This window comes from Geotrypetes seraphini, chromosome 12 (genome assembly GCF_902459505.1).
Source record: "Geotrypetes seraphini chromosome 12, aGeoSer1.1, whole genome shotgun sequence".
Lineage (NCBI taxonomy): Eukaryota > Metazoa > Chordata > Amphibia > Gymnophiona > Dermophiidae > Geotrypetes > Geotrypetes seraphini.
In genome coordinates, this window is record NC_047095.1 from 100,489,633 (window position 1) to 100,561,721 (window position 72,089).

At 42.0% G+C, this 72,089-nt stretch overlaps 1 protein-coding gene across 1 annotated transcript; it reads left to right on the top strand.

Annotated features, from left to right (window-relative positions):
- The first annotated feature begins 7,560 nt into the window (after nt 1-7,560).
- LOC117346178 (vomeronasal type-2 receptor 26-like) lies at nt 7,561-41,652 on the top strand. The gene is made up of 5 exons (XM_033915579.1): nt 7,561-7,689; nt 22,887-23,681; nt 28,962-29,189; nt 35,227-35,353; nt 40,757-41,652. Exons 1-5 carry the CDS (start codon nt 7,561-7,563, stop codon nt 41,650-41,652), a joined length of 2,175 nt encoding a protein of 724 aa, XP_033771470.1.
- The last annotated feature ends 30,437 nt before the right edge of the window (nt 41,653-72,089 follow it).

Here is a 72,089-nt window from a genome sequence, read left to right on the forward strand (position 1 = left end):
CCTTTGTGCTCGAGCATATGTAGCAGTGTGACCTGTTGGGGGCTTATTTTGGCTCCTTCATACCAGTGGGGCACCATTAATGCGTTATCAGTTTGATGCTGTTTTCAAATTGTGTTTACTAGTGGTTGGTTGTGATCTGACATATTTTGGAACACATTCTTTAGAATTGGGGCAGCGTCTTATGCTGCAGGGCATGGAGCTTCTGCATCTCTGTTATGCAGGATCAGGTGCTGGTGTTCGGCTTGTTATCAGCACTATGTGCGTGATCTGCCGGACAGTGCTGGTGTTTAATCTTGTTTTGCTTCAGTTTCTCCTACAGATGCCTTGCTGCCTGATAATTGCATATAGTTCTATGGCCATTTCTATGTCTTTTGAGCACAGCGCTGAGCAAAGGAGTCTCATTGGGGACCGAATCTTGGACTGGTGCAATTGGGAGTCCGCATCAAATGGCTGGGTTTGAGAGGCATGCTTTGGGAGCAATTTCTTCCAACTTTACTGCAAGCTCGACGTTTTTTTTCACCTCAAGTGATTGTTTTCCATGTTGGGGATAATGATTTGTGTTATATTAAAGGAGTGGACCTTATTCAGAGAATGAAGCAAGATTTGTTGTCTGCCTCATTTTATTTTCCAGGCACTTGTTTTGTATGGTCTTGCATCATTCCCCGTTTGGTCTTGTGAGATGCTCGTAAGGTTGAAGGTATTGAGCTTCTACACAAATGAGTTAATTCTGAAGTTTCCAGGTTTCTGGGTCTGATGGGAGGTTTAGTTCTGTGCCATGATTTTCTCACTGTTTACTACCCTGGGTTGTATAGGGCAGATGGGTACATTTGTCTGATATTGGGCTTGATATTTTTTTGAGTTCAGTGCAAGATTTTTTGGAGGCCTATTATGCAGGCCCCCAGGGTTGCAGCTTTTGTGGGGGGTGCGGTGACTAGCTAAGCTGTCTCCACAGATAGTAGAAAAAATTATATGTTGGGGAAACAATTTTGGATCTGTGTCTATGCAACAGATTTGGTGATTAAATTTTGTAACTTCTCATGTGCGATACCGCCATGGGTGGCGGCTGGACTCTGTGTCACCACAAGTCTTGCTGTAAGGGAATGGGGAGAATTTTGGAAGAGGAGCTAGTTCGACACAGAGTAGCTCCAGAATTTTGAGAATAAGTTACACTGTTTTTGAAAATGTGGATAATTTGATTTTATCAAGGTTTGCTCTTAATGACAATAAAGCTGCAGCCCATTTTTTGCCACTATATCTTAGTTGGTATATTTTTTTATGAACAATCTGAGAGTGGTGCGAATTCCAGTGTTAAGTGGCTTGCAGATTAATCTGCAGGCTTATAATGATGGATGAGCCAGTGAAGATTGTGTTGGGGAAAGGGTTAATTAGATATTAGCAGGTAGGTAGGAAAATGGGTAGTGGGCTGTTAGGCAAATTAGATAAGGGGAGGGTAAGGATAGGCAGGAGAGCGAGTGAAGATTGGCTGGAGAATGGGGCTCTGGGATTGGAGGAATTTTCTGAAGAGAATTTGCAGGCAGGGGAGAATTAGGAGTTTGGAGGGAGTGTTGGAAGGTTAGGGTTGGTGGGGAAAATTGTCCCGCACTTCCCTTCCCTATTTTGGAGGTTCTCTCTTTGGAGGGTTTTTGTTTTGGGGATGGGGTTGGTCACAGTTTTGTTGCGGAAAAAATTATATGTTGGGGAAATAATTTTGGATCAGTGTTGCTCTAAGGGAATTGGGGAATGGGGAGAATTTTGGAAGAGGAGCTAGTTTAACACCCAGTAGCTCCAGAATTTTGAAAATAAGCTATACTGTTTTTGAAAATGTGATAAGTTGATTTTATTAAGGTTTGTTCTTAATGACAATAAAGCTGTGGCCCATTTTTTTTTGCCACTATATCTGAGTTGGTGTATTTTATTGTGAACAATCTGAGCGTGGTGCAAATTCCATTATTATAAAATATGTCTTGCTGCTGTGTTCTGTATCAGCTGGATTTTTCCATTAATTTCACTGAAATTTCTGGGAATAGCACATTACTATGGAATAGTAGAAATAGAATAGTTAATTTGATAAGTATCCTGTAATGTTACTGCAAAAAATATGGTCTAATTCTTCTTAACTGTTGTAACCAAAGACTTTCAGATTAAGCTGTTCACATGATTTCAAATCTCATTGAACTGTATAGAGTGACTCCCAAAACTCTGGAGGATTTCTCAGTATTAAATTCCATTATCTGATTCTCATTATCTGATTCTCAGTATCTGATTCCATTTATCTGTATGTTAGAAGATGGAATTGAGTGCAGTTTGGTTTTTTTCAGTGTTTAGTTTAAGATGTAATGTAATGTAATGTAATTTATTTCTTATATACCGCTACATCCGTTAGGTTCTAAGCAGTTTGAAGAAAATATACATTAAGATTATAAATGAGAAGTAAGAAGGTACTTAAAAAATTCCCTTACTGTCCCGAAGGCTCACAATTTAAGATGGTGCTTGGTCAGTCATTTTTGCACTCAAGTACAACTAGATAGCTTGGTAGACAAATTTATTAAGTTCAAATCCACAAGAATTAATAGAAAAATATCATCTACAAATGAGATTTGCAATTCTCCATGGCTTAGGATAATATAATTTAAGTTGGTCATAAATATGTTGTATAGCAATGGAGAAATTGGAGATTTATGCAGTACTCTGAATGGGAGAGTCCAATGATCAGAGTAGACTCCATCCTTCAAAACTCTTTGGGATCCTTTTATCAAGCTGCGGTAGGGGTTTAACACGCATTAAACCACCTGCCAAGCTATCCACTAATGCCTGCATTTAGCAGACATTAGTTTTTTATCCGGCCGTGGGGGGTTAGCGCATGGTGACATGTCCGATGCGCTAACCCCGCTAGTGCGGCTTGATAAAAGGACCCCTTTGTTTTTGAGGAAACCTTGAAACCATTGTATAACATGTAACAAAATTAATTGATTTACTGTGTTGAATGCCACAGAGACATCTAATTGTAATAATAGCATTTGTCAACTTAAAGCTGATCTTACTCTAGATATCAGATCAACCAAGCATGTCTTTGCACTGTGTGAATTTCTGAACCTATGTTGAGAGGATAACAACAGATTCCAATGCATAATATAATTTTTTAGCTGGGAGGCAACTACAAACTCCATCAACTTTGTCATGAACGGTATACTTTTTATCAACCTAAAACTGGCAGCTGGTGATGGGTCTAAGACTATTCCTGTTGGGATGGATGTATGAAATATTTTACCAAATGCCTCTGAAATTCATCCTTGTATTAGAGTAGAATTGATCATTTCAAGTAACCATTTAAACACTTCTTCTAGCATGTCATGATACAGATATGATTAATATAAATCCAGTTGGCAACCTGCCCTAGATAACCTATTCATCAGTGGACTTAGTTCATATCCTGTGACTGTATTAAAAGTTGTCCATACACTATTTGTTGGTATACTAAGTAAACTACCCTCAGAAATGGCATCATCTGATAGATTATAGAATACAACAAAATAAAGTGTCTTATACACCACAGTTCTCTATAAAAATTTATGCAGTTTAAAATAAGAACTAGGTTAAGTTTTTGACATTACATTTTTAAGCCTGATCCTGTGATTGTTAGAGGGAAGAGGTGAAGGATAGGAGGTTGGCTATAGAGAAAATAAATATTTCTTAATTTTTTTCTGGAAGTCAAGGTAAGCGGTGATTGTCTTAGGTATGTTGGTAGTTTGTTCTGAATAAGAGGTCCTTGGTATTCAAAGGTAGCCTCAAACATCTTCGTCTGATGAACTTGCTGAGGTGATGGGAAGGATAGTTTGAAGCATTGCAATAGTCATGAATTGAAGAAGGATTGTGGAACTTTAATATCAAAGTTAGTTCATATGAGTTTTATCCATAGATCACTTTGTGTACCATGCAGGCTATCTTAAATTGGATCCACTTTTTCATAGGCAGCCAGTGCAGATGTCCTATTAGCAGACTTTCTCATACTGATTCATTTTGAAGATTAGTCTGGCAGCAGTGTTTTCTAATAGTTGTAGTCTCTTGAGTTCTTTCTCTGTAATGCCACAATATGAGTTAAAATTGTTCAGGTATGATATTATGACAGCTTGTGCTACAGTCCTGAAACTGTCCTAGGTTAGGACCAGACTTATTGTCCTTAGTTGCCTCATTTTAAAGAAAAAAAATTTCACTAGAGAGGTGATATGTGTTTTGAAGATTAAATCTGTAGAGTTTTCAAATATCCGAACTATAGTCTTGATTTTATTTGAGAAATACACGGCTAGTATATTAGGTATAGGAGAATCTATATTTGAGGGATTTGCAGAAGAGTAATCAGTTAGTTTATCAGAATGTTAAACATATTCCTTAAATCTGGCTTGTCTACCTTATATATCTAAAAAAATATTTGTGTTTATGTTGTTTGATTTGACAGTTGTACTGCGAGTATAATTTCCTCCATTTTTCTCTGAGCCATTGACCACCTGACTTCCTCCAAGTTCATTCCAATTTTAAACATTCTTTTTTTAGGTTCCTCAGTTTTGTGGAGAACCATGGCTTTCTGCCATTTTTAGACATGTTTTCTTTCATTTAATGGAACTATACAGTCTGGTGTGGTCTCTATAGATATCTTTGAGATTTACTTTTGAATCCCGTTGTTTATTGGTTGTAGCTCTCTGTTTTATTATTTCTCTATAGATTTCAGCCATTCTAGGTGATTTAGGTCAGGATTGGAATTGTCTGTAGAGATGATCCCATATTTTCACAAAACTGCTGAGCATCAATCTTTTCTCAAGATCTGATTGACTTTCCTTTTGGACTTAGGTTTGTATGATATGATCCACTGTTTAAGGTAAATCTACATAGATAATGGTTTCATCAAACTAAAGGTAACCATTCACTAAACGACAACAAACTTGGATCATTTATTGAGACTGTATCCAATTAGTGGCCCTTTTTATGAATAGGACCTGTTACTATATATAAGAAGGAAAATTTGTCAAGAAACTAAGATTGTTCACATCTTCATCTAAAGTATTTTCCAAAGGAAGAATTGGATATACACTTCCCCCTCCCCATTCGCGGTTTCCCTACTCGCGATTTCACATTAATCGTGATTTTTTTGGGGGGGGAGGAGGAGGGAAAAAAAAAACCATATTTTTGTCTTCCCCCGGCATCCTGGCCTTACCTGGTGGTCTAGCTGGTTTTCGGGGCAGGAGCGATCTTCCTACGCTCCTGCCCCATGCAGATAGCATTAGGAAATGGCTGTGGGGAGTTCCCTTAGTCTCTCAAGAGACTATGCTTTGCTACACCTCAGCCCAAACAGAGACAAGGTGCTGTTTAAGGTCTTTGATGTCAGATATCACTGTCTAATAGACATGTTCCTGAATCAGCTCCCAGATCCTGTAATCAACTGGGATCTGGTGACTAATAATAATAATTTATTGTTTATTTACCGCCAAAGCCAAAGTAGTTCGAGGCGGTTTACAATACAGCGAAAACAAACAATGAAGTCTTTGAGTATATGAATATTTGTACAGAGTAAGGTAACATTGTAGGGGCGGGTTTACAATAAAAAGTAAGTTGAGGCAATTTACAATAGGAAGAGCAGGTCATACTGCCCGGGCTCCCCTTTAAGAGGAAGGGAGCCGGGGCATGAGGCAGACTGCGGCGTTTCTTCTTGCTTTTATTTTTTTTCTTTTTGTTCCAGCGGAGAGGCAGAGGGGAGGAAGCCGGAAAAGCAGAGGGGAGGAGGACTAAGCAGGCAGGCAGACCGGGGTCACGGTGAGAGCTAGCTCCGCCCACCCCCACCGCATCACAGGTCGCATCGGCCCGGGCTCCCCTTTAAGAGGAAGGGAGCCAACGGCGCCCAGCTGTTCGGTGCGTGGCAAAGGCGAGCGGCAAAGGCGCTCGCCTTAGCAAGAGCGCCTTTGTGAAGGAGTCTTGAAAAGGAGCCCAGGCAGCCCAGCAGCAAACCTAATTTCTAAAAAAAAACCAAAACCTAACTTAAAAAAAACAAAACAAAACCCCAAGTATCTTTTCTCTTCTCATTCTTCTCTCTCTCTCTCTCTACTCTTTCAGCTAGCTGCACGCCAGGCACCACTCTCAACCACCGAGGGACCATATGAGTAAGGAGAAAGAAATGGAAGCTACAGGAACCCAGCGGAGCAACCCAGTATACTGCATCGAATGTCATATGTATGACTACCTCCCCTCCGGGAGGCGGGCGTACATATGCAGTCGATGTCAGGAACTGGATAGCCTGAAGAAGGAGGTCAGGAGACTGCAGGTTCGAGAACAGGAACAGGAGGGACTGTGCACCATAGAGGAACAGTGCTGGGCAACTGAAGACACCGCCAGAGAGGACCACATCACGGAACAAGTTAGAGAGCTCGAGAAGTTCATCGAGGAGGCTTGCAGGATGGTGGAGGCACAGGATCACCAGCTCATCAGGAGAGAACTAGCAGTCGGATGACATAATCCACCAGACACCATGGGAGTAGGACCTTGTGGAAAATCTGGACAGGCAGATGAGGAGGAGAACCAACAGAACCCAGAGGAAGGACTAGCTAACTGCGCCACTGACACAGACCTGAGACCAGAGAGACAGTTGAGGAAGGGGAGATCTGCTATCGTAGTAGGAGACTCAATCCTGAGAGGAGTGGACAGTCACATAGCTGGAGGGAGAGAGGACCGACTAGTGACATGTCTCCCTGGGGCAAGAACGAAGGACGTCATCGACAAAATTGAGAGGATCCTGGAAGGGGCCGAGACGGAGGAGACAGCTGTAGTAATCCATGTTGGAACCAACGACGTCAGCAGGAGGAACTACAACAGGACTGCACTAACTGATCAATTCAGGATCCTGGGGAGGAAACTGAAACTGAGGGCAAGGAAGATAGCCTTCTCAGAGATCCTGCCAGTACCTAGAGCGGACGCAAGGAGGCAGAGCGAACTACAAGCAATAAACGGTTGGCTCAGGAGATGGTGCAAGGAGGAGGGTTTCCTTTTTGTTCGGAACTGGACAACTTTCTCAGGAAAGATTAAGCTCTACAGGAGAGATGGACTGCACCTGAGCACGACTGGGATGAGGATGCTGGCACGCAACGTCCAGAGCGTCATAGATTTGGCTTTAAAATAAGGAAGAGGGGAAAGCCGACAGTCAATCTAACACATCAGACAAAAGTATCAAATAAGGATACTAAGCAAGGACATTGTAAAAGAGGGCTCCGGACTGAGTGGGAATTTTTGGAAAAAGGACCTAAGGAAGCAATACAAGGGCCCAGGGCCAAGGACATTGAGCAAGGACATTATAAAAAAGGGATCGGGGCTGAGTGGGAAATTTTGGGAAAAGGTCCTAAGGACGCAATGCAGAGGACCAAGGCCAAGGATATTGAACAAGGGCACTGTAAAAGAGGGCTCAGGACTGAGTTGGAATTTTTTGAAAAAGGACCTAAGGATGAATTGCAGGGGTCTAGGGCACAAATGAAATTGGTAAGCAGGACTAACAGAGAACAACGGGATCCAGAGGGACAACCAAAAATGGGGAAACAGGCTGAAGACGAAACAGATACACCACAGGAGGAGAATGACCGAGACGAGGCTTGGGGACTAACAACTCATGAGGGGGAAGCCAGGAGTGCCAAACTACGAGAAAAACCAGCAAGAAAGGCGAACAACCGGGACTTACATTGACTGTACACTAATGCTAGGAGCCTAAGGGCTAAAATGGGAGAGCTGGAAGTCTTAGCCAGCAAAAAGGGCTTAGACATAATTGGAGTCACAGAAACATGGTGGATTGATGACAATAAATGGGATGTGGCTTTACCAGGGTTCAAACTCTACAGGAGAGATAGGCCACACAAAAAGGGTGGAGGAATAGCGCTATATATAAAAGATTCCATACCTTCAACCAGGATGGAAACAACAGTAAGGGCGGATGACTTGAAATCACTATGGGTTAAGCTACCAGGAGGAACAGGAGCAGACATGAAATTGGGTCTGTACTATCGCCCACCTGGACAATCAGAAGAAATCGACCAAGACCTGGAGGCCGAACTGAGGCAGTTCCTGGAGGCCGAAATGAGGCAGTTATGCAAAAGCGGAAGTGTGGTGGTGATGGGGGACTTCAACTACCCGGGAATAGACTGGAGCATTGGGCACTCAAACTGTATGAGGGAGACCAAATCCATGGAGGTCACGAGGGACTGTTTCATGGAACAGCTGGTCACGGAACCAACACGGGGAGATGCCACTCTTGACCTAATCTTCAATGGACTAGGGGGACCCGCTAAGGAGGTGGCAGTACTAGCCCCACTAGGGAACAGCGATCACAACACGATTCAGTACAGGCTAGAAATTGGATCATCAAAGGTGAAAAGAACCACAACGACAGCACTCAACTTCAAAAAAGGGAATTATGATGCCATGAGGAAAATGGTGGGAAAGAAACTCAATGATACCGCAAGGAAGATGGAGTCCATAGAAAAAGCCTGGACCCTACTCAAGGGCACGGTGCACAAAGCACAGAACCTGTGCATCCCCAAGTTAGGAAAGGGTGCAAAAAATATAGAACAAAAAACCCAATATGGATAACAAATGCAGTGAAAAAGGCGATAAGTGATAAGAAGGCATCATTCAAAAAATGGAAAAAGGACCAGACAGAGGACAACCAAAAGGAGCATAAAAAACACCAAAGGGAGTGTCACCGAGTGGTTAGGAAAGCAAAAAGAGAATATGAAGAGAGACTTGCAGGGGAAGCAACAAACTTCAAATCATTCTTTAGGTACGTCAAGGGGAAGCAACCAGCAAGGGACGAAGTGAGACCCTTGGATGATGGAGACAGAAAGGGAGTGGTAAAAGAGGAAAAGGAGATAGCTGACAGGTTAAACTTAGTTCTTCACATCAGTTTTCACGAGGGAGGGCACAACCAATATTCCGGAACCCGAGAAGATCATAAAAGGAGATCAGGATGAAAATCTGGTACAACTAGAGGTGAGCAAAGTGGATGTCCTCAGGCAGATAGACAGGCTAAAGAGCGACAAATCGCCAGGTCCGGATGGCATTCACCCAAGGGTACTCAAGGAACTAAGGAACGAAATAGCTGAGCCACTTCGACAAATATGCAACCTATCCTTAAAAACTGGAGAGATTCCGGAGGACTGGAAAATAGCCAATGTCACGCCCATCTTCAAGAAAGGCTCAAGGGGAGACCCAGGAAACTACAGGCCTGTGAGCTTGACCTCGGTCCCGTGAAAGATGATGGAAGCGTTGACTAAAGACAGCATCTGGGAACACATCGAAAACAATGGGCAGTTAAAGTCGAGTCAGCATGGCTTCTGCAAGGGCAGGTCATGCCTCACAAATTTATTATACTTCTTTGAGGGGGTAAATAGCCAGGTGGATAAAGGGGAATCCATAGACATCATTTACCTTGACTTCCAAAAAGCCTTCGACAAGGTACCACACGAAAGACTGCTAAGGAAGCTATGGAACCATGGGGTGCAAGGGGTGGTCCACCGATTTATGAAAAACTGGCTGGCAGACAGGAAACAGAGGGTTGGAGTAAAGGGCCATTACTCAGATTGGCAATGGGTCACGAGCGGAGTTCCACAGGGGTTGGTGCTCGGACCGTTCCTGTTCAATATATTTATTTATTTATTTATTTATTTATTTTATTTATAATTTTGAATACATTACAATATCCAATAATTTAAAAGAAAAAAGAAGAATCACATAAAACAATACATAATCAAATCATACATACATAATTCCTTTCAAGCCCACATTAATGGGGAGTATATCTTGCTATTTCTAATAAAATAAAGTTCAGGAAATATAAAGGACAATAATTCTTGGTTCATACTAATGAACCTTGAATCATTCCTTAAACTGGAATACTATTTATATTAATTCTTCTCATATTCTCAGCTGGGTGAAACAAATCTCATCTATTTCTATTCTCTTGCAATTAAAAATTGTTGTAGTTGTATAGGATCCCAAAAAAAATATTCAATATCTTGTAAGTTAATCAAGCATTTACAGGGAAATTTCAGGTAAAAGGATGCATCCAGTGCCAACACTCTATCCTTCAATTTCAAAAATTCTTTCCTCCTCAACTGAGTGGTTCTGGATACATCCGGAAAAATCCTAACCAAATCCCCACAAAATTTTGTTAACCTGTTTTTAAAGTAAAGTTTCATTATCAACATCTTGTCCATCTCGCTCATGCATGTTATTACCAGGGTGGACCGGGTCTGAATCACATCCTGTGTATCTTCCAAAAATTCAGTCAAATTTACCTCTGGTGTGGTCAGATGGTCCACCTCCTGGACAGATTCAAGTTTTTTTGGAGGAATATAATAATAGTTATTTATTGGAAAATTCTCAGCATTGGTCATTCCCAGTATTTCTTTAAGAAACTTCCTTAATAAAATTTCAGGTGACAATAAATGAGTTACTGGAAAATTGACCAAGCGTAGATTTTTCACTCTATTCATGTTCTCCATAGATTCAATTTTAGAATGTATCACTGTAGAATCTTTAACAGCTGATACCGAGACAAGGAGGAATCTACATTTGGTTGTACCGCAGGTGGATTATCAGAAAATAATTATAAATGTCTGTCCATTGGACCTGATACCACTGGTGTGGAGCTTTTTGGTTTAATCTTTCTTTTTCCCATATTCTAACAGTCATATAAAGATTATAGGAAAAACTTTATATTACCAGCCAGCGGCAGCTTAGTTTTAAAGCATTAGAGACGGACCCGATGACGTCAGGGGGTCCGTCTCTGTAGATGCCTGCCAGCAAGTAAAAAAAAAACTTTAAACCGCTGCTGCAGGAGACCAGGGACCGGCACACAAACCCCTCGGTGGTATCCTCCAAGAAGGCAAGGCTCCCGGTTCAGCCGCGGCGGCGGCTTAGTTTTAAAGCATTGGAGATGGACCCAATGACGTCAGGGGGACCGTCTCTGTAGATGCCTGCCAACAAGTAAAGAAAAAACTTTAAACCGCTGCTGCAGGAGACCAGGGACCGGCACACAAACCCCTCGGTGGTATCCTCCAAGTAAGGCAAGGCTCTCTCTGAGTAATCTCGGAGAGAGCGAGACCAGAAGGCTTTGAGCATGTGCAAATGCTCAAAGCCCAGTCCAGACGGCATAGGGAAGAGGGAGGATCTCCCTCGCACCGCCCAGCCCAGCTCAGCCCAGCCCAACGAGGGAGGATCTTCGGGCACTGGCACGTCCTATGCATTGGGGCTGGTGCCGGTGTCCAATCGGGTAAGCGACCGATGTCTTTGCGGTGCTGGGGGGGATGTGGGATCACGGGGGAGGGGGGGGTGACACGAGCGGGGGGGAGGATGCCGGTTCGCAGGCCAGAAGAGGGAGTAAGCGGGAGTGGTGGGAGGAGGTTATAGAAGCATGCACGGTATACGCATGTGTGTGCTATATAAAATTTTTTTTACACAAATGGTTTGGACCTGCGCGCTATACGCGTATGTGTGTTAAACACGTATACGCGTTATATGCATGAAAATACGGTAGTGCTTAAGAGTGATTCTATAAAAGTTAGGTACATTTTATAGAACCAAGCTTAGCACCATCTAAATGGGCTTAGGCGTAAATTGTCATCCTAACTTATGGGGCACTTTATTTATGACAGGATTTTCTTGGACTAAATGAGTATACATAAGACCAAAACAGGCACCTACATTCAATGCAGTCCCTTGATCTGTCCCCTAACCATGCCTACTTTGTGGTAGATACCCTGGACTAGGTGTCTATATCAAAGTGATAGGTGCCTTCCAAGTTAGGGGCCTAACATCCAATTAAGTGCAATATATGTCAATTACATGGTGCTAATTGTAATTTATCAGTGCCCCGAGATGGCTGTGAATACCTGAACGCTGGAAGGATGCTCTCGGTTACTCATCCAAGTTGTACTATTTCATCTGATTTATCATAGCTAAATTGCAAATTTCTTCTGGGATGCCAAAGAGAAGGGGCAGAAGCCTCGTGGCACTCCAAACCCCCCCCTTCCCCCCCCCCGTTTGTGACGATTGAGCAGTTCTTGTGCCACCTTCAATGGGAGTCCATTATATCGGGGAGTTGTCCGCTAGACCCGATGGTGCAGAGTGATGCCATAATGGAAGTATCTGGGCTGGATGTCACACTGAGCCACTGAGCCTCCTCAGCCGCAGAGAGCCAGCTTACCACAGGAAAGGTGTGCATCTGAAGAGGCAGTGCTCTCTAACCATGAGGCTATACCATCTGGGAGTTTGGCAGTAGATTACTTAGAGGACTTTACAAGTCCTAGGATGGATCCTGTAGCTAGACCAACAACATGAAGAAAATATGGAAGGTGAGCTTCTCCAAACTAACACGAAAGAGCTGACTATGGTTAGTCTTTGGGACTTGGTTATTATGCTGGGAAACTCTCTAAATCCACAGATTAGACATAGAGAAGAAACTAAATGAGCAAAATCAAGAGCTAAAAGTATTTAAACAAGAACTGACTTCAGCTAAATTTAATGTAGAAAAAATAGAAAAAGAAGTTACCAGGGTAAAACAAGTCCAAGAAGCTGTGATAAAAGATAATATAAATTTAAGGAGAAAGTTGGAGATGATTTAAAATAATTTCCGCGCAAATAATTTGCAGTTGTTGAATTTTCCTAGGGTCTTCTCCATAACTCCTAGGGAAATGTTGAAGAAGTATTTTGTTGAAATTCTTAACATTCCTGAAGAGTCAATATTGCCTTTTACCCAGGTATATTACTTGCCTAGTAAATTGCCAGACCAAAAAGTAACAGACCAAGTTCAACAAGATAGGCAATTAGATATTACTGCAATTCTGGAAACCTCAATTAAGGAACAGGTTAAACTCGCAACTCTTTTGGTAACTGTGGCACTTAAAGAATAATTTCATCATCCAATTTTTGCCAGACAAAAATTGGATGATGAAATTATTCTTTAAAAATAGATATAAAGAGTTTCTCAGTTTGAAAATACAGATATTTCCAGAAATATCTAGAGACTCCGAAATGAAGACGCCAATTCCTATTGTTAAAACCTGGAGTAACTTTGATCAAGGGTGTATTCTTTCTCAGATTTCCTTGTTAGTGTATAGTTAAATATTGTTCAAATAAATATGTATTCTTTGATCCGTTCCACCTAACTAATTTTCTAACCTTGAAGCATCTTGAAAAAGAAGGAACAATGACTTAGAATGAATAATTTGACTCCAGTTCAGCTATCAGATACTTATTTTTCCTTCAATTTGATTTATATAATTACTTGTATTAATCACTCATTGAAAGTTTGGATCCTGGTTTGTGGACTGGAGATTGTTTAAGTATGTGTAATTGCTTAAATTTTTCTTTTGTAATTGGAATTTGTTCAGTTTATGCAATCTTTTCTGTACAAAATATTTAAATACTTGTTAAAATTATATAAATGATAAATAATTAAAAAAATTAAGTCTATTAAACAATTAAGTTAGGCACCTATATCAGCCTGATGCATCAACGTAGGCATCTAACTGTAGGCAGACTTCATAGAATCAGGGCCTAGATGCATGAATGAACAGTGCACTTTCCCAATTTATTGGATATTTTACTTTGTATTAGCAAGATTGGAAGTTCTAAGATACTCCCAAAATGTGATGTAGATGCTCTTGTTTCTATCCACTTAAATGATTTATATCACTTCTTTCACTGCATCAGCAGTTCAAGAGCTGAAATGGTAACATTAGGATTCTCTACCCTCTCTGATTTCTTATGTGGTGAGAGAGGCATCTTGCAACACACTTTGTTCTGTCCCTTTTTTGAAGATGACACTCATACAGTGTAGATTCCTGCTGAGGATAATTCAAGATCACTGAGAATAGAATGAAATATGATTTTGGCTGGAGTCAAGTAAAAGAAATAAGTTTCAATTCATTTTAGCATTCATGTTCGGAGATCTTTGGTTTGGGTGTTTGTTTTACATAATCTGATACTGAATGTCATTACAGTTTGGATCCAATAAACTACTACGACTTCCTGGCCTTTATTTCTGCAGTGGAGGAGATTAACAACAGCTCAGAGCTCTTACCCAACCTCACGCTGGGGTTTCACCTTTACTGTCCTTATAGTAATCCACTCTTAGTATTTAGGGCTGCCATGAATATATTTTCAGAAATGGACACACCAATCGTTAATTACAACTGCAAAACATCTGCCACACTTGCTGCTATCGCTGAAGGTCTTCTTGCTCAGGAATCAAGTCAAATATCCAATATGCTCTCAATATACCACTACCCACAAGTAAGGAAACTTCTCCATTTTACTTTAATTTTCTATTTAAAAATCCATTTCTACAGACCATCATTTTTCTTAAAAATGAATCCAAATTGCTATTCACAAACACATTCATGTTATAAACTGCCAAAACAAAAGGATGACAATTGAAATATACACTTTCAGTAGCACATCTGCTTGGAAAACAATTTTTGAAAATAATGTACCAGAACAGAAGAGGGATGAATATTGCTGACATTTCCATTACTTTTTTTCTGTTCATTTTAGTAATACCCCTCCTTCTCTCTCACCCTCCTCCAGCCCACACAATCTAAAAGCCCCTCCATGAGAAGGTCATCCTCACCACCATCTCTCCAGTACTCTATGTAGACCTCCTCGGGGCTACCTTTGCTCTCTGGTGGTCTAGTGGGGTTTTGGGAGCAGCAACAAAGCCCCCTTGTAGCTAGCTTAAGAAAATGGCTGTTGCTCCTATCTCTAATATTCCATTGGACCACCAGGAATCAAAGGTAAGTCTGAGGGGCCTATCTAGACCACAGAGAGGGTTGAGATTGTGGGAGCAATTTTCCAAGGGGAGGCTGAGGGAAGTTCAGGCTGAGGAAAGAGGGAGGGGAGATTTTTCAGGGACTCAGGAGGAGGAGCATGGGGAGATAAAAGAAAAAAAAAATGTTATGTGGGTTCTGTAGACATTCAGGTAAGGCCTGTCTTATATGAGCCCTGGTTAAAAATCATCCTGGACCCACATAAGTTCCAGGAGGGATGACAGAAGATTTTAGCCCTGAATATTTAGTGCTGGAACCTGCAAACTGTTCACATTTAATATCCTTGGCTAAATTAGTCAGTGATGGTCAAAGTTAAGAAAGAAAAAACCCTGAAACCTCTGGCTGAATATCAGATGGAGTCTTTTTAGTGTACGTAAGAATTGTGTGTGTGCTTTTGCCTGCCTGTATAGCATGATGTTGAAAGTTTTCTGTGGTCCCACTCTCGATGCTTCAGCCATTAGCACAGAACAGAAATATTTATTAATCAATTCAGCCTTTTCTTTATCAGCTTCTACATGTTTCTCCCCTTCACCTTTGAGTCTCACAATGCCACTTTTGCACTTCTTCCTATCACTAATATATCTAAAAAATGCCTTGTCTCCCCGTTTACCATGTCAGCTATTTTTTCTTTGCTTTCCTGACTACATGACCAGCCTCTCTTAATTTTTTCAGATATTTTTGCCTGTCTTCCTCTTTCTGTGATCTTTTGTAGTTTATAAAAGCTACCCTCTTATTCCTTAACCTTCTCAGCTACTACTTTTGAGAACTAAAGCGGCCTTCTATGGCCACATTTGGCTCCTTCCGATTTCTAATCCCCAAATGCATTACTCTGCACTTCTTTGCACTGAATTTTAGTTGCCAGATATTAGACCATTCCTCTAACTTTTGCAGATCCTTTTTCATGTTTTCCACTCCCTCCTCAGTGTCTGCTCTTTTACAAATCTTGGTATCATCTACAAAAATGCAAACTTTTCCTTCTAACCCTTCAGCAATGTCGCCTAGAAACATTGGCCCTAGCATTGATCCCTGATCCCTGAGGGACTCCACTACTCACCTTTCCCTCCTCCAAGTGAATTCCATTAAGCACTACCCTCTGGCATCTGTCCGTCAACCAATTTCTAATCTAGTTCACCATATGAGAAGTGTTCCATCCCCTTTATCATCTTGGTCACTCTTCTAGGAACCTTTTCTAAGTCCACTTTGTGGCTCATTTTTTTAAAAAAAAGATATACACTGTACATCCAAAAGACGATTCCTCCATCTGATTTTTTGAACATTTTTCTAAAACCATCCAAAGTCAAATTTAGACATCCTATAAAAAATGCCCTTTCACATTTTTTTTGATATATGGTGACTAAAATTGAACACAATACTCAAGGTGAGGTCACACTATGAAGTGATTTAGAGGCATTATAACTTTCATAGTCTTGTCATCCTTTTTCTAATAATTCCTAGCATCTTGTTTGCAGATTGGGTGAAAGGTTTCAGCTAGAGAATGACACGGTGGTTGTTACCCGTAGCTAGCCGCAGGTAACCCGCTGAAACATGGAGAGAAAAAATAGTGGTTGCTGGGGGGATGGGGACAAGGCATTCACTGCCGTGTGGAGTGGTGAATGGTCTTGTCTCCACAGTGAAGTAAGGGAATGCACGCGGTCATGGATTGTGCGGTCCAGCAGCCTCCTCCCACTCAATTACCGCATCCTGCCATCTCCCTCCCTCCCTTCCCCTCACCTTATCTGATGAATTTAATTTTTCATGTCCCAGCAGCATGCTTTCAACAAGTTGCGCGTATGGCTGCTTGAGTTGAATCTTTTCCTCTGATGCAACCGGAAGCAGGAAATTGAATCAGAGAAGATTTAACTCAAGCAGCCGCATGCGCAACTTGTTGAAAGTGTGCTGCTGGAACAAGAAAAATTAAATTCACCAGATAATGTAATGTAATGTAATAAGGTGAGGGGAAAGGAGGAAGGGAGATGGCAGGATGCGGTGATTGGGCAGAAGGGGGCTCCTGGACCATGTGATCCATAACTGCACATGTTCCCTCACAATAGGAAGAATAGAGTAAAAGGGAAATATATGTTGGGCCAAGGGGATAAAGAGGGAGACAAATATTGAACCCACTACAGAAAAGAGAAAGAGGAGAAGGACTGGCAAGTGAGCCAGATGCTAGAAGTGGGGGGAGAAAGAGGGAACGAAGTCAGATGACATTGGAGAGGAGAGAGGCACATTGGTGTGGAAGAGGAAGAGAGGTGAAATCTGGACACAGGAAAGAAACAGAAACAGAGGGGAAATTATGTACATGGGGGCATAGGGACAGAGACATAAAGGGTAGATACATGAGGATGGTATATGGACATGGGGGTAATACCTAACACAGGAAGGAGTATACAGAGGGGAGATATTCAAAATGGTAAAAATAGGAACACAGAAGGGAGATGGTTTGTGTGGATGGGATCAGATGGTTTGTGGGGACGGGGCAGGGATGGGGACTGAGCTCACTTGGATGGGATGGAGACTGAGCTTGCAGAGATGGGGCAGAGATGGGAACAAATTTTTTCCATGTGTCATTCTCTACTTTCAGCAAATTGTCTATGATGACATATAGATATTTTTCTTTGGTGCTGATCCACTAAGGTAGCCCTTAATATCAGGTATCTATGATTTGGGTTATTATTTCCAATATGCATCACTTTTCATTTGTCCACATTAAATTTCATCTGCCATTTGGACATCCAGTCTTCCAATTTCCTGAACAGTTTAGTACAATAAAATACAATGTCTTAAATCCTGCAATTCTCTTCAAGGAATCTATGTGGCTTACAACAAAAATTAGATCAAGTTTTTAAGATACATTTATTGGTCAGATCTTGTGATTGTTAAAGGAAGGAGGTGACAGGATAGGAGGTTGGCTGTAGAGAGAAGATAAATATCTTTAGCTTCTTCTGAAAGGCAAGGCATGGTGGTTGTCTTCGGTATACTGGCAGTTTGTTCCAGATAAGAGGTCCTTGGTATTCAAAGGTATCCTCAAACATTTTTTATTGAACTTGCTGTGGTGATGGGAAGGATAATTTAAAATGTTGTGGTACTCATGAATTGAAGGAGGGTGGGACTTTGATATCTGAAGCAGCAAAACTAGACTACCAACTTTCCAATTTACTGAGAACATCTCCAGACTATAAATCATTTAGAAAAGAAATAAAAACCATCCTATTCAAGACATCCTTGAAGACAAACTAACCATAAAACTCATCCCAATTCTCTGTAGCATCTTGCTCTACTCTTCAATTCCTCTGGAAATGGTCAGATAACTTATTTTGTAATCCGTCTTGAACCACAAGATATTGGCAGAATAGAAATCATTAATGTAATGTAAGTTAGTCCATTTGAGTTTTCTCTATAGATCACTTTGTGAAGCATGCAAGTTATCTTGAATTGGATTCTCTTTTTCATTGGCAGCCAGTATAGTTTTACTAATAGCGGACTTGCCCTTTCATACTGATTCATTCTAAAAATGTGTCTTGCAACAGTGTTTTATAGTAGGTATAGTCTCTTGAGTTCTGTTTTCTGTAAGTCAACAATATGAGTTACAATAGTTGAGATATGGGATTGTGCTGCTGTCCTGAAACTGAAAATGATATATGTGCTGAAGATTAAGTTTGAGTCTTGTGTAACTCATAGGAATATAAGGCCATAAGAATTACCATATTGGGACAAACCAAAGGTCCATGAAGCCCAGTATCCTGTTTCTAACAATGGCCAACCCAGGTCCCAAGCACCCAGCCAGATTCCAAGTAGCAAAACAGATTCTATGCTGCTTTTCCTAGGAATAAGCAGTGGATTTCCCCAAGCCATCTCAATAATGATCTATGGACTTCTCTTTTAGGAAATTATCCAAACTTTTTTAAACCCTGCTATGTTAACTGATTTCACTACATTCTCTGGCAAAGAATTCCAGAATCTAATTACACATTGTGTGAAGAAACATTTTCTTCTGTTTGTTTTAAATCTACTACTTAAATGTTGTAGACATGGTATTCTTTTCCAAAGTTGCATCTCTCTGGTTTGGGTGTCTTGTACAAAAGGTCCAGCACTATGTGGGCTCTGTCTCCTCAGATGGCCTGAAAGCTCATCTAGGGGCTAAATTGTGTAATTTGTTTGATCAATTTCTGTATAGTGGTTTATTGGTGTCTGTGTTGCATGGAGCACTGTGCTTATTATATTTTGGTAAGGAGTATGAGGATCTGCAGCTTTGATGGAGTATATCTGTGGAGGCACTGAATTTTTATTGTTTAATTAAACATATCAAAAATAGAAAAAACTGAGAGATCATATAATAAAGTGGATTTCCTTTGATATAAACAACAGCCTAAAGAAATCCTTGCAATACTTCAAAAAATAATATTAATAAATGTAATAAAGTGCTCAGTCAAATCAGCATGTCTACACCGGCAACAGTGTATTAAGATGGTATAACCAACATCCTAACACCCACCTGCCTCCTATAAATTGTAACTTTAGTATATATGAATGAATAAAAGTATGTAATTGAACTTATCTTTTTCATGAGGTGATGATGTATCAGGCGAGTTAATGATGTATGATCATAGAACAATTCAAAATCAGCTCCGTTGTTTCCAGAAGATTCCCCTATAAATCAAAATGTCTGTGTAATGTGCTCAAGAAAAATAATAAATATAAGAACTCCTATAGAACAAAAAGATGAGTTCCAATAGAAAATTTTACAAAAAGAGTCAACAAAATATAAGTGATCCTTCCATAACATGTACTTCCTCTACAATGATCATGTTTCACATTGTTGCTTCATCAGGAGGAATACTTGTACTCTGTAAGGAAATGAGCAATCCAAATCAGCAAAATTGTTGTTATCCTTAACTTTAAATGCTTTCAATACTTGGAAAACATGTTCAATGAAAATACTAACTTTAGGACTCCAATAGGAATGGAAAAGGAAAACACGGGTAAAGGTTTGCTTCTGCCTACATGGCTGTATCACTCACAACTTCAAAAAAACAGACATCATATATAACATCATTGATGACAAATTTCTCACATCTGCATTATTAACTGCTCAAGAATCTTGTTGCTCTAATTCACTTCTGAACTTAAAAAGAAGATAGTTCAAAGTCATTTGTCTATAATGTGTTATAGCTGCTTTGTTAACTTAATTAATAAATTAGTTACTTTAATTCACTTCAAGACATTCATAAGGATGATCGGATATATTTGATCAATGAAGTGTTATCCATTCTATCTCCTTGTTAAGACCTAAGGGAGCAACCATTTGCCATGAGTAAATGAAACATTGTTCATAATAAGTATCATAAGTATCACATATTGGAAAAAGGCTAGCACAGGAATATATCTAGGTAGCAATTCTTTATGGATATTCTCTTTAGCCAGTTTAAGATCTCTTGTGCATTGACTGTGGTGAATTATGACCAGCATCTGTCAGCTAGAATCCCTTCATTCTTGTTTCTGGCAGGGTATAGACCTATGCTATCTTCTGGATCATGTGTGAATGATTTCCTCATGGCTCTGATTTGTTCTTGAAAGTAATGTGCCAGATTGTCTGCATCAGAATGTTGTGAGACTGTACCTTCTATTATATCTTTAGTGGATACCAATGAGTTGTAGATGCTAAAGAGGCATTTGGAGGAATTTTTCGATTGGGCAATCAAGTTATCATAGTATGATTTATTTGCTTATGTTACAGCTAGTTTGTATTGTTTTATTTTTCACACTCCTCATGTGTTTTAACAACTTTGAACAGTTTAATCACCTCACTTGTCGTTCTAAATTCCAAGACACATAAATATGTTAAATAGCACCTGTCCCAATACAGATCTCTATGACACTCCATTATTCACTTTTATCCACTGAGAAAATGGCCATTTAACCCTAACTCTGATTTCTCTCCAATGACCAATTCTTAATCCACAACAGAACATTGTCTCCTATCCTATGACTCTTTAATTTTCTCTTATGAGGAACTTTGTTAAAAGCATTCTGAAAATCTGGATACCAGTTTCAAGTTTCAAGTTTTATTATTTTTAATATACCGACCATCAGCATGTATCTGGCCAGTTTACAATGCTAAAATGCTAAAATAAGAGGTAAAATAATAATTAAATAAGGGGGAAGAGTGAACATTAAAAAAACATTTAACAAATACTAACATGAACTTGAGGGTAATAAGGGGAAGGAAGGGTCAATAATTACATTATTAAAACAAAATTTAAAAAGAAAAGGGAGGAGGGAGGATATAACATCAACTACATCAACTGGCTCACATTTACCTAAATGTTTATTCACAGCTTCAAAGTGGTGAAACAAGACCTCCCTTGGCCGAACCCATACTGACTCTATCCCATTTATCCATTTTTCTCTATGGGTTCTGTCATTTTATTATTTATAATAGTTTCCACTATTTTGCATATCAATGAAGTCGGGCTCACTGGTCTGTAGCATCCCGGATCACCCCTAAAACCCCTTTTAAAAATTAGCATAACATTAGTCTCAGTCCAATTTTCAGGCACTACAGATGATTTTAGCTATAGGTTATAGATCATTAATAGCAAATCAGTCTAGGGAGAATGGTGAGGCTGGGCATAATTTCAGAGAAGATGGGGAGGTCTGGATAGGTGCCTATGGAAGTGATTTGTTCTGGGAAATAGTCATATTTTCTCAGGTTGAAGATTAGTCTGACAGGAGTGTTTTGGATGAGTTGCAGTTTGCGAATCAGAGTGGTATTGATTCCCATGTAGATGGAGTTGCAGTAGTCTAGTTGTGGAAGTATCAGCTGTACAACTAAGACAAAGTGGTGTTGGTGAAAGTATGGTCTGATTAGTCGTAGTTGTCTCAAGATATAGACTGGAGATTTGTGGTTCCATGGTAAGTGTGGAGTCCAGGATGCAACCTAGGATTTTGGAGGATTCTTCTACAGGGAAGGTCTTGCCCAATTGAGGAGTAATGCTTGTTGGTGCCATCTGTTGGGGTGTGTGGAAGTATAGAACTTTGGTTTTAGTTCTGTTTAATTTTAGTTTGTTGGTAGTTGCCCAGATTTGGATTCTTTCAAAGCTATGTGAGAATTTGTTAGTGATGTCCGAGTGATTGTTGGTTATGGGAATAAGAAGAAAGATGTCATCTGCATAGGATAATATGTTCTCATCTTCAAACTTGATGTTACCGAGAGAGCTCATGAAGAGATTAAATAGGATGAGGGAGAGTTGGGAGCCCTGTGGCATGCCAAAGGAGGCTTTCCAGGGGTTGTAGATCTCTCCATTCAGTTTGACAATATATTCCCTGTTTTTCAGGAAATCTGAGAATCTGAGAATCCCTAGTCCTAGGATTTCTAGACTACTGTAATATCCTCTATCTCCCATGCCCTGCAGTCATGATAAAACAACTACAAACAGTACAAAACATAGCCTTGAGACTGATCTATTCACTAAAGAAATACAACCATATCACCGCTGCCTACCTTGACTCACACTGGCTCCCAATACAAGCAAGAATACTATTCAAATTTTACTGTCTACTATTTAAAGCCATAAATGGAGACAGCCCAGCTTATATAAACAACTGCCTTATCTGAACTACCACAACCAGGCAAAGGAGAACCCAGACACCATTCATGCACCCCCTGCATAGCTCTTTGTCAGATCTCAGTGATTAGGTGTACCAGGGGGAATTATGATTTTGTTTTGTTTTGTGGGGATGGAGGGAGGTGAGAGTATTTAAAATGTTGGTGATGGTTTGGGTCCAGCTTGTTAGCATAGTTTATGTAGTGGACACCAATTTTAATTTGCACTGCCCCCTTTAAGTTGGCACCCAGAAGCATTTGACTGCCTATTTGTGTCTCAGTGCTCCAGGAACAGAAAAAAAATATTAAAATTTGAGACATTGATCATGATTTTCAAGTTGCATTACTGAATCACACCATCAACTAAGGTACAGTAGTTAACCCCCACAATCCCTTGAAGATAATTCTGAATTAATTATATTCCTCAATAGATCAGTTATGATTCTCAAAATCCTTTTATGAGTGATGCTATCTTTCCATATCTATACCGGACTAAGCCCAGCATTCTTAAGGCCAGTACTGGGATTGTGAAGTTACTGAAGCATTTCAACTGGACCTGGGTTGGTATCTTCGCACCTGATGATGACAGCAGCCTGGGGTTTGTCCAGCTCCTGAAAGAAGGGATTGAGCTGAATGGAGCCTGCATTAAATTCATAGAAATATTCAGTCAAATCAATGTTTCGCAAAAAAAAAAAATTAACAAAATAAACGAAACTCTTCATAAATCATCAACTAATGTGATCATTGGCCATTTTAATTCAGTGGATGCATGGATTTTTTTTGGAAGGCTACAATTTATGTTTATGCCAGGCAAGGTATGGATTGTCACGTCTAGCATTGATCTTCCTTTAACCTACCCAGTGGGATTTAGTTTCAAGAATAACACCTTGTTATTCACAGCAGTAAAGGAAAATATTCCAAGCTTTTTACAATTTATACGTGAGGTAAATCCTATTATGTTTCCTAATGATACTTCAATTAAGGAATGGTGGAATGCACTGTGTGACAACAAGTGCCCTGAAAACATAAAAAAATCCTGTAATGGAGATGAAGATGTTTACTTTATGTCCCACTGTGAGAATACTCACTTTGCCAACAGTAATACCATATACAATGCTGTGTATGTCCTGGCACATGCACTGAAAGACATGCTTTTCTCTGGCTCTGGAAATACCACCATGTGGGATGGAGACCGACAGAGATTATCAGATTATTTGCCATGGAAGGTAACATCATTTCATAAAGGAATGCTATATTCAGAAAACTGTGTTAGTGATAGTTGGCACAATATGAAAGGGAATCTTTTGGGGGAAATTCTGTAACTGGGTACCTCCATTTAGGAACCAAAGGCCATATTTTAGGAGGCCAGATACATTCTGTTATAAAATATTAGTGCAACCCAGTATTGGTGCAACTAACATGTAGAAGCCCACATCTAGTGTCAGTTATGGTACATAAATGCAGCTGTGACAGGAGTAACTTACAATATTCTATAAGATAAGTATGTAAATGAAAGCCCTACCTATATTTATCCATGCTCCATCTCTTGTGTGCTCTCTTGCAAATACCCATTATGCAAGTTAAGTTACCATTTGCAGAATAGAGCTAAGGCACAACATTGGCCTTTAAACATATTATGTGAGCACACATACTACAAAGTAACCCATTCCAAAAAATGATCCTGCAATCTCTCCAAAATCAATGTTCAAACAGCTCTCAACTTTAGAGAATAGGCTGGTCAAGTAGTAAGGAAAGTAAGGATGCAAATAGAAGGAACAAATAGTCAACACAATAAAATTGGGGGAGGGAGATAATTTTTAGAGAAATTAGTGATAGAAAGAAGTGCAAAAGTGGCATTGTGAGATTCAAAGGTGAGGGGGAGAAATATATAGTATGTGCCAAAAGGGCTGAAGGAGAGGTAAAGGATGTCTTCCAACTTGAGGCCATGACACAAATGATGCTTCACAACATTCATTCCTACCAGCATATCTGCCTTGGTTGCATGTGAGGAACACAGATAAACTCTATGGGGGTAATAATAATTAAAAAAAAAGTCTAAAAAGTGTCCTAAATGACTACTTGGACGATCAAAAAGCCTGATCATCCAAGTACCCATAACCAAAGCTGGTTTTTAGACGTATCTAAAAACAGCTTAGGCCTTTCCCTTGCCTCTAGACGCACAGAGAGAAAAGAGGTGTGTTTAGAGGAGGGGAAAGGGCGGGCAGTAGGCGGGAGATGGGCCAACCTACACCTAGGCGTACAACAGGTATAACCAAAACATTTACAGGTTGCCTAGTTGGAACTTAGACCTTTTTGACTTAGACGTAGTCAAACCAGGTCTAAGTGACGAAAAAGGGGCCGCTGAGCTGATGGCCGCTGGCGCCATCAGTTCAGCGGCCTGACAACCTACCCACCACAAGCATTGTGGTAGGAGAGATGTCTCATCTCCCCTACTGCGATGCCATCACTCCTCTATCGGAACTGTCGCGACCTGCAGCAGGAGAGATGCCCTATCTCTCCTGCCGCGGGTTGCGGCAGTTCCGGTAGAGGAGTGATGGCATCGCGGTAGGGGAGATGAGGCTTCTCTCCTGCCGTGATCCATCACCCCCCTCACAATTAACATTGTGCCAGGAGAGAGTCCAAGCTCTCCTGGCCCGTGCCGACCCCCGAATCGAGTGGGCCAGGAGAGAGCCCAGGCTCTCCTGGCCCACGGCGACCCCCAAGTACGATCGGGCCAGGAGAGAGCCTAAACCCTCCTAGCCCCAGTGACCCCCCCGCTGCTACTTAAATGGGCCAGGAGGGAGCCCAACCCAGCCCATGTGCCTCAGGCCCCGCCCCTAGGAGGGCCTATTCTGATTGGCCCAGGAGGCTTAGGCCCCACATGTGGGTGGGGCTTTGGGATGGCTGGGCCAATCCGGCCCCATTCTGCCATTGGCTGCCTGCCGGACAGGTGGGTTTGGCACCCGTCTGTCTGGCCAACCTGAAACAAGGTACAGGGAAGGAGGGTGGGGGTGGGGGGGTCAGCTGGGGGGGTGGTTGGGGGTTCTGGTGGGGCAGTCATTGGGGGAGGGGGTTGCATCGAGGGCAGGAGGGCCTGGGATCCCTCCTGCCCGTAATGTAGTGCGGGGTGGGGGGAGGGGGTCACCTGGGCCAGGAGGGCTTGGGCTCCCTCCTGGCCCAAACGAGTCATGGGGGGTGGTCACCGGGGCCAGGAGGGCTTGGGCTCCCTCCTGGCCCAAGCCATTCGCGGAGGGGGGTGGTCGCTGGGGCCAGGAGAGCTTGGGTTCTCTCCTGGCCCGATGTTAATCGGCGGGGCAAGAAGGCTTGGGCTCCCTCTTGCCCCAATATCGTCGGGGTACTGCAGTTGGCCGGGGCAAAAGGGCTTGAGCTCCCTCTTGCCCCGATGTTGTCGGGAGGGGAGGTCACGGTTTGACATGGCAAGAGGGCTTGGGCACCCTCCTGCCTGGATGGTTGTGGGGGGGATTCTGTAACCAGTGTTGTTTTTCACAGACACCGGTTACAGAATCCAGCTTTTAGGCAAAGGACTGGCTCTTCTTTCACCTAAAAGTCCTTCTGTTGGACATTTGGGGCTTAGGCATTTTTTTGTTTCATTATGGCTAAAAAGTATAGACGTCGTGTAGGTGTACTTGTAGACGTAGTGGAGATTGGGCGTTTAGGCAGAGGAAGGCCATAATCAAAACATGGACGTTTGTTTTGGTTATAGACACTTTCCCTGCTTCTGCATTGAACGTTTAAGGACTTAGGCCAAAAGGGGACTTAGACGCTTTTTTTGATTATGCCCCTCCACGCAAATACAGGACCACAAACTAAAAGTCAGGGAGGGGCATAATCAAAAAAAGCGTCTAAGTCCCCTTTTGACCTAAGTCCCTAAACGTTCAACCCAGAAGCAGGGAAAGTGTCCATAACCAAAACAAACGTCCATGTTTTGATTATGGCCTTCCCCTGCCTAAACGCCCAATCTCCACTACGTCTAAAAGTACCCCCACAGCACGTCTACACTTTTAAGCCATAATGAAACAAAAAAACGCCTAAGCCAAAAACGTCCAACAGAAGGGCTTTTAGGCGAAGCAGGAGCCAGTCCTTCGCCTAAAAGCTGGATTCTGTAACCGGTGTCTGTCAAAAACAACACCGGTTACAGAATCCCCCCCCTCCCCACAACTATCCAGGCAGGAGGGTGTCAAGCCCTCCTGCCATGGCAAACCGCGACCCCCCCTCCCGACAACATCGGGGCAAGATGAGCCCAAACCCTCTTGCCCCTTTGAAGCCGTGACCCCCCCGACTCGATTGGGGCAAGAGGGAGCCCTAGCCCTCTTGCCCCATTGAAGCCGCGACCCCACTACACCCCGACACGTTCGGGCCAGAAGTAAGCCCAAGCCCTCCTGGCCCAGGTGACCCCCCAACCCCCACCCCCCACTACATTATGGGCAGGAGGGATCCCAGTGCCGACTAAACTGTATTGGTTATACCTGTTGTACGGCTAGGTGTAGGTCGGCCCACCTCCCGCCCACTGCCCACCCTTTCCCCTCCTCTAAACACACCTCTTTTCTCTCTGTGCGTTTAGAGGTAGGGGAAAGGCTTAAGTTGGTTTTAGATGCGTCTAAAAACCAGCTTTGGTTATGGGTACCTGGACGATCAGGCTTTTTGATCGTCCAAGTAGCCACTTAGGACACTTTTTAGACTTTTTTTAAATTATTATTACTCACATAATATATACAAATGAAACTCTAAGATGCCAGACTCTGCATGCAGTACAATAGCAGAGAAATAGAAAGAAATGCATTTCTTCCTGAACAGAGCAAAATATAGACAGCAGATGCAAATTTTCAAAACTGACAAATTTCAATCACTAAATTGAAAATAAAATCATTTTCCTACCTTTGTTATTTGGTGATTTTATTTTTCTAATAACCTTTTCCCAGTTTCTGGTTACACTTCCTTCTGTCTGTTCTCTTAACTCCATCCTTCCTTCTTAAATTTATCTAATTTTCCATATCCTCATTTCCTATCTATCTATGTGTACTCTCCTCCCTCTCTCTTCTCTTTCCCTCCATCCACATGTGCCATCCTCTTCCTCTTTCTTCTTCCTATTTCTATGTATCCATAAACAGCATTTCTTCTATATCTTCCTTTTTCCATACCTTCTATCCCTGGGTGCCTATTTTACTCCCCTTTTCTACTTCTCCACCCCTCCTACCCCTGTGTACCATCTTTTTCCACTCTCTCCCCTTCCCCTACATCTCCTCCCTCTCTTTCCTTCTCCTGTGGTCTGTATTCTTTCTCCCTTCCTTCTCTTCCCTCCTATCCCATTTGTGGTCTGGCATCTTTCTGTGCTTCCCTCCCTCTCCTCCTACCTTATTCTGGAATCTTTCCCTTCTCCTTCCCTGGTCTAACATCATTCTCCTTCCTCCTCCACTATCCAGTGGTTGGACATGTCTCTCTTTTCCTTCCCTCCTTTCTGTGATCTGGTATCTTTCTTCCCTTCTTCCCTGTCATCCCCTTATCTGGCATCTCTATTGGCCCCTTCCCTTTCTTTTCTTGGAAGTCTGGAATCTTTCTTTCCCTTTACTTCTCTATCCCTGCAGTTCAGAATCTCTTTATTACCCTCCTTGTATCTCTGTCTCCTCCTTCCCTTGCATCCTCTTGCCTGGTAACTTTCTCTCATTCCCTCCCCCTCCCATGATATGGCATCTCTATTTTCCCCTTCCCTTTCTTCCCTTGGAGATCTAGCATCTTTCCTCCCAATCCCAATGGTTTAGAATCTATTACCCTCCCCATGTGATTCCACCCCCAATGGAATCTAGTGTTTGCACACAGTTCTCATTCCCAGCAGCACCACTCTTACTCTACAGTCTGCTTGCAGCATGAGTGAAATAAATATGCTGCCTTCAGTGACCCAGAAGCTTTCTTTCTGCTACTGTTTCATGCCCCTGCATAGGCAGGAAGTAGTAGCAGAGAGAAATCTTCCAGGATGCCAAAGGTAGCATGTTTACTTCACTCATGCTGCTGGCGGCCCGAAGAGTAAGAGCAGTACTTCTGAGAATGAGAACGGTGAGCAAGCATTGGAAATTGCTGGGAGAGGACTATGAATAAATGTGCAGGCTGGTTGCCATTGGATTATAGGCCTTGTATTCAAGACCACTGGTTTAGGGAGAGAAGAACTTTTGTGCACAAATTAAGAGTGGGACTTGGGTGTGATAGTATGTGATGATCTTAAGGTGTCCAAACAAATTGAAATGGCGAGAGTGAAAGCTAGATGAATGCTTGGGTACATAGGAAAAGAAATGGCCAGTAGGAAAAAGGAGACATTAATGCCTCTATATAAGACTGGTGAGACTACATTTTGAATATTATGCACAATTCTGGAGACCTGTACCCTGTGAGTGAACATCAGCCTGGTAAATTATAAATGTTCTTAAAGAAATACATAAATAATAGGTAAATTGGCAGGTCCAGGCATTCTTGAAAATGTGTCCTTTATTCTTTAGCTTCATCGTTATCTGAAGAATGTACACTTTAAGAGCATATTGGGTGAAGATATCACTTTTGATGAGAATGGAGACCTACCCATGGACTATAATTTTATTAATTTGATCTTTCTGCCCAATGGGACAGTGAAACCTGAAATTGTTGGAATTTATAAACCTTATGCTCCCCCTGGGGAGGATTTTACAATCAATGAAAAAGTGATAGTGTGGGAGGCTGCATTTACCCAGGTGAGAGTGATATAATATTATGTAAGGTATCTTGTAATGCAAAAATTTCACATGCCGTTATACAACAAAGAGTTCAAGTTCTGCTTTATGATTGGCTGTTGTAGATGTAGCTAAATTCTAATTGGCTGATATTTAAAGCATTGTGATTGGGCAAGAAGGGATCCTGCGCACTTAAACTGCCTAGGGCCACCTAATTGCTGATATTTAGAGACAGTTTACTGGTTAGCACTGTTGAATAGTTGCAGTTAGTGCCTCAGCCAAAAACTGGCTGACCTCTGGGTCTTTTTTTGTGGGGGGTGAAGCTGGTCTGACTCAGTATGACTATTCTTATTGTCAAGAAATCCTATCTTTAAGTTGTTTAGGGGCCAACCTATAACCGGCAAAGGCCAAGCATTGAATATCCAGGAATACAACCAGCAGTGAATTTATGAATGCTGACTGCAGCCAGTTGAATATTGGACCTTAATAGTATAAGGATTAATGGCTAGGTGTTCTGAATGGACCAATTTGTCATTCATTTTATAATATGATTCCATGGAATGTTTTATGCAAAGGATGGGATATTTATACATCAATAAATATGAGTGAGAATAACCACAAGAGTGGCCTTAAAAAGTCATCAGGCATAGAATGGATTACTCAGAATGTGGACCCTGACTTAAATAGTTCCACAAAGACATAAACAACTCTTCTTTGCACATTAAGGGGTAATGTCAAAAAATGTCCAGGCCTTATCATTTTAAATTTCTTCAAATTGCCACATTTAATTGCATATATTTTCTCATATTTACTATATAAACAAACCATATTCCATCATATGTTATAATCCAATTTAGAGAAGTCTTCCCAATTAAATTAAATTGTTTTGATTTCAATTACTATTGAATGCTCATTGAATATGAAGGAGTAAAGTTTTTAATTTTTAAATGTTTTCATTATGTTATGACAACCCTGATATTTAGCTTATTTACATAGTTATTTTCTTAATTAGTTAATTTGTATTAGTATTTTTATTAATATTTTATGATTCAAATTGTAATTATTTGCTTATATTCAATAAAATATTTGTGAAAAGAAAAAAATTTCCATCAGACATTATATCTTAGAGCCATTTTTAAACAGGAAAAATGTCTGGGGTTACCTTTCAAAAATGGTTCGATGAACATTTTTGCACAGATACTTAAAAAAATAGCCATTTTCCAAACTGAGGCATCCACCTTATTAATACCAAAAAATAGGTACAAGAACATCGGTCTGACAAAGTTTTTGAGAGAAACAGCCACACAGACATCATTACAGAGAAGATGGGCAGCCTAATGGTCAGTGCAGTAAACTTTAAACAACGTAAGCCACATAAAATTTCTATCACAACTCCTTTATTTTGCAACTAGTGTTTAAGCCCGTTACATTAATAGGTGCTAGAATATATGCCTGTCTGACTTTCTTTCTTTATGTCTCTCTCCCTGCTCCTGTCTCTTTCTTCCTTTCTTTCTGTCTCTTTCCCTCCTGCTATTTTTCTCTCTCTCTCTCTCTCTCCCTGGCACATTTTGTCAGTCTGTCTTTCTTTCTGTCTGTCTCTTCTCTCCCCCCCCCCCACTTTCCTTTGCAGAAACAGCAGCAGTATTCCCTTCCCCTCCAGGTCCCTGTGAAGCAATAGCAGCATTTTCCCCCATCCCCCATTCCCTTCTTTTACCGTGAGCTGTCCTGCTCCGTTCGGCCCCTCCCTTCTCTTAACGTGATATGGCCTGCTCCGTTCGGCCCCTCCCCTTCCCTTCCCGCGGGATGGTCTGCTGCGGCTGAAGGTTTTTTTTCAAGTTTAAAAGTGCCTGCGGCGGCTCCTCTCACGATCCCCGCCAGCATCGGAAGCCTTCTCTGACGCTGGTGCAGGCTCGTGAGAGGAGCCGACACCGCAGCTTGAGAGGTGGAGAGCAGGGAGTCCAGCGCTGCTGGCCAGTTTGACGAAGTGAGGACAGGAGGGAGGAGTCGCTGCCGAGACCGCTATGTTTGACGGAGTGAGGGACCCTTGTATGCGCACATGCACACTCTGCTGACCACGGAACTACAGATCAGGCAACACGGTGGTAGAGTGCGCAAGCGCGCTTAGCGTTTTATTATATTAGATATGAGCCTTCCAGGAGCACAATAAAACCTACTGTATCTCATTGAATACCATTTCAATCACCTTCCACCCTGCAAGTGTCTCCTATATTTAGATATAGTAGGTAATTATTAGTTTTCTAGGGATCACATTTTCCACCACAAATATACTAGGTGGAGAGGTATTTGGACCTGGATTCCTTTGTTCACCTACAATTAGGTGACTGCTGGAAGTTGCTTGCTGTTATGTTGGGTATGCCCATTATATGTGATTTTCAGGCTGGTATCCCTTGTCAGTTTAAAATTGGTCTAAATGCAAACATTCTTCTCTTTTGACTTGGACATGTCTTCCTGTTCCATTTATGTGATAAATATCTTTACTTTAGGTCCACTCTAGTACTGCCCAAAACATGCCCACAACACTCTCTCTTGCTCTTTCGATGAACTCAGTAGAAAACATCCAAATTTTGTCTTTTCAAAAATTCCAATTTAAATGCTTTCAGCAGATGAACATATTTTGGCCATTTGAAGATTACATTATATTACATTGGTGTCTTCTATCCCACCAATATCTTTCAGTTCTAGGTGGTTTACAAGAAATTAGCCAGGGCATTCCGAGGGAGGTTACAAGGTTTATAGCTATAGTATGCATCGGGATCTGGGAAGGATCGATACAGTTTGGTTAGATCATTTGACAAATATCTTGAATCGTATGATTTTCAGTTATTTCCTGAATGTTTTGTAGTTGGGCGTCATGTATTGAAACTCACAGTAGCAGTAAATTCTTTATACTTTTCTATGGATATGGTAACAATTTCAAAGAGATGAACATGGAGAAATATTAGTATGCTCTTAGAAAAAGCTCTAGTATGAAAGGTTAAAATTCATAGGGCTCACTACATATAAAAGAGGAATTCTGTTGGATTCTCAAGGGAAAACTATACAAGCTCACCAGTGTGGTTAAACTTTTTTAATGCTGACTTGTGCCATTCAAATTAGACTTGGATATTCAATGCTGAGCTATGTCTGGGCACCTAAATAGCTAATTAGTCAAATTTGGGATTACTATTGTGAGGTTTTTTAATATGGAAAGCTGACAACTAGGGATCATGGTCACCATTCCACTCAATCTCAGGAAAACATTAAGGGAGGTAGCTTTCAGTGGAGGGAATTTACATGTTTGGTAATTTTTCAAGGGGGAGTAACTTAAGGGAGGAAGTTTCAGGGTGGAGAACTTCTGCTTGGGAGAGACCTTGAGAAAGTGGGCATTGCATTGTGGGAGCCTTGAATAGGGGGCCAAAAATGCACAGGAGGTGAGTACCTTTCAATTGAAAAGAAGCTTTGGCATGAGGGTGCATAGATTGAAGGTGAAAGGAGAGGGACTCAGGAGTACCTCTTCACTGAAAGGTTAATGAATTAATGATACAGCCTCCCAGTGAAGGAAAAAGAGCTTGGGACAAATATATAGGATAAAGAGAGTATATAGCATGGATGGATAGATTGCTTAGGACGGAATCCATCCAAGGGTTCTGAAGGAACTAAAGGAGGAGATAGTGGAACTACTGCAGCAAATTTGGAATCTATCCCTGAAAACAGGCGTGATCCCAGAGGACTGGAAGATAGCCAATGTTACGCCCATCTTTAAAAAGGGATCAAGAGGTGACCCGGGCAACTACAGACCGGTGAGTCTGACCTCAGTTCCAGGTAAAATGGTGGAAGCACTTATAAAAGACAACATTGATGAACATTTTGAAAGAAACAAACTTCTGACAACCAGTCAACATGGTTTCAGCAAGGGGAGATCGTGCCTAACTAACTTATTGCACTTCTTCGAAGGAATTAACAAACGGATGGACAGAGGTGACCCCATAGACATCATATATCTAGACTTCCAAAAAGCCTTTGACAAAGTACCCCACGAACGCCTACTTCGAAAACTGAAGAACCATGGGGTGGAAGGAGATGTACATAGATGGATCAGAAACTGGTTAGCGGGTAGGAAACAGAGGGTGGGAGTGAAGGGCCACTACTCGGACTGGAGGAGGGTCACGAGTGGTGTCCCGCAGGGCTCGGTGCTTGGGTCGCTGCTATTTAATATATTCATAAATGATCTAGAAACAGGGACGAAGTGTGAGATAATAAAATTTGCGGACGACACAAAACTATTTAGTGGAGCTCGGACTAAAGAGGACTGCGAAGAATTGAAAAGAGACTTGAACAAACTAGGGGAATGGGCGACGAGATGGCAGATGAAGTTCAACGTTGAGAAATGTAAAGTACTACATGTGGGTAGCAGAAACCCAAGGTGCAGCTATACGATGGGAGGGATATTATTGAAGGAGAGTACCCAAGAAAGGGACTTGGGGGTAATGGTGGACATGACAATGAAGCCGCTACCACTTTGTATCGAAAAGAAGTGGAAAGGAATAACTTTTTACATTTTTTAAGCAATCACCCTTACTTCCTGAAATATAACATCCTGATAAGCCAATTTTTACGAATTTGGAGAATATGTACAGATATACTAGAATATGAGGTTCAGGCGAAACTTCTAGCTGAACGCTTTAGAGAATGAAGCCATCCAGCTAAAACTATTAGAAAAGCATACTTGAGAGCCAAATATGCAAATCACACCCTCTTGAGCCATGAAAAACAGAATAGGCAACAAGAGGAAGATCTTATCTGTCTATTGCCTTTTTCAGGGGGAATCCTTGATATAGCCATCTGGCGAGACATAGCTCTATGTTGGAGTAACCCCCGAGTTGCATTTCTTTGCACACGAATATGAGTACTAATTTATTCTAAATATATTTATAAGATTGCACTTTAAACATGTTGAGCATTTTGCTAAAAATTTCTGAACCGATGACGATTTGGGTGTATAATATACTGTGTGTGTTGAAACTTGATGTTCACACGGTTACACCATTGAAGTCTATGAACTATCATAACTGATTATTCTAAGGTGTTCAAGAATATGAGGTCCTATTAAAGACTTGTTCAACAAATCTTTGAAGATGGGAGTGGTTCCTGGGATTGGAGAAGAGCGGATGTGATCCCTATTCACAAAAGTGACCACAGAGAGAAACTACAGGCTCACTTAGGTTATTGGAAAAATAATGAAAGTGTTGCTGAAAGAAAGGATAGTGAAAGTCCTAGAATCTAGTGGGTTACAGGATCTGAGGCAACATGGTTTTACTAAAGATAAATCATACCAAATGAACCTGATTTAATATTTTGATTGGGTGACCAGAGAATTGGATCAAGGATGTAATTTACTTAGATTTTAGAAAACATTTGACATGATTCCTCATAGGAGGCTCTTGAACAAACTTGATGGGCTAAAGTTAGAACCCAAAGTGGTGAACTGGATTAGAAACTGGTTAATAGACAGACACCAGAGTGTGGTGGTTAATGGAATTTGCTCAGAGGAAGAAAAGGTGAGTAGTGGAGTCCCTCAGGGTTTGGTGCTGGGGTTGATCCTGTTCAGTAGGTTTGTGAACGACACTGCTGAAGGGTTAGAAGGAAAGTTTTCCCTTTTTGTGGTGATACCAAGATTTGTAACAGAATGGACACTGAGGAGGGAGTGGTAAACATGAAAAATAATCTGCAAAAGTTAGAGGAATGGTCTAATGTCTGGCAACTAAAATTCAGTGCAAAGAAATGCATTTAAGGATTAGTAATCAGAAGGAGTCTTATTTGCTGGAAGGTAATAAGCTGATATGCACAGATGGGAAGAGAGACCTTGGCGTGGTCAGTTGGTAAAAAATAGTTACATTAGACAGATAGATAGATCCTTCTGAAAATGAACATCCATGGGGTAATTTGTGATATATGATGAAAGAGTTTGAATTGGTTTATAAGTGGTCAGATAAAAAATGTTGCATTTTTAAATTCAAATCTCATTATCATTTGAAGATATTTTTCCCTCAATCCTCAGACACCTCCACAATCCAGATGCTCTCAGAGCTGTTCTCCTGGCTATAGGAAATTGCCCAGAGAAGGAAAGCCCATCTGCTGCTATGACTGTATTCCCTGTCCAGATGGAGAAATCTCCAATCAGACTGGTAAGTGACTTGTAACACATGAGATGCTCATGCTGGTAGGTTATTCATAGTGGTGCCTGCTCTTTAACATGTATAAAAACATGACAAAATTTATATTGAAAAAATACCAGTAGACCATTCAACTCAGTATGCTGTCTCCAACGGTTGCCCAAGAGCATCTTAGCAGCTTAGTGGTCTGATGCTCCTGGCCAAGAAAATAATAAAATACACCACACCAGCCTCTAAACTTAAGTGCAGAGACATCTAATATGGTAGAGTAAATATTGAATAGTGGAGAAAAAAATCCCCCTCAGATAACAAACACCCCATATAGTAAGCGGCATGTAAGAAATGGAGACCATAAAAAAATCTCAGGTCAGGAAAAAAACTCCATATTATATTATTCATAATTTCCCTTCAAAGCCAGATAATATCTATACATGCAAACAGGAAATACCAGTTCATCACATTAAAAAAAGGAAAAACATTGAATTTGATTTTTATAAATGTTGTTCATCAGTCCCAGTTTATTGGGGGAAAAAAATCAAAGTTCTAAAGAAACCCAGCAGAGAATTCCTGTTTCACTTCTGCTGCAGCAAGGGAATAATTCCTGTTCTACAATCACAGCAAGTGCAAAATGATAAATAGGAGGAGAGTGTCAACCTTTTAAAATTTCCCATATACTCCCTCTTTCAATTCCAACCAATCAGAAGAGGAATCCCAATAATGACATCATAAGAACACTGATCACTCAGGCCCAGATTCTGTATAGGATGCCTGGTCTCAGAAGCCGCCTAAGCGGCTTTTGAAAATTGCTTACAGGCATTCTACAGAGAATCATAACAACATAAGCAATGCCTCTTCTGGGTCAGACCTGAGGTCCATCGTGTCCAGCAGCCCGCTCAAGTGGTGGCCCAACAGGTCCAGGACCTGTGCAGTGATCCTCTATTTATACCCTTCTATCCCCCTTTCCAGCAGGAAATTGTCCAATCCTTTCTTAAACCCCAATACCGTACTCTGCCCTATTAGGTCCTCTGGAAGCGCATTCCAGGTGTCCACCACGCTGGGTAAAGAAGAACTTCCTAGCATTTGTTTTGAATCTGTCCCCTTTCAGTTTTTCCGAATGCCCTCTTGTTCTTATATTTTTTGAAAGTTTGAAGAATCTGTCCCTCTCTATTCTCTCTATGCCCCTCATGATCTTATAAGTCTCTATCATATCCCCTCTAAGTCTCCTCTTCTCCAAGGAAAAAAGATCCAGTTTCTCCAATCTCTCAGCGTATGAAAGGTTTTCCATCCCTTTTATCAGACGTGTCGCTCTCCTCTGAACCCTCTTGAGTAATGCCATATCCTAAGCCTGTCTAAGAACCCAATTCTCTAACAGACATCCATGTTACAGGCACCATTTAGAGAATCAGGTTGCAGCTGAACTTATTGCTGCAAAGAATCTCCCTGCCACAATAAGTTTAGCAGCAACCCATCCCCACCCCCTGCTGACATCCCCCACCCCTGAATGATCATGGCAGGAGGAATGCTTAGTCCCTTCTGCCCAGTACCTCTGAACCCAGCCCAATGTTCCCCAGTAGGAGGGATGCCCAATCCCTCCTGCTGATACCCTGTGAACCCCTCTAATGATTGGAGGCAGGAGAGATGCCCAGTCCCTCCTGACAATACCTACTACCCCCAAAAGTTTGTCCCTACCTCACAATCCAGACCCCAAAAAAGTTGCTACCACCTGGATCCCCCACCCCACCCAGGATCCTCCTAACCCCACCTAGATTGCCCCACCAGGACCGCACCCAGACCCCCTTAACCTGTTTTTGTAGGCTGGTCAGCAGGCCCATCTTCGAAGGAATGTTAGGCCCATCTCCCAGTACATTCTGGGATGCACTGGGAGTGGCCTAAGATTCCAATTGGCCAGATCCCTTAGTTTAAGATTTATATTTTATTGCATTATAAACCACTGTGACCACAATTCAGATATAGCAGTATATCTAATATTTTAAATAAACAAAAGAAATTACAAAATACAGCCCAAAAGGAGCCTACTTGTTCTTCACATATATATGATTTATTATAAAATAACCTTGTGAATGTGTAATAAAGCTTTCCAAAAAACATGAAGCTCATCCCATAATTTAGCTTAGATAAAAATATCTTTAAATTTAAAAGCAATATATAGCCAAGCCTAATGCAGACACTAGGGCAATGGTAGGCAACTCTGATCCTTGAGGGCCAGAATCCAGTCCGGTTTTCAGGATTTCCCCAATGAATACACATGAGATCTATTTGCATGCACTGCTTTCAATGCATATTCATTGGGGAAATCCTGAAAACTTGACTGGATTCTGGCCCTCGAGGACCGGAGTTGCCCACCCCTGTACTAGGGCTACAGCTATTTCTGTGGTAGGTTATATGAGCATATATCTCCAGTGCTGAAGCAATTACATTGGGTGCCCATGGAGTACTTTATTGAATACAAAATTTTGACTATAATACATCCCTCTTGCCCCAATGTTGTCGGGGGGAAGGGGGGGGTTTCGAGGTTCAACAGGGCAGGAGGGCTTAGGCACCCTCCTGCCTAGATCGTTGTGGGGGGGATTCTCTAACTGGTGTTGTTTTTGACAGACACCGGTTACAGAATCCAGCTTTTAGGCGAAGGACTGGCTCCTCCATCACCTAAAAGCCCTTGTGTTGGACGTTTGGGGCTTAGGTGTTTTTTGGGTTCATTATGGGCAAAAAGTGTAGACGTCGTGGGGGTGTACTTGTAGTGGTGATCTGGGCGTTTAGTAGAGGCAGGCCATAATCAAAACAAGGACATTTGTTTTGGTTATGGACACTTTCCCTGCTTCTGCTTTGAACGTTTAAGGACTTAGGCTAAAAAGGGACTTAGACGTTTTTTTTTTTATTATGCCCCTCTAAACGTTCCAACCAAATAGCTATCTTGTAATCTTCTGGATATGAGCAGAATCTCCTCTTACTGTAATCCATCTAGAAATGCAAGGTATTGGTGAAATAAAAGACACCGCTATAATGTAATGTAATATTGGTAGTTCTCTCAAAATGACCAAAATTGATCTGGGGCACTGATATTTTACATGATTTTCAATTGTGCGTAGAAGCTAGAATTTTTAAAAATATGTCCTTGTAATCTGCCTAGTTGATAGGCGGATTACATTTGTTTAAAATAAAAACATAAATTTATAAAGTACTGAAAGACATATACCTGTATAGTGCTGTACATTTGACATATCATATATGATCCTTGCTCCAAAGAGCTTACAATCTAGTTTGGACATATAAGGTAGATAGGACATATAAAGGTAGGAGATTTCCTTGAAAAGAGAATAATAGAAAGGACATAGATATTTTTCTCAGTGATTGAGAGTTAGAAGTAGCCTTAAAAACTGGGCTTTTACCTTGGATTTAAATACTGCAAGAGACAAAGCCTAACCTAACTCATGCAATTTGCTCCATGCATACAGTGCAACAAGATAGAAGGGATGGAGTGTGGAGTTGGAAGTGGAGGAGAAGAGTATGGTTAGGAGGGACTTTCCTGATGAATGGAGTTCACAGGAAGGAGAATAGGGGAGATAAGTGAGGGGTTGCAGAATGAGTGCATTTGTAAGTCAGTAAGAGGAGTTTGAATTGTATTCAGAAATGGATGGGAAACCATGAAGTGACGAAAATTTTCCTTTGGAAAAATTACTTGGACATTTGTTAATAAGTAGTGGGTTCCACCATATAAGATATTCCTAAAAATCCATTTATAGTATTTATGAAAGCTTTTTTTTCTAAGTGGATATAAGAGTTTTTATAGTTATAATAGTAGATATGGATTTTTGATATGCAACAGTATGGGGTTCATAATAAAAATAAACATCTAAAAAGTGTCCTAAATGGCTAATTGGACGATCAAAAAACCTGATTGTCCAAGTACCAATAATCAAAGCTGGTTTTAGACGTATCTAAAACCAGCTTAGGAACTTTCCCCTGCCACTAAACGCACAGAGAGAAAAGAGGCGTGTGTAAAAGGGGAAAGGGCGGGCGATGGGCGGGAGGTGGGCCGACCTACACTTAGGCATGCAGCAGGTATAACCAAAACCTTAGGCAGGTTGCCTAGTCGGCACTTATACGTTTTTGACTTAGACAAACTCAAAACAGGTCTAAGTGCCAAAAAAGGGGCCGCTGAGCTGATTGTGGCTGCTGCGATCAGCTCAGCAGCCTCAGCAACATGCCTACCCCCTACAGCAATGATCGCGGCAGGAGAGATGCTCAACCCGGCCCATGTGCCTAAGGCCCCACCCACAGGAGGTGCCTAAGACTCCCGGGCCTATTCTGATTGGCCCAGGCACCTTAGGTCCCACCTGTAGATGGGGTTTCAGCCGCCTGGGCCAATCCGACCCCATTCTGGAGCCGGCTGGCATGCCGGATGGGCGGGATTGGCACCCATCCGTCCGGCCAACATTTCAAAGGTATGGGGGGGTGGGATTATGAGTGGGGAGTCGCGGTTCAGTGGGGGGGTCTATCGGGGGTTCGAGGGGGGCGGTCATTGGGGTGGTTGTGTCGAGGGCAGGAGGGCCTGGGATCCCTCCTGCCCGTATTATAGTGGGGGGTGGGGGGTAGGGGGTCCACCTGGGCAGGAGGGGTTGGGCTCCCTCCTGCCCCGATATCATCGGGGGGGGGGGTCGGTGCCACAGGGCAAGAGGGCTTAGGCTCCCTCTTGCCCTGATATTCTCGGGGGGGTCATCGGTGCCGTGGGGCAAGAGGGCTTGGGCTCCCTCTTGCCCCGATATCGTCGGGGGTTACCGCGGGTGACCGGGGCAGGAAGGCTTGGGTTACCTCCTGCCTGACCGTAATCAGGGGCAGGAGGGCTTGGGCTCCCTCTTGCTCCGATGTTATCGGGGCGGTTGGGGTGGATTCTGTAATCGTGTTGTTTTTGACAGACACCGGTTACAGAATCTAGCTTTTAGGTGATGGACTGACTCCTCCTTCGCCTAAAAGACCTTGTGTTGGACGTTTGGGGCTTAGGCGTTTTTTTGGTTCATTAAGGGATATAAGTGTAAACGTCGTGGGGGTATAAGTGTAGACGTAGTTGTGGTCTGGGTGTTTAAACAGCTGAATGTAGAGGCAGGCCATTATCAAACAAAACCTCCATTTGGACGTGTTTTTTGATTATGGACATTTTCCCTGCTTCTACTTTCAATGTTTAAGGCCTTAGGCCAAAAGGTGACTTAGATGTTTTTTTTTATTATGCCCCTCCACATGTATAAGGTTTTTCTTTGCTGATTATGTTGGTGAAGATGTTATTTATGTGTTTTATGTACTTTAAAATATGTGTATATTTTGGAACCCACCTTGGTTTAGGCAGGCTATATATTTTTAAATTAAATAAAGAAATACTAAGAGAAAATTCTTTCTTCTTAGATATGGACAACTGTATGAGATGTCCAGAGGACCAATGGCCAAATGAAAAAAGAGATGTCTGCATCCCAAAAATGATAAGCTTCCTATCCCATGAAGAACCTTTAGGAATAGTTTTGATATTTCTTAGTCTTTTCTTTTTTCTCATCACTGCCGTCATTCTGGGAATCTTCATTAAGTACCGAGACACTCCCATTGTGAGATCCAACAACAGGAATCTAAGCTATATTCTTTTAGTCTCTCTCATCCTTTGCTTTGTCTGCTCATTGATATTCGTAGGCCACCCTGTAGAAGTAACCTGCATTCTCCAACAGACTGCCTTTGGAATAACTTTCTCTATCTCTCTCTCCTCTGTCCTGGCTAAAACAATCACTGTGGTCATGGCTTTCCAGACCACCAAGCCTGGAAGCAAACTCCGGAAATGGCTGGGTTCCAAGGTCTCATATTCTATAGTCCTTTCCTGTTCCCTTCTTCAAGTCCTCCTGTGTCTTGTCTGGTTGGGTACTGCTCCTCCATTCCCACATCATAATATTCAATCAGAAATTGGAACAATATTAATTGAATGTAATGAAGGGTCTACAATTGCATTTTACTGTGTTCTGGGTTACCTGGGATTTCTGGCTGGTATCAGCTTCATTGTAGCTTTTCTAGCAAGAAATCTACCTAACAGTTTCAATGAGGCCAAGCATATCACCTTCAGCATGCTGGTGTTCTGCAGTGTCTGGGTGTCTTTCATCCCAACATACCTGAGTACTAGGGGAAAGTACATGGTAGCAGTGGAGATATTTGCTATCCTGGCCTCTGGTTCTGGAATACTGGGGTGTATCTTTATCCCCAAGTGCTACATTATTCTATTGAGACCTGACAGGAATAACAGAAAATATATAACAAAAATATAAATTGACTTATACTTCTCTAAATGTTAAAGGAAAGCAAAAATAAAAACACATTCTTGCATTATGTCAGAAATTTGTAAGTTCAACAGTTGCATTCCAACTTGTGTACAGTCTATCCAATATTCAAAGCCAGATTTATCTTCATCATCCTCAAGAGGGCTGAAAAAGAGTAGGATGGGAAATTAAATTGATAATGGCAATATTCAGTCAAAATACTATTAGATTATTCATTTTAGGTTAAATGTATAGGGCCACCACTGTGATTGCAGTATCTGAAATATACAGTGTCCCTGTTTTTACATATAGCAATGCAGAATATAGAGATTAAATTACATATACCCCCTCTTTTACTAAGGTGCGCTAACCAATTAGCATGTGCTAATTGAATTAGCATACGCTAAATGCTAATGCGTCCATAGACTAACATGCACATATTAGCATTTAGCGAGTACTAATTCGATTAGAGCATGCTAATCAGTTAGCGCACCTTAGTAAAAGAGGGCCATTGTCACCAGTATTTGGGCTGAAGATCTCCCTACCTTTGTGGTTCTGATATTTATTCTTTTAACTTTAACTTTAGAGTTAGAGGGAAGAATTGTATGGTTTGTGTGTTTGAGGATAGCTTCTGAGTATTTGAAATTTCAAATACTCTGAAGCTATCCTCAAATACTAGTATTTTACTTTCTTTTGTAGAATAGACACCACTTACAGTAGGCAGCTTTCAGATGCCTAAATAAAACACACAAACTCCAAACTATATACCATTGTTTATGTTTAACAGTATAGAATAGCAAAGAAAATTCACATTGATAACAAAATTGTATTTATTTTTTTGCTTCTGGGTAATAAGTATTCTTTCTTAATTGCCTATGCCACAAAAGCATAGAAAATAGCTATCATTCCCCTCAAACATTGCTTTTATGCTCAGATTATTTATATTCTGAAATTTACCCTTTTAGCAGAACAATCCAGATTGATTCCATGCTGAATAAATGTAGGGGCCCTTTTACTAAAGCACGGTAGGGCATTGCCACATGGCAAACAATAACATAAGGACACTGCACTTGCCAATGTGGTAAAAAAAAAAGAGATCTTGGCCCCGCCAAGTTCAGTGCTGAGCTTTTCAGATCTAGGCTCAAGCAGTGGAACATAGATGAAAGTGTACAAGTCACGATAAGAGGAAGTGTCACCATGCTTTTACCACCTTCTTTGCCCAACAAGATGGACTTTACTTCTGCAACAATGTGACAAGTCTTTGATGCAATTGGACCAGCCTTTAATCCAAAATGGTGGTGTCTCTTCATTGACAGCTTATCCAAGAGCATCAAAACTGTGCTGCTCAATAATAGGAACAAGTACCCATCTCTTCCACTGGTTCACTCTGTGCCTCAAAAAGGATTACAACAGTATGAAGACCTTACTGGACACCTTAAAGTATGATGTGTACAGCTGGGAGATCATCAGAGACTTCAAAATGGTGGCATTCCTAATGGGTCTCCATGGCCATTTTATTAAGGTTCCCTGATATCTTTGCCTTTGGGACAGCAAGGATACAAAGGCACACATTCAAAGGTAGGACTGGCCACAGCAGATGAGTTCTCTGTATAGAGAAACAACACCAAATGGGAACCACTGGTGGACCCCCAGATGGTCCTGATGCCTCCACTATACATCAAATAGGGTATTATGAAACAATTTGTCAGAGCTCTAGATTAGAAGTTGGCAGCCTTCAAGTACCTTCATGACATCTTCTCTAATCTGTATGAGGCAAAGATCAATGCTGGTATCTTCATCGGACGACAGATAATGAAGATCTAGGAGTGCAAGTAATTTCCCAAGAAGCTGCCTAGGAAAGAGAAAGTGGTTTGCAACAGCTTTGTCACAATGGTCTGCGGCTTTCAGGGCAATCACAAGCTAAAAACTTTGAGGAGTTGGTTGAGAATCTGGTGAAGAATCACAATAATATGGGCTGTAAGATGACACTTAATTGGTTAGAGCCACTGAAAATAACTCATTAGCACCAAACTGAAAACAAGTAATTTTAGGGATAACATAGTAGTTGACCACAGAAAAAAACATGTGTATCGAGTCTACCTAAAAGGAATAACTCATAACATATGGTGATGTAATGCTATATATACACACTTGATCTTAATTTGTCCTTGCTATTTTAAGGGCACAGACCATAGCAGTCTGCCCAATACTAGCCTTGTTTTCTAACTACTGAAGCTCAATGAAGCCCCACACCAGTCCAGTCCATGATTGGGGCACACACCATAGAGATCTCCCCTTTACTGGTTTATGTGCTCTACCATGATCAGGACCCAGACTACAGAAGTCTCCCTGGCTCTGGCCTTGTTCTCTAATTTACTGAAGGTTAGTCTGTCCAGCCATGATTAGGGCAAAGACCATCAAAATATGCCCACTACTTGCTTTGTTTCTCAATTATTGGTGTTACCATTCAATTACTGCTTAGTCTGTTTGGTTCCATGCCTTCTATGTAGGATTGCTTTGTATTTAACCTACATATTTTTTAATTCCTTTACTATTTTAATCTCTACCACATCTCTTGGAAGGGCATTCCAGGCATCTACCACCCTCTCTCTGAAAAAATACACCCTGACATTATTCCTGAATTGGTCCCCCCTGCAATCTAAATTCATATCCGCTAATTCTGATAATTCCCCTCCTTTAGAATAGATCTGTTTGCATATTAATACCTTTCAAACATGTGAATGTCTGTATCATATCACCCCTGTTTCTCCGTTCTTTCAGAGTACACATCTTTCTCTCCTCATCACATTTTGTAGTGCAAACCCTAAACCATTTTCATCACTTTTCTCTGAACCAATTCAAGTCATTTTTACATCCTTTGCAAGATACGCCTAAATAACTGAACACAATACTCCAAGTGGGGCCTCACCAATAACTTGTAGAGGGGCATCAGTACCTTTCTTCTGCAGGATATACCATTCTATATGCAGCCTAGCATCCATCTGGCCATGGTCACATAACAGAACATCAAAGTTTATTTGTATACTCCAATACCTTGCAACAGTGGCATAGTAAGGGGAAAGGAAGGTGGTTCATCCTATGTGCAGCCTTCCTCGGGACACTGGCACCCCTCCTGCTCTCTTCCCCCTTCCCACTCCTTCCCCCTTGCCCCTTACCTTCCCACGTACCTTTTTAACATTGGTGCGAGCTGCCACAAACTTTCTGCTCAGAATCAGCTTTGGTGCTCTCTCTGATATCACTTCTGGGACCTGCACCTGGGTAGTGACATCAGCGAGCAGCAAGTTCGTGGCTGCTCATGCTGAAGATGAAAAGGTATGGTGAAGGGCCACATGTGCACAGCAGGGGAGGCAGGGAAGAGGATGGGAGAGAGGCACCACCACTCCGGGCACTGTTATTCCCCGTTATGCCACTGCTTTGCAGTTCAGTGTGGTTAGCAATAAAAAATAAAGAACTTGCACTCCTTCAGCTGCATTGTTGGAGACATGGAAGGGAAACTGGGCTTCACTTCAGGGGGTCTTCTATTGGCAGTGCCTGGCCTTGCCTATCCAGTGGCTGGTGTCATGGTGGTCTTCATTGGCATGGTTCCTGGTCCTGCTACTTTGGTGGTGGCTGGTTGACCTGGTTCTGCAGACTGAACTTACTATCAAGCTGCCTCAGAGACTTTTCTATCTCATAAAGTTGTTTTATTTTATTTTTAATTTTTTATCTTCTTTCATTATTTCTATTTTCTATTTCTTTAATTTTCTTAAATTTTAATTATTTCTTTAATGTATTACATATTTTTATTTTAATCAGGTAGTTTAGCTAGATAGGGTAGTTTTTCTCAAGTACCTAATTTCATTTTAGTTTGATACATTGTAAACCGCTTAGGTCAGTAAAATGTAGGAGCGGTAGATCAAATCTTAAATAAACATAAACATAAACTCTACGTACTCAGTGATCTGTACAAATATACTGACAAAACTTTTTTACGCAATAAGGTCTTAAATAATTTCCTAAAAAGCTGATAAGAAATAGCATTAGCTATTAAAATACTAAACTCTTTATCCCAGGTCACAGCCTGAAAAGACAATAATCTATGAACATGCCTTTTGTGTGAGCAGCCATCTGGAATCTGTAAACCTAAAATGTATGTGGGTCTAATAAAGTTTTGTGTGATTTGAAAATGATCTCAGTGCTCAAGTACAAACAAACTATGAACATAAGAACAGCCTTACTGGATCAGACCAATGGTCCATCAAGCCCAGTTCTCACGGTGGCCAATCCAGGTCCCTAGTACCTGGCCAAAACCCAAGGAGTAGCAAGATTCTGGAACCCCAATGAGACCAACATTCCAGAGCTGTGATTGTGATGTCATAATGCCTCATTCCACAATGTTTCATTTATTTATTTTTAAATTTTCTATACCGTCTAAGGCCTAAATGGTTTACATCAGGGGTGCCCACACTTTTTTGACTCGCGAGCTACTTTTAAAATGACCAAGTCAAAATGATCTACCAACAATAAAATTTAAAAAAAACACAACGCACACTGTACGCATAGAATTGTTAATTATCATTCCTATTCCGGGGTTTTTTCAAAGAGGTCAAAGCAGATGACTCTATGCACTGTCACCTCAGTAACAACCATACAAAAATAGACAAATACCCACCCCCTCCATTTTTACTAAACCACAATAGCAGTTTTTAGCGTAGGGAGCTGCGCTGAATGCCCATCGCTGTTCGTTACGCTCATAGGCTCCCTGCGCTAAAAAACACTATTGCGGTTTAGTAAAAGGGGACCATATTGTAAAATATAGATAGCAGATATAAATTCAGACACATTTTGATCATTAAATTTAAAATAAAATCATTTTTCCTACCTTGTCTGGTGATTTCATGAGTCTCTGGTTGCACTTTCTTCTTCTGACTGTGCATCCAATCTTTGTTTCAGCCTGTATGCTTCCTCTCCTCCAAACCTCATTCCCCCCCCCAACTTTTTCTTCCTCTCTCCCTGCCCTTTCTTTCTTTCTCTCTTTATGCCCCCTTTCTTATTTTCCTGTTTCTCTTCTTTCCTTCTGTCTCCCTGCCTGCGCCCTTTTCTTTCTTTCTCCATGCCCTTCCCCAAGCCACTGCCACTGCCGCTGCCATCGGGGAACGGGACCCAAACGCCACCAATGGATAACGCCGACGACGCCCCATGCTCTCTCTGCTTCAGGCCGATCAATCTTCCTCTCCCCAATGTCAATTCTACCATCGGAGAGGAAGTTCCGCCCAGCCAGGCAGCGATTGGCTGGCCTGAACTTCCTCTCCGACGGCAGAATTGACATCGGGGAGAGGAAGATTGATCGGCTCGATAGATCGCCAAGGCAAAGGGAGTCCTGGATGATCGACTCACTTTGCCTTGGCGAGCTACCAGTCGATCGCGATCGACCTATTGGGCACCCCTGGTTTACATGATATTACCGTATTTTCACAAATAAAATGCGCGTTATACATGATTTTACAAACCGAGTATAACCATGCGCATTATATGTGTGAGCGCGTTATACAATTTTTTTTTTCTCATTGCGATCCGGCATCCCCCCTGCGAACCGGCATCCTCCCCCCGCTTGCGTCACCCCCCCTCCCCCATGATCCTACATCCCCCCCCCCACACCGCAAAGACATCGCTTACCCGATTGGGCACCGGCACCAGCACCAATGCACAGGACATGCCAGTGCCAGTTACCGAAGATCCTCCCTCGCCTGGGCTGGGCTGGGCTGGATGGTGCGAGGGAGATCCTCCCTCTTCCCTGTGCTGGACTGGTCTGGGCTTTGAGCATTTGCGCATGCTCAAAGCCTTCTGGTCTCGCTCTCTCCGAGATTCTGAATCTGAGAATCTCGGAGAGAGCATGACCAGACTATTTCTGTAAAACCGTATTTCCTTAGATCAGTGTTCTTCAACCTTTTTACACCTATGGACCAGCGGAAATAAAAGAATTATTTTGTGGACCGGCAAACTACTAAGACTGAAATTTTAAAAAAAATTTTTGCCCCGTCTCCACGAGCTCGGTCCCTGCAAACCATCTGATCCCATCTGCACAAGCCTCAGTTATGATTTTATATTGAACATATTTTATTAAAGTATAAAAAGAAACAATATTCTGTACAATTGTCATTTTATAAATACAAATATACAGAGCCAGGACCAACAAAACCCCTGTTTCCCCTCCCCTTCACATATATCCCCTCTACTAGCAAGAAAACTGAACAAGCCTACCCCCGACGTCATCAGCTGATCCCTCCCATAAAAGGGGAGGAGCCAACAGCGGGGATCTCACTGGAGCCGACACTCGGGCTTGCAGCAGGCAGCTGGGAGGGCTGAGCAGAGCACGTGGCAACCAGAAAGAGACCAGAGCAGAGAGGAGAAATATCGGGGAGTGCAGGGAGAGACTGGAGCAGAGAGGAGGAGTACAGGTGAGTGCTGAGAGAGACCGGAGAGGAGAGGAGCAGTACCGGAGAGTGCAGAGAGAGATCGGAGAAGTGCAGAGAAAGATCAGAGTGCAGAGAGACTGCTAGGACAAGGAGAAGAGAGAGGCTAAGGCGAAATGGGCAGAGCAGAGCCCAGGGGAAGAGGCGAGAGATAGCTCCGCCTACCCCCGACGTCATCAGCCGATCCCTCCCATAAAAGGAGAAGAGCCAACAGCGGGGATCTCACTGGAGCCGACACTCGGGCTTGCAGCAGGTAGCTGGGAGGGCTGAGCAGAGCACGTGGCAACCAGAAAGAGACCAGAGCAGAGAGGAGAAATATCGGGGAGTGCAGGGAGAGACCGGAGCAGAGAGGAAGAGTACAGGGGAGTGCTGAGAGAGACCGGAGAGGAGAGGAGCAGTACCGGAGAGTGCAGAGAGAGATCGGAGGAGTGCAGAGAAAGATCGGAGTGCAGAGAGACTGCTAGGACAAGGAGAAGAGAGGGGCTAAGGCGAAACGGGCAGAGCAGAGCCCAGGGGAAGAGGCGAGAGATAGCTCCGCCTACACCCGACGTCATCAGCTGATCCCTTCCATAAAAGGGGAGGAGCCAATGGCGCACAGCTGTTCGGCGTGCGGCGAAGGCGAGCGGCAAAGGCGCTCGCCTTAGCGAGAGCACCTTTGCGAAGGAGCCTTGAGAAGGAGCCCAGGCAGCCCAGCAGCAAAAATCTAACTAAGGTACTTTTCTTTTTTTACTTTCTTCTCTTCTCACTCTTCTCTCTCTCTATTCTTTCAGCTAGCTGCGCGCCAGGCACCACCCATACGCACCGCGGGACATAGGAACAGGATAGAAGAAATGGAGGCAGTAGGAGCCCAGCAGAGCTACCCAGTATACTGCATCGAATGTCATATGTATGACTACCTCCCCTCCGGGAGGCGGGCGTACATATGCAGTCGATGCCAGGAACTGGATAGCCTGAAGAAGGAGGTCGGGAGACTGCAGGTTCGAGTACAGGAACTGGAGGGACTCTGCACCACAGAGGAGCAGTGCTGGGCAACGGAAGACACCGCCAGAGTGGACCACATCTCGGAGCAAGTTAGGGAACTCGAGAAGTTCATCGAGGAGGCCTGCAGGATGGTGGAGGCGCAGGACCACAAGCACATCAGGAGGGAGCTAACAGACGGACGACAAAATCCACCAGACGCCATGGGAGTAGGACCTTGTGGAGAATCTGGACAGGCAGATGAGGAGGAGATCCGACAAAACCTGGAGGAGGGACTAGAGGACTGCACCACCGATACAGACCTGAGACCAGAGAGACATTTGAAGAAGGGGAGATCTGCTATCGTGGTGGGAGACTCAATCCTGAGAGGTGTGGACAGTCACATAGCTGGAGGGAGAGAGGACCGTCTAGTGACATGTCTCCCGGGAGCAAGAACGAAGGACGTCACCGACAGAATCGAGAGGATCCTGGAAGGGGCCGAGACGGAGGAAACAGCTGTAGTAATCCATGTTGGAACCAACGACGTCAGCAGGAGGGACTACAACAGGACTGCACTAACCGATCAGTTCAGGATCCTGGAGAGGAAATTGAAACTGAGGGCAAGGAAGATAGCCTTCTCAGAGATCCTGCCAATACCTAGAGCGGACGCAAGGAGGCAGAGCAAAGTACAAGCAATAAACGGTTGGCTCAGGAGATGGTGCGAGGAGGAGGGTTTCCTTTTTGCACGGAACTGGACAACCTTCCTAGGAAAGAATAAGCTCTACAGGAGAGACGGACTGCACCTGAGCATGACTGGGACAAGGATGCTGGCACGCAACATCCAGAGCGTCATTGATTTGGCTTTAAACTGAGGAAGAGGGGAAAGCCGACAGTCGATCTGACACATCGGACAAAAGTATCAAGTAAGGATACTGAGCAGGGACACTGTAAAAGAGGGCTGGGGACTGAGTGGAAACTTTTGGGGAAAGGACCTAAGGATACAACACAGGGGCCCAGGGCCATGGACATAGAGCAAGAACATTGTAAAAAAGGGATCAGGACTGGGAGGGAACTTTTGGAAAAAGAACCTAAGGACGCAATGCATAGGACCAGGGCCAAAGATATTGAGCAAGGACACTGTAAAAGAGGGCTCAGGTCTGAGTGGGAATTTTTTGAAAATGGACCTAAGGGAAAATTGCAGGGGTCTAGTGCACAAATAAAACTGGCAAGCAGCACTAATAGAGAACAACGGAATCCAGAGGGACAACCAAAAAAAGGGGAACAGGCTGAGGACGAAACAGACACACCACAGGAGGAGGATGACCGAGACAAGGCTTGGGGTCTGGCAACTCACGAGGGGGCCAGGAGCGCCAAACCACGAGGACAAACAGCAAAAAAGGCGAACAAACGGGACTTACTTTGCCTATACACTAATGCTAGGAGCCTAAGGGCTAAAATGGGAGAGCTGGAAATCCTAGCCAGCAAAAAGGGCATAGACATAATTGGAGTCACAGAAATATGGTGGACTGATGACAATGAATGGGATGTGGCTTTACCAGGATTCAAACTCTACAGGAGAGATAGGTCACACAAAAAGGGTGGAGGAATAGCACTATATATAAAAGATTCTATACCTTCAATCAGGATGGAAACAACAGTAAGGGCGGACGACTTGGAATCACTATGGGTTAAGCTACCAGGAGGAACTTGAGCAGACATAAAATTGGATCTGTTATATAGCCCACCTGGACAAACGGAAGAAATCGACCAGGATCTGGAGGCTGAACTGAGGCAGGTATGCAAAAGCGGAAGTGTGGTGGTGATGGGAGACTTCAACTTCCCGGGAATAAACTGGAGTATTGGGCACTCAAACTGCATGAGGGAGACCAAATTCCTGGAGGTCACGAGGGATTGTTTCATGGAACAGCTGGTCACGGAACCAACACAGAGTAATGCCACTCTTGACCTGATCCTCAACAGACTAGAGGGACCCGCTAAGGAGGTGGTGGTACTATCCCCACTAGGAAACAGCGATCACAACATGATCCAGTACAGGCTAGAAATTGGATCATCAAAGGTGAAAAGAACTACAACGACCGCACTTAACTTCAAAAAAGGAATTATGATGCCATGAGGAAAATGGTGGGAAATAAACTCAACGACAGCGCAAGGAAGATGGATACTCAAGGGCACAGTGCATGAAGCACAGAACCTGTGCATCCCCAAGTACAGGAAAGGTGCAAAAAAATAGAACAAAAAACCCAGTCTGGATAACAAATGCAGTGAAAAAGGTGATAAGTGACAAGAAAGCATCATTCAAAAAATGAAAAAAGGACAAAACAGAGGAGAACCAAAAGGAACACAAAAAACACCAAAAGGAGTGTCATCGAGTGGTTAGGGAAGCAAAGAAAGAATATGAAGAGAGACTAGCAGGGGAAGCAACAAACTTCAAATCATTCTTCAGGTACGTTAAGGGGAAGCAACCAGCAAGGGAGGAAGTGGGACCCTTGGATGATGGGGACAGAAAGGGAGTGGTAAAAGAGGAAAAGGAGATAGCTGACAGGCTAAATAAGTTCGTCACGTCAGTTTTCACGAGGGAGGACACAACCAACATTCCGGAAACCGAGGAGATCGTAAAAGGAGAGCAGGTTGAAAATCTGGTCCAGCTAGAGGTGAGCAAGGTGGATGTCCTCAGGCAGATAAACAGGCTAAAGAGCGACAAATCGCCAGGTCCGGATGGCATTCACCCAAGGGTACTCAAGGAACTAAGGAACGAAATAGCTGAGCCACTTCGACAAATATGCAACCTATCCCTAAAGACTGGAGAGATTCCGGAAGACTGGAAAATAGCAAATGTCACGCTCATCTTCAAGAAGGGCTCAAGGGGAGACCCAGGAAACTACAGGCCGGTGAGCTTAACCTCGGTCCCGGGAAAGATGATGGAAGCACTGATTAAAGACAGCATCTGGGAACACATCGAAAACACTGGGCAGCAAAAGCCGAGCCAGCATGGCTTCTGCAGGGGTAGGTCATGCCTCACAAACTTATTGTACTTCTTTGAGGGGGTAACCAGCCAGGTGGATAAAGGGGAATCCATAGATATCATTTACCTTGACTTCCAAAAAGCCTTCGACAAGGTGCCACATGAAAGACTACTAAGGAAGCTATGAAACCATGGGGTGCAAGGGGAGGTCCACCGATGGATCAAAAACTGGCTGGCGGACAGGAAACAGAGGGTTGGAGTAAAGGGACATTACTCAGAATGGCAATGCGTCACGAGCGGAGTTCCACAGGGGTCGGTGCTGGGACCGCTCCTATTCAATATATTCTTTAATGACCTGGAGGCAGGAACAAAGTGTGAGGTTATTAAATTTGCGGATGATACCAAACTATATCGCAAGGTCAATAACATGGAGGACTGCGAAGATCTCCAAAAAGATCTGATAATACTGGAAAAATGGGCCAAAATGTGGCAAATGAGTTTCAACATAGGGAAATGCAAGGTCATGCATATAGGGAAAAAAAACCCGATGTTCACTTACAAAATGGGGGGATCAGCGCTAGGGGTGAGCGACCTTGAAAGAGACCTGGGAGTGATGGTAGACATGACATTGAATGCGTCGGCGCAGTGTGCCATGGCCTCAAGGAAAGCAAACAGAATGTTGGGCATCATTAAGAAGGGTATCACGACCAGGACAAAGGAAGTCATCCTGCCACTGTATCGTGCTATGGTGCACCCGCACCTGGAGTACTGTGTTCAGTTCTGGTCGCCATACCTCAAGAAGGACATGGAGGTACTTGAGAGGGTCCAGAGAAGAGCAACTAAGCTAATAAAGAGCATGAAGAACCTCTCATATACTGACAAACTGAAAAAGCTGGGGCTGTTCTCCCTGGAAAAGCGGAGACTTAGAGGAGACATGATAGAAACCTTCAAGATCATGAAGGGCATAGAAAAATAGACAGGGACAGATTTTTCAAATTAAGGGGATCAACAAGTACAAGGGGGCACTCAAAGAAATTGAAAGGGGAGAGGTTTAGAATGAACGCCAGGAAGTTCTTTTTCACACAGAGGGTGGTAGATGTATGGAACGCGCTACCAGAGGATGTGATAAACAGGAGCACGCTACAGGGGTTCAAAGAAGCCTTGGATAGGTACTTCGAAGACAAAGGGATTGAGGGGTACAGATAAGAGTAGAGGTAGATTATAGGGATGGGATTAGAGGTAAGTTACAAAATTAATCAGGGACCACTGTTCAGGCACTAGGCCTGATGGGCTGCCGCGGGAGCGGACCGCTGAGCAGGATGAACCTCTGGTCTGACTCAACAGGGGCAACTTCTTATGTTCTTATTACAGAATGCTACACAGAAATATCATGCTAATAGAATACCGCAGACACACATGATAGGAATAGTGTTAGGGGAATGCTGGAAGCTAAAGAAGCACTGCCTGGGCTTTGCAGTCCCCAGTTATGTCTCTAGCAGGATATATAGTTCAAATTTGATATATTCTAATGACAAAATAGAAATAAAATTATTTTTTCTACCTTTATTGTCTGCCCACTTTGTTCCACTTTTTTCTGTCTTTTCTTAATTTTCTTTCCAAGGTCTTCAATCTATCTGCCACTTCTGTTCCTTCCTGTCTTCTACCTATTACTCCAATATTCAGAACCTTCTTTCTTCTTACTGCATCCACCCCGTGTCCAGCATCTCCCACCTACTCAGTCAAGTCCTACTCAGTCAAGTCTGCTTTTTCCTTCACCCTACAACCTCCATGCCCAGCATCTTCCTGTGTTCTTTTTTCTTCCCGTTGCTGAGCCAGCCAGCCAACCCACCATATTTCCCCATCCCATTCAGTACCTCTCCTCTTTTCCCCCATCTTAATCCAGCAGATACCTTCTATCACCCTACTCCCTCCATTCCTTATTAAGCATCTTCTCCTTGTCTCCCTATTCCCCTTCACCATGTCCAGCATATCCCCTCTGTGTCCCTATTCCCTCTTCCCATGCCCAACATCTAACTTCTGTCTTCATACTCCACTCTCGTGTTCAGCATTTTCCATGTCTGTCTGCCCCCTGCAAGGTCCAGCATCTGTCTTTGTGTCCCTATTCTTCCAACTCCCACCTAGTTCCAATAACTATCCTCCCCCAAGGAGATCTACCATCTCCCTTCTGCCCCATCAATCCTCCCCCCCCCCCTGGTCTACCATCCTCTTCCCACAGCACGTATATCACATTTTTCCCTCTCATAATCAGGCATCTTTTATTTCCTCCCTTGGCTGCTGGCTTTGATCCACTCTTCCAGCACTCGATTGCTATCAGCACTGCCTTCGACCCTGGTCCTGCTAAACTTAGCAGCAATAACAAAGACAAAACCTACCCTACCTTCAATTGTGGTCCCGCTAAATCAGACGGCTAGAACGAAGACAGAAGCCCCAGGATCTTTCCTCTTGTCTGCATTGTTATTCGCTATAAGCTCTGCCGGTCTCAATCCTGCCCCTCAAAAACAGGAAGTCACTTCAGAGGGGGGGGGGGGCGGTATCAAGATCGGCCGAGCCTATAGTGATGCAGGCAAGAGGAAAAGTCCCATGGCTTGTCTTTCTTTTTGCCGTTCATTTGTAGCAGTACCGCAGTTGATTCTAATGCCAGCCCTGGAAGGGAAAGGGGAACAGATGCCCGACAGGAAATTTAATTTGTAGATTTCACTGGCCCTGCGCGGACCAGCAGGAATTTTCTGCAGACCGGCACCAGTCCACGGACCATCTGTTGAAGAACAGTGCCTTAGATTACTCTTCAGCCTATCACCTCTTAACTTCATCCAATGCCCTTTCATTCCAGTGCATACTTTCAATTGAAAGAGACTCAACTCAAGTACATTTATGTCACATAGGCATTTAAATGTCTCTCAAGAACAAAAACAATAATAACAAAATAAATTTCAAAAATCTAGAAACAAATGTTATTCGCCAAGTGGTGGAAGTGCCCCCAGAAAACCATTTACTCAAAAGTGGAGAAAAGGCCTCAACTATCAGTAATATGCAAATGGAAACCCAATGAGTTTTCAAGCCGTTCTTATTCTGTATCTCAGGCAAAAAAACTCCACTCATTTCAAAATGTTATTTTCAAAAACCACTGTACATAGGGGAAAGGAAAAATAAACAAGAGACTAAGATAAGTGTGATTTTTAGTCTCTTGTTTATTTTCCTTTTCCTTTTTCCTGTGCACAGTGGTGGGATGTTTCCCGGCTTTTGAAAATAACATTTTGAAATGAGTGGAGTTTTTTGCCTGTGATACAGAATAAGAATGGCTTGAAAACTTATTGGGTTGCCGTCTGCATATTACTGATAGTTGAGGCCTTTTCTCCACTTTTGATTAAATGGTTTTCTGAGGGCACTTCCACCACTTGGCAAATAACATTAGTTTCTAGATTCCCACTCCTGCATTTCCTCCAAATTATACAGATTCAGATCTTTAAGTCTGTCCCGTATGCCTTATGATGAAGACCACACACCATTTTATTAGCCTTATTCTGGACTGACTCCATCCTTTTTCTATTTTTTTGAGGATGCGGTCTCCTGAATTGTACACAATATTCTATTCTAAATGAGGTCTCACCAGAGTCTTATACAGGGGCATCAATACCTCCTTTGCACCCTAGAATCCTTCTAGCTTTTACCATCACCTTTTCAACCTGTTTGGCCACCTTAAGATCAATTTGAGCTTAGCTTCCTTGTAATAAAATCCCTCGCTACATATGCAAAGTCCTTGATAAGTGTCATCATACTGATCCCCACATATTTCAGTCAGATTAATGTTTGTCTCTCTCTTAATAAGAGTTTAGCTTCAGAAACTGCTGCAAACTATATTTAATGTTAAATACAAAGAACTACAGCAGATGACCTTGAGATTAAACCCTGAGGAGAGGGACACTTTAAAGCTTCTGTATTCTTAGTGTGAGAGTTAAACTCAAATCAGAAACAGACTTAAAAGTCACCCCTCCCATTAATTTGATTTCTCCTTCTTTGCTTATCAAATTGCCTGGATTTTAGGTGGGTGGGATGTCAATAATTTAAAGATGAATTTGTGTGGGATCAGCAAGAACCCTGCAATATCTTCTGCCAGACCAATGAATTATGCACAGTCTCAGCAGGTGTTTCGTTGGACAAACTATTTCACAGTTTTGAAGATGAAAACTAATTCTATTCTGATTATTTTAATTATTTTTCATATCCCATGGAAGTTTGCTAAGTGTTCCTGCTCTTTAGGGCAGGATTTATTGGCTGAACCTGGATATCACAAAAATGGGGACATCATAATTGGGGGAATAGTATCTTTTTCCGATTTTCAAACTCTGTTTTCCTTCACAGCTCCTCTTAAATTCCTTGATAAAGGAGTGTAAGTAGCCTTGTTTAGCTCATCCATACCCGGTTTATGATCACAAATTTTACATTAAATGGTCACTAACTGTAGGGGTTAATGAACGTGGTTGGACATTTTGAAATTGACTAGGCTGAATTATCTAAATTTAGGATTCTATTATTGATTAGAATTCCAAATTTGCCCAATGGATTTCGGTTTGATTACTGTAGGCAGCCACGGTAGGTTCATAACACATTGGTGGCTATGGAGTAGAATAAAACCCAAAATTAATATTCCTGAGCACTTTGCCATAGAAGAGCACCTGTTTACTGGATAAGTGCTGCTGACTGGGATATTCTTTGGCACCATCTGTACAGTGTCTCTGAATATCTTTAAAGACCCCTCTGCATTGTGTATAAAGTGCCAGGGTATCCTAAGTTATTCAATGAAGTTATCAGGATAGCAGACGATATTGCCACTATCAGGATTAGTTCCAGTGCTAACCTCCTTATTTAGATATTCAGTGCCAGCCATGATAGTGACAACAAATAAGTGTATATTTGTTGATTGCTGAAAGTAGCAGATAAAAATCAAACTGACCAGAGCAACTGAATATTTAATATGGATTTACAACTTATTGTCAGAAGTAGGCATCTGCCCCCTCTATTACGAATGCATAGCCTGGGTTACAGCGGCAGCAGTGCCGGCAATGGCGGTAACTGCTCTGACACTCATAGAAATTCTATGAGCATCGGAGCAGTTGCCGCCACTGCTGGCGCTAAAACCCACACTATGCATTCATAAAAGAGGGGGCTAATTTAGGCAACTTTTCTTGGATAATTAATTGCAAACCTAGCACCTAGCACTTAAATTTCAAGAAAAAAAACATTCATATATTCATAAATGCAAATGTAAAGTGTTTCAACACTGTCTAGATAAATTGATGAGAAAACACCAGAGATAAAGGCTTAACAGCTGTGTGGTATAAACAAGCATAAATAGAGAGCATCTTTTGTTCCAAACAGTCAGCACATTTCTATAGTGACTAGTCCTACTCAGAGGGGATTTCATCAAGGAAATTCCTCTGTAGTTTTCTCCTTCATTCCTTCTTACTCTAAAGTGCCTTTCACGATAGATTTGTACCAGGGTTTTATTTATTTATTTAAGTATTTATATACCACTTATAGCCTAATTGGTTTACAATCAGGTACTTACGTCTTTCTTCCTATTTGTCCTGGTGGACTCACAATCTGAGTAATGTACCTGGCAGAATGGAGTGTTAAGTGACTTGTCCAGGGTTACAAGGAGCAATTCTGGGCTTGAACCTGCAACCTCAGGGTGCTGAAGCTGCAGCCCTAACCACTAATTGTATCACCTCAGTTATCCACCTATTAAAAACCTTTTTACTTCAAACTTCATATAAATGCACCTTGATTTTCAAATATTCATTCTATGGAAAATACTAATTATATGTGCTAGAAAATCTCTTTCCATTTCCAGATGTTTTAATATGTTGACTATATAAGATTTTGAAATGTTCCATATTGCAAAGTCATTTTTTATCTGAAGTCACCAAACTCTGCCAGTCACCTAAAAAAATCACACAACAGCGCCATGGGCACGGAGGTGCTTTATGTTGTCTAATGCCATTTCCGGCATTAGCCATGCCTACAGTGGCATTACATGCCATAAAGAACCTCTGTGGTTGAGGTTTCTACCATGACCCAGAGCACTAAATGCTTTGATGCTACTCCAAAGCTCATATAATTTACAGAATTTGTCCACCTCTGACCATAAATCTGTTGCTTAATAAGAATATTCTGTTCCCTTCTTTATCACTAAATAACATCATCTCTTGGGGTATTTTTCTAAAATGATAAGCCATGAAAATGAATCAATTCTTGGCTGCTTAGGTTTTTTGATCTGCTTGGGTTCTTCCCTAATACAGATTTAAGGAGACTTCCAGAGAACATTTATATATCTGATTATCGTAAAATAATGAATTAATTTTTATCTATTTAAAAATATTGAATGCACAGAGTCCAATCAAACAGCTACATATTGTTAGATAGCCAGCTGGTCATATTCCCATCTCTTCATCTGCAGAGCTTCATTTATCAAGTATGGGGTTGATTGGTAGGAGTTTGAGTACCAAGAGCTCAGCTGTTCTAAAGATGCTATTTATTTTACTCAGTTTATTTATTTGGAGAATGGTATTAGCATGATTAGAAGTCCTGAGATTTGATTAGATGCTCCTGCTTTGATCCTTTTGAAGTGCCTAAATCAACTCTTTTCCTGCATGGGCAGTTCAAGGCTGACAGGTCAAAATAGGGGTACTCTTCCCAATCTGAGACGTGTGATAAGGTACCCCAAAACCAAGGAGAAAGAAAGGGAAGCCAGGGAGAACAAATGAACACAAACACAATACCTGAAATGTTGTAAATTTTGATGTGAAAAAGGTACTTCCATAAACAACCAAAGGTTCAACTGATGAGAGAAACTTCTATATTCATCCAAGGGATCTGACACGACACCATGTTTTGATGAAGATTATGAACTCTTACAAATAGATGAAAATAGGAGAGCTTATTTTTACAAAAAACCTTCAGATATTATAAGGTTTAATGCATATGTGGAGACAAATGCTAAAACGCGTGATTCTCCATTTTGAATCTTGCTACTAGCACTGTCTTTTTTCAGAGAATTCACTTTACAAGAAGTCAACTGCACACCACTTTGGTTATTAAAAGGAAAGAATAACAAGACATCTGTTACAATCAATCTCCTGATGAAGCTCTTAATTGAGTGAAATGGAGATGCTCCGTAGAGCATAAATATAAGATTATCTGTTACTTCCCAATACAATCAAAAAATCAGCAGCACTGACTTCTCAGCAGCACCTTACAAGCTAAGTACTATGAGTTTCTACAGTAAACCTGTGTAATACAATTAGAGGCATGCTCATATAGTTTTCTGATAGATTTCTATTACAAATAATATTAGGTTAACTAAAAAAAGAAAAAAAGAGTGTTTCAAAGTTTAAAAAAAGTCAAATAAGAACAGTGATAGTTCACATAAAGCAATCTGGGCTGGTTTATTTCCAGACCCAGAAAGCTGTGAACACTTGAGGTCTTTCAGCCTGAATATGCATTAAACCTTATAATATCTGAAGCTTTTAAAAAAAAAAAAAAAAAACTCTCCTATTTTCATCTATTTGTAAGAGTTTGTCTTAGACTTTATACATTGATGAAGATTATGCCAGATCTATATTTAGAAACCTATTGAACCCCAAAGTAGACATAATCTTTGCCAAAACAGTGCTGTCTCAGTTCTTTTGAATGCATATAGAAATATCACTTTTCAGTAGAACCTTTGATTGTTTATGGAAGTACCTCTTTTGCATTAAAATTTCCAGTATTTTGGGGCTTGTGCTTGTGTTGGAGGTCACTTCTGATAGTGCAACCATGCAACATATTGTGGTCTGCCCATTTCTTGAGGATGGCACTAAAAGTGCAAAATTTAGCTAAGGCTAATTCAAGACCACAGACAGTGGAATGAGATTTGATTTCCAGTGGTGGACTTAAGCCATATGCTTCAATTTTTTTTTTTTCATTTAGTATTTATGTTTCTATAATATCTTACATTGCATACTTATTTTATATTACAGTGGAACCTCGGTTTGTGAGTAACCCGGTTTGCGAGTGTTTTGCAAGACGAGCAAAACACTCAACAAACTTTTGCCTCGCAAATCGAGCATGTTCCGATATGTGAGCACCTCCCCCCACTCTAACCGGCATCACACCCCCCAAACCGGCATCGCAACCCCCTCCGCGAACGCCCCCCCGCGAGAACCGCATCGCACCCCTGTGCTAAAAGTGGCATCCGCCCGCCCTTCCTCTCAAACACGCTCCTTACCCCTTCTGTTTGTTGTGAGAGTGAAAGCAAGCTCCCGCCTCTTGCCTGGGCCAGGCCTTGAGCATCTGCGCATGCTCAAGGTCTTCTGGCTCTCGAGAGAACGAGCAGAAGGGGTAAGGAGCATGTTTGAGAGGAAGGGTGGGCGGATGCCACTTTCAGCACGGGGGTACGATGCGGTTCTCATGGGGGGGCGTTCACAGGGGGGTTTGCGCTGCCGGTTCGGGGGCTGCGATGCCGGTTAGAGCGAGGGGGGGAGGGGGGTGAAGGAGCAGCGCCGGTAGCCTCAGGTGGGGGGGTTTTGGTGGAATGAATCAAAGTGAGTTTCTATTCATTCCTATGGGGAAACTCGCTTTGATATACAAGTAACTTGATTTACGAGCATGCTTCTGGAACTAATTATGCTGGTAAACCAAGGTTCCACTGTATCTGATACTGAATTTCATTACAGAAATGTCATCAACTACTACAACTTCCTGGCCTTCGTCTTTGCAGTGGAGGAGATTAACAACAGCTCAGAGCTCTTACCCAACCTCACACTGGGGTATCACCTTTATGACTCTTGCAATAATCAGCTCAAGGAACTTAGAGCTGCCATTAATATATTTTCACAAATGGACGTGCCAAACATTAATTATAACTGCAAAACATTTGGCACACTCGCTGCTATCATAGAAGGTCTCCCAGCTGAGGGATTTAGTCAAATATCAAATGTGATCTCAATATACCACTACCCACAAGTAAGGGGACATCTATATTTTACTTTATTTCCTACTTTCTAATGTACAGTATATCTACAGATCATCATCATTTATAAAAGTGAATCCAAATTGTTATTACAAACATATAAATGTTATAAGCTTCCAAAACTAAAGGATGGCAATTTAAATTACATTTTTAGTAGACATCTACTTGCAAAGTCATTCTAAATGTTTCTAAATGCATTCTAAATGCTCATAGATGGGCCTTAACACCAAACACAATAATTTTTTTAATGTGCCTAAGAATTGTGCATGTACTCTCATCTGCCTATCTATCATGATCTTGAATATTTATCTGGCCAAATATAGCATGTATTATCACACTGTTCCCTCTAAGCTGAGCAGAAGTCATCCAACTGATTTTTCTAGTGGTAGGTTGGTGGTCTGTGTTCTAGGGAAGTGGTTCTTGTTCTAGTTAGGTTGTATTTAGTGTGTTTTAAATAACATTGGAGAGACATTTTTAAAAGCATTTCCAAGTCATAATAGGGATACCTCTTAAAGTAAGTCCAAAACAGATTTTCAACCAGGATACAGCTTGTTCATCAGTATGTGAGATGAACTGTGCATGCTGGGAACAGCCAGAAAACATCTGTTTTACAAAATGAAACATCCAAATGATGAAAGAAATAAAATAAGGGACATGAACATCTGTATAGCAGCATTTGTAGAAAATGTCCTCACAGATGTCTATGCAGAGTAGAGGGGCAACCCAGTGGTCAGTGCATTGAACAGTATCCTGAGGGAGCCAGGTTCAATCTCCACTGTAACATTTTTTCATTTCTAACCTTGAACCCTCCAAGAACAGAAAAGAACCCTTCTGTACATCATGTGGGCTTGTCAATTTTAAGGACAGATTTAAAAAAAAACAAAAACTTCACAAACTACTTGTAACCAAATTATGCACTTTTGAATGCTGAATCTAAATCTATCTTCTGAAACTGCTTAAAGTGATTCTTACCTATGATCAATCACAGTTGAAATATATAGAAATTAAGTTAGATTTATTTGATACAAATAAATAGTAAATAGTAAATGGTAAATGGGTAAATAGTCTGAACTATATTTGTAGCCACATAATTATCTTTAAAATTTCATTTATATAGTTAATTGAATGTTGCATGTTTTGTTTCATGAGCTCCTGCTGACCATCTGACCTCTAAAAGAATATTAGTAACATAGTAACATAGTAGATGACGGCAGCTAAAGACCCAAATGATCCATCAAGTCTGTCCTCTCCTTCAACCTCAGTGGTCATTTTTACATACCTCTTTATGGACTGAGGTCCAAATTCTATAAATGGTGCCAGTATTGCTGGCCACGTAAAACAGACTGCTGATCACGTGCCAAACATGTAATTGATACCATTAATAGAATTGAGGCTGTTTTTAAAATTTGTGCCTTAAATTTAGAACACCATTTTACAGACCTACATTTAAGGTGCCTGTATGGCACCTACAGAAGAACCTTGGGTCACCTAAGGATGCCTAATGCCACTTCTGGCTTATAACATGCCCATGGCAGCCTCAGGAGTCATTAGTCCTGCCTAGGTGCTTCTGTAAGTGTGCAAATACTGCTTTCAATGTAGGCACCATTCCTCACATTGATTTTTCTAAACGCGCATCCTGATTGGTTAGTTAGATGGTGGTAGGACGTCTATTGTGGCCTAACTTTGGACACCATTTCTAGAAACTGAGCCTATGTGTATAATGGACAGTCTGGAACTTCCATGGACTTGTTTAGAAATGTCTTGAAATCTGCTGTTGTCATGGTACAGGGAAGAGTAAGCTCAGAGATTCTGGAGCTTCTGTCAAGTAATTGGGTAAATGTAGTTGCCTCAGTGTTGTTTGATGGTATTTTCCTGGGTATCATCCTGCTGTCTCAAAGCTGTGTCTTTTCACCTCTTTCACCTCTGATCTTTGATATCTTTTCCACTGAATCTTTTCTCTCCTGTTCCTCTTCACAGCATAACATAACTTGCAGAACAGACTCACCGTAACCATACCAAGCTGGCCTTCTTACTATAAAGGCATGACTATCTTCCTTATTTCTTCACTCTGTTCTTTCAAACATTGCAGCTGGAAGATATGTCTGGGATCTTGTGCCCAATTGCTACTTGTTTTTATATTGAACTAGATTACATTTAAAGTCCAACACAGAACTCTAGAATCAAGTTTTTCAGATTAGTTTCTTTCAGATTATGCTTGGAAAACAATGTTCTCATTAACCTTAGAGCTGTTGTGAGTCACCTGTTGTATGACCTAGGTCTTATTTCCAACATAGCAAGATCCTTTGACAAGACACCAGTTTGATGGTAGTTAAGTCTTTGATTACTTCATTGCTCAGCTGAGGAAGATCAGGACCAACAGAGATCTTAGTTGAATCAGGATTTATTTCCTGCAGTAATAGAATGCAGCATTTTTTCAACTGGACATGTTCATTTGTCATAGCCATCTAACACAGTCACCATGGCCCAGTTTATATAAATGACACCTATGCTACTCACATACATAAGAACATAAGAAGTGCCTCTGCTGGGTCAGACCAGAGGTCCATCATGCCCAGCAATCCGCTCATGCGGCGGCCCAACAGGTCCAGGACCGGTGTAGTAGTCCTCTATCTATACCCCTCTATCCCCTTTCCTTCAGAAAATTATCCAATGCCTTCTTAAACCCTAATACCGTACTCTGCCCTATCATGCCCTCTGGAAGCTCATTCTAGGTGTCCACCACCCGCTGGGTGAAGAAAAACTTCCTAGCATTGGTTTTGAATCTGTCCCCTTTCAGCTTTTCCGAATGCCCTTTCGTTCTTGTAGTTTTCGAAAGTTTGAAGAATCTGTCCCTCTCCACTTTCTCTATGCACTTCATGATCTTGTAAGTCTCTATCATATCCCCTCTAATTCTCCTCTTCTACAGGGAAAAGCGCCCCAGTTTCTCCAGTCTCTGTGTATGAAAGGTTTTCCATACCCTTTATCAAACGTGTCGCTCTCTTCTGAACCCTCTCGAGTATCGCCATATCCTTTTTAAGGTACGGCGACCAATATTGGACGCAGTGCTCCAGATGCGGACGCACCATCGCCCAATACAATGGCAGGATAACTTCTTTTGTTCTGGTTGTAATACCCTTCTTGATTATACCCAGCATTCTATTCGCTCTCTTAGCGGCCACTGCGCACTGTGCCGACGGCTTCATTGTCCCGTCCACTATTACCCCCAAGTCCCTTTCTTGGGTACTTTTAGTCAAAAACATCCCTCCCATCATATAGCTGTACCTCGGGTTTCTGCTTCCCACATGCAATACTTTACATTTCTCTACATTGAACTTCATCTGCCATCTCGTCGCCCATTCCCCTAGCTTGTTCAGGTCCCTTTGTAATTCTTCACAATCCTCTTTAGTCTGAGCAGCACTAAAGAGTTTGGTGTCATCTGCAAATTTTATTATTTCGCACTTCGTCCCTGTTTCTATATCATTTATAAATATATTGAATAAAAGCGGTCCGAGCACTGACCCCTGCGGAACCCCACTCGTGACCCTCCTCCTAACCTCTGCTTCCTCCCCGCCAACCAATTTCTGATCCATCTGTGTCTCCTTCCACCCCATGGTTCTTCAGTTTCCGAAGTAGGCGTTCATGGGGTACTTTATCAAAGGCTTTCTGGAAATCTAAATATACGATGTCTATGGGGTCCCCTTTGTCCATCCATTTGTTAATTCCTTCAAAGTGCAGTAAGTTCATTAGGCACGATCTCCCCTTGCAGAAGCCATGTTGGCTTGTGGCTAGAAGTTTATTTCTTTTAAAATCCTCATTGATGCTGTCTTTTTTACCAGCGCTTCTGCCATTTCCCCGTAACTGAGGTCAGACTCACCGGTCTGTAGTTCCCTGGGTTACCTCTCGATCCCTTTTTAAAGATGGGCGTAACACTGGCTATCTTTCAATCCTCCTTGATCATGCCTATTTTCAGGGATAGATTGCAAACTTGCTGTAGTACCACTATTTCCTCCTTTAGTTCTTTCAGAACCCTTGGGTGGATTCCAGCCAGGCCTGGCGATTTGTCAGTTTTTAATTTTTCTAACTGCCTGCATACGTCTTCAAGGCTTACTTCCATGGATGTTAGTTTATCTGTTTGGGCTCCTTTGAAGATTTGCTCAGGTTCCGGTATGTTGGATGTTTCCTCTTTTGTAAATAAAGACGAAAAGAAAATGTTTAGTCTTTCCGCCACTTCCACCTAAATCAGTAGTGCCTAGTTAGCATTACCATTTGGCTCCAGGAAAAGGAGGATGGATAGAGACATGTGGGTTTTACTTCCACTGAAAGCAATAGATGTAAAATTCACATGTCCTCTTTTTTCTGGAGTCATATGGTAACTCTATGCCTAGTGAAATTCAGCATGGAGCTCAAAATATTTTCATTGGCTTTATAATTGAAAACACCATTAAAAAACAATTCAAAATGATTAATTTAAGTTTCATGCTGAATTAAGCAAGGTTCCAACCAGCACCTACAAAAAAGTAGGCTTGGCTATGGGCAGAATTTAGGTAAAGAATGCATTATGCATCAATAGCTACCAACATTAGGTGCCAGTATTTTAGGAAAATCCTGGCCTAATACAGGTATGTCACCCACAAAAGAGTGTACACGCCAATAGAACTTGGACAGATTATTCTTTTTTTCACTACAAAGACCCAACACTGCCAGTGTATCAGCTCTTGGCCTGCCTCAGGGGTCTCTGAAGATGTCTGTCGTACAAATTCTTTACAAAAGTAGTCCCAATGTTCATTTAGACAGTTTGCTATGATCTACACTCAGCAAACACTTTTTCTATGTCATTTTTGATAATATCCATTCACATTAACATCCATGGCATCATCTAAACTTTGACTGCCCAACTCTGGAGGAGCAATCTTGCAGCCGTTGCTGCCTTTGCCCCGCGATTCAGAGCCTACCTGCCTGTCGAGAGAACTTTTCTTCGGCAGCTGCCTGCCTTGATTCCAGCTCCAGACGCCTCACCCGATGCCTTTCTTACTGCTGGGCCGGGCATGTGAGCTTGCTCCGCCCCCCAGCCCCTACCTGCCGGGAGAACTAAACTTCGGCTGCTCAACGGCTCGCAGCTGTTCGGCGTGCCGGCTAAGGCGCACGGCAAAGGCGCGTGCCTTAGCGCGCGCCTTTGCGAAGTGGCTGAGCGGAGCACAAAATCGCCTCTTATCCAGCTTCCAGAACCGATCCTTCAAGACTTCCCAGAAAACGAGGGAACCTCCCGCAAACAACAAACTTCAACTACTTCAACCTAGACCAGGATATCCCACCAGCAACCCGGACCGACTCAACAGCTAAGTATTTGCATGACTCTATCCTCTTACATGTACTACCAACAGCTCGGACCGATTCGACAACTAAGTACCTGCATGACTCTATCCTCCTGCATGCCTTACCAACTGCATGCTAAACTAAACTAAACTAAACTAAACCTTAGGTTTGTATACCGCACCATCTCCGCATGCGCAGAGCTCGGCACGGTTTACAGAGGTTGAGAGGAAAGGAACTACAAAGAAGGGATATAGGAGAGGGACTGAGAAGATAGAGAGGGGCAGGGTACTAGAGAACGGGAGGTGATTAGATTTTTGAGAAGAGCCAAGTTTTCAAGCGTTTACGGAAGGATTGGAAGGAGCTAGAATTTCTGAGCGGGGATGAGAGGTTGTTCCAGAGTTCCGTGGTTCTAAAGGGGAGGGATGTTCCAAGTTTTCCTGCGTGGGATATACCTTTTATAGATGGGAAAGATAGTTTCAGTTTTTGGGAGGGTCTAGAAGAGAGCGGGTTTGAGGAATTCCAGAAGAGTGGGATAACGGGAGGAAGGACGCCATGTAGAATCTTGAAGGCTAAGCAGGCACATTTATAGAGGACTCTGGAGTATAATGGGAGCCAGTGAAGCTTGGAGAGGAGTGGGGAAACGTGATTGAACTTGCCTTTTGCGAAAATAAGCTTGGCCGCAGCGTTCTGAATTAGCTGAAGTCTATGGAGGTTTTTCTTAGTTAGGCTTATATAGATGGAGTTGCAGTCTAGAGAGGATGGTGGATTGAACGAGGATGGCGAAATGAGAATGATGAAAGCAAGATCTTACTTTCCTCAACATATGGAGGCTAAAGAAGCATTTTTTTACCAGGGAGTTGAGGTGATCGTTGAAGGAGAGAGAGGAGTCTAAGATGATGCCTAGGACTTTGCTTGAAAACTCAAGCTGAAGAGTGGGGCCGGAAGGTAGAGGGATGGAGGTGGGTAAATGATCTGAAATTGGGCCGAGCCAAAGTAGTTTGGTTTTGGACTCATTCAGTTTCATTTGTACAGATTGGGCCCAGGATTGGAGGTTCGTAATACATGTGGAGGTTCGTAATACATGTAATACATGCTACAAGCCAACCTGGACACCACATACTCTGTCTCATCTGACCAACTCAACACACGCCAGTATTATCCTCTAAGTCAATCCGAACTCCTGTATACCTGATTTTCTATCTCCTGGCTATTCCATAACCTAGCCAGTCCTATCCTCCCCCAATTCTCTCAACCAGCCTCCCTCAACCCCCTATACCTTCCCACCTCACGCCCTGCTCTCTCACCAATTCAATAAGGAGCACTATGTCCAACTTCACAAGAAAACTTATAGCCCTCCTCTTCCTATATCTTCTTAGCTCAAGGAAATGGATCCCCAGAGCCCTAGCATTCGAACCCAACCCTACCTACCCCACCTGGAACAGAATCACCAAACCAGGCAAACCACTTCTACCCTCCCGTGCCCTTTATGACTGCAAGGCCCCTTCCCAATCTCCGTGGTCAATACCTCCCGACACTTCCCTAGACCATCACACAAAAGAAACCGACTCCTAAAAAGCCTACCAATCACACAGCCCATAGCCCCCCCAACATACCCTTCTTCCTCAAAATCATGGAAGGCCTTGTCAACCGGGACCTCATGTCATACCTCGAGAAGTTCGACATCCTTCATGACTCCCAGTCTAGATTCCGCACTAACTACAGCACAGAAACTGTCCTAGCATCACTAACAGACTACCTCTTCCAACTACTCTCCCAGGGAAACAGCGCTCTGCTACTCCAGTTCGACCCCAGTAGTGCCTTTGACCTGGTAGGCCATGACATTCTGCTTAGTTGCCTCGACTCTATAGGCATTTCGGGACAGGTACTAACTTGGCTCACAGGCTTCCTAAAAAACCGCACCTACCAAGTCCACAATGAGGGAACCTACTCCCATACCTGGGCCAATCCCTGTGGAGTTCCTCAAGGCTCCCCCCTATCACCTTCCCTATTCAATATCTACATGGCCTCATTGGGACACATGCTATCTGCCCGAAAGCTGAAATCCTATATTTATGCAGATGACATTACAATTGTCATCCCCATCTCCTCACTGTCACAAGAAACAGAACAGCACGTCTCTTCAGTACTCACCATGGTCGAACACTGGACCACCCGGTTCAAACTAAAACTAAATCCAGAAAAGCCTAAACTCTTCCTTGCAAGTCCCAACCACAAATTAACTACCACCACCCTACAACTCAATGGTCTTACCTACCCTATCAACCCCACCATCAAAATCCTTGGAGTCATCCTAGACCGCTGCCTGACCTTCGAAGACCACACCAACGCTCAGGTCAAAAAATGCTTTCACACCCTCTGGAAACTCCGTACCATCAAACATTACTTTGACTTCCCCTCCTTCAGACTGCTGGTCCAATCCCTAATCTTAAACACCCTGGATTACTGTAATATCATATATTTGGGCTCCTACAAGAAAACCATCAAACGTCTGAGACTCATTCAAAACACCGCCGTCCGCCTAATCTATGGCCTCAAAAAGTCAGACCATATCAGCCCTTACTACAGAAAACTTCACTGGTTGCCAATAGAAGCGAGAGTCATCTTCAAATTCGCCTGCCTCTGCTTCAAAACCTTAACCGGCTTGTCCCCGATATATCTGTCTCACCACTTTGCGTTTCCAGGCACCAATCGAACGCGCAATGCCTATCTGTTTGCTTACTCATCCCCAAAGGGATGCACCTACAAAAGATTCCTTAATAGAACTCTCTCATTCCAAGCTGGCAGATGGACAGATTGCCTGACCACCCTCATCTCATCTGCCCCATCTTACTCATCCTTCAGGAAATCTCTCAAATCTTACCTCTATGATAAATTTCTCGAACCCCTCCCCCCAAATAACCAAACTCAACCAGAATAACCAGAAAGTAACTATCTTTGCATAGTAATCCATTTCAACCGCATTATACAGTCTCTTCCATCGTATCCTGTTCTATAGTCTCTCGCACTGTATTTTCATTGTATAAATATCTCCGCTGTATATGTACAGGCTCTTGCATTGTAAATCTGCTTTGCATCTTCGCTATATAAACACCCATGCTGAATATGTACAATCCCCTGCTTTGTAAACTGCTCTCAACTGCATAGTACACTCCCTCGCATTGTATCTTCGCTGTGTATGTACAGTCTCTTGCATTGTAAACCGCTCTGAACTGGTTGTGGTATTGCGGTATACAAAAATAAAGCTATTATTATTATTATTATCTTGTATCTCATGGATGTAGCATCTTGTGCACTGTGACCTTAATTATGACTACCAAATACACCCAATCTACTGCTAGTAACAGCAAGTAAAAAAAGAAAAACCTTGATTTAGAAGTAAAACAAAAAGTTATTCGACTATGAGATAGGGGTAAATCTCATTCAACAGTCACACTAATATTAAAAAATAAGATAAAATCCTGCAAGCTGTGTAAGGATAAGCTCCAGTGAAAGCTACTGGACTAACTAAAAAGTGAGAGGGGTCTATATCTAACATAGCGCTCCCTGTTCCACATATAGGTCCTAAAAGACAAGTAGAGCTCTGGAGTCTCAAAGCAATAATGGGGAAAGGGGAGCCTATTCCACAAATATGGATTCCACATTAACCAGGGTGGAACCAGGCTGCTGGAATCAACATTTAAAAAGCAGATTGAGCAACTTTTAAACTAAAAACTGGAGAAGGTCGACAAAAAAGGGAAGACAGAGCATCCCAATAGTGAGATTGCAATATAGGCCACAGTAGACCAGGTTTCCATAAATTCAGATGGTAATTATTTATTATTTTATTTTTTATTTTTTATTTTTTTAATATTTTTTATTTATTATTTTTGATGAAGGTAAAGATCTCAGAGTTGCCACTCCCAGGATAATATTATTATTGTCCAAAAGGGAATTGTGGCATGTGGTTTCATTCATTGATCAAACCTTCATCACTGATTATTTTTTATATAAACTTTTTCTAAAATATTATTGTAAACATTACCACTTGTTTTTCTATAAAGTTGTTGTAAATATTACCACTCAAAACTCATTTATAATAGAAGAGTATTTTTCTAATATTTATCTAGTCTTATTTTTATATAGACTTATTTCTATTCTTTTTCTTATACTGTGCAAAAAATGCCTAAAGTGCAAACGTGTTCTAAAGTGACTTGTGCTACTGCAGCTTATCGATATACGAATGCTAATCAAAATAGCAGGATGGCAAAAATAGTTCTCATTTTTGAATATGCTGTGCAAAGATGGAACATCATGAATAAGCCTCAAACTGGCATAAATCTATTTAACATGATGTAAGTCACTAAAAATTGCCTAAAGTGCAAACATTATTTAAAGTGACTAATGCAATTCCAGCTTATCGATATAAATATGCTGTACAAAGTAGCAGAGTGACAAAAAGTAAATACCACTCTTAAATAGGCTGTGCAAAATAGCAACAATATAACATCATGAATGAGCCTTAACCTGGCACTTATCTTTTTTACATGATGTGATTTAAACGGCAGATTTCTTAAGCCGTATCGAACCCGTGTATCCAACCAACGGGAACCCGTTTCGCCGCTCTCATGCGGCTTCCTCAGGGTAGTATAAGGCAAACGGGCTAAGGATACAAATGTAGAGACAAAGACATTGATTAACAAATGCCTGAAGGGCTCAATGTATATAAAAAATTTTTAAGCAAACTTAAAACACAGCTTACTTACTGTTGTCATATAATGATCCGGGCTGTTGTTACACACACCCGCTCAAAAAATGGCGCTTAAAAAGAAAAGACGTCGGCACATGCGCAATGTAATAGCCAATCAGATGGTTCAAGTACCATGACATTACGCACAGTAAATCACAAAAATGTTTGAGCAACCAAATTAAAGGAATACAGACCAGTCTACTGTCGTGTTTAAACCATAAGGATGCATACTTTTAAGAGCAAAGATCCACCTCACTTCTCTTCTCTGTAATCTTTTTATTCTATCTCCTCCACGCTGGTTCTTTGGTTCATGGTCGATAGCTAGGACTCTCAAATCGGAGAAATTGTGTTTATGTATTGTACAGTGTTCTACAATAACCTCGGAACATCGATTTCGTTTTAAATTGGACTTGTGTTCACAAATTCTCGTTTTTAAGTCCCGTGTGGTCATTCCCACGTATAGCTTCTTGCATGGACAGAGAATAACGTAAATTATAAAGGTGGATCTGCAGTTGGTAAAATAATTCAAAAAATATTGTTTGTTGTTATTTGGATTAATGAAAACTTTCGTTTGCAAAGTAATTGCACATATACTACATGATAAACACTTGTAGTGGCCTTTAATCTGCTGGATTGTTGTTGAAGATTTCATAGTTGATGGGCATAGAATCTCCTTTAAATTAGAATTCCTTGAAAAAGCAATACGAAGATCTTTGTTTTCAAAAATAGAATGAAGTTTCATGATGTTCCAATTATTTCTCATAATCTGTGTTATCTGATTTGAATTCGGAAAATATCTCATTACAAAAGTTTCTACATCTTCCTCAAATACGTTCTTCCTTTCCATATCCAAAAGATGGTCTCTGTTAATATATTTTGCTCTACGTCTTGCTTTACTCAGTACATGCTGGGGATAGCCACGTATTATCAATTTTTCTTGCA

Excerpts from the sequence above, each read along its gene's own strand:
- LOC117346178 (XM_033915579.1), top strand. The coding sequence starts at position 7,561 with ATGGGGAAACAGGCTGAAGACGAAACAGATACACCACAGGAGGAGAAT. Across the intron at positions 7,690-22,886 it reads GAGAAAAACCAGCAAGAAAG|ATCAGTTATGATTCTCAAAA; the intron begins GCGAACAACCGG and ends ATTCCTCAATAG. Across the intron at positions 29,190-35,226 it reads GGGAGGCTGCATTTACCCAG|ACACCTCCACAATCCAGATG; the intron begins GTGAGAGTGATA and ends CTCAATCCTCAG.